The 72,089-nt window shown below is 38.1% G+C and overlaps 1 protein-coding gene across 6 annotated transcripts; it reads left to right on the forward strand.

Annotated features, from left to right (window-relative positions):
* Positions 1–12,219: 12,219 nt before the first annotated feature.
* LOC125775965 (Down syndrome cell adhesion molecule-like protein Dscam2) lies at positions 12,220–57,698 on the forward strand. Of its 6 annotated transcripts, XR_007421446.1 has the most exons (10): positions 12,220–12,678; positions 26,117–27,304; positions 29,697–29,811; positions 34,198–34,444; positions 34,649–34,814; positions 36,992–37,102; positions 37,191–37,322; positions 39,579–39,730; positions 57,228–57,377; positions 57,434–57,698. XR_007421446.1 is itself a non-coding variant. In XM_049446909.1 (5 exons), exons 1-4 carry the CDS (start codon positions 34,409–34,411, stop codon positions 39,719–39,721), a joined length of 456 nt encoding a protein of 151 aa, XP_049302866.1. In that variant the 5' UTR covers positions 34,029–34,408; the 3' UTR covers positions 39,722–39,730; positions 57,228–57,698. The 6 variants fall into 6 exon arrangements, 1 of the variants encoding a protein (XP_049302866.1); XR_007421443.1 differs by having other exon boundaries at positions 57,228–57,698; XR_007421445.1 differs by lacking the exon at positions 34,649–34,814 and having other exon boundaries at positions 57,228–57,698.
* Positions 57,699–72,089: the final 14,391 nt, after the last annotated feature.

The raw sequence follows: 72,089 nt of genomic DNA on the forward strand, positions 1-72,089 counted from the left end.
CCGCTCAAGGAAACCCGTTTTCACCCGATTCCAAGTAACTACGTTTTTTCTACCAGTTAAGTCTCTCATTATTCAAATATTACTGAAATATTATTTACATCAAAATTCAGATTTTCTACATAAATTTCGCTAAATTCGCATTGCAGTGGTAGTCCTATTTTCTAAGCCACGTGCAAACGCAGAACGGGATTGTGATATTGGTAATTTAATTGTTGACACCATACTGTTTGAAATATTACACAGGTATATTATATATGCCAATGCGCTCGAAGGAGATTTACACGGTTTTTTGCAGCTGCTGAAAGTTGACATTGTTAAGCAAGCTACGGATACAAGGTTAGAATGTCCTCTGTTTATCCTCCCAGAGAGAAATACAGAAAAAATAAAAAGGATGAGTTGCGGTTATGGTGAAAAGGGGAGCCAAATTTTAATATGCAAACAAATCCTTGTTCATGCATGCCCATATGCATGTGTGTTTACGAACACCACGCCTATATGCGTGAAAATGTGTACACTTATTGTGATTTTGATGAAAAATGCCTCTGTACGTGCGTTCAGTTCAGTAGCCGTTTACATGCAAAAACGCGCTTAAAAGCTGAAAAGAAAGTATGCTTTGCCACTTCCTACATCTCTGCTTCAAAGCTCTTCAGTTCCATATACGGATATTTGTTATTAGGAGACCTGCTCTGTGCCAGGCTTTGTGGGTAGCGTGGCAGTTAAGCAATTTTAAAGTGTGGCGGGCAAACCCCAAATGGTAGGATGCCTTTTATGTTTTTTTGTTGCAAGGAATGTGTTTTTTATTTTGTTGTGTATTTGTGTGAGAGTTTTTGTTTCCACACACAATGACCTTCTTTGGCAGGTAATCACAGAGAAGAAGTGAGGAGATTATTGTAGTTGTGTGAATGCGTGTTCATAAAAGTGTACATGAGCTGCAATAACTTATGTATACTCACATGGTGTCAATGAGGTCATAAAAAGTGCCATATTTTATGGTTTCTTTGGCACATTAATTTCAAAGTCTCTTTCGTTTTTATCTTTTTACCTCCAAGTTCGCTCACATATACCTGCATGCAAAACCTTATGTTCTAGAAACTATTTCGATCCAGCGATTTCACAAATTTCTTCGTCAGCTTTTGAGATATCAATACGAAATTTAATGCAACTGTGAATTTTGATATATTATTGATTATTTTTTCTAAATCGGCTGTAACAGCCAACTTTAACATATTTACATCTCCCATACAACGGATTATTCATCTGATGGATTATCTCGAGGCGTATATAACAAAAAATTGTACAGACCATCATTTATGAATATTTTTATGGCCCCCGATGTTTCCTTCGGGGTGCAACAAACTTCGTCGGAAAACGTAATAAACCAAGTGCATGCTCTATCACGGTTTTTTTTTCAGGAACGAATACTATGAACTCAACTTTTGAGTAATTGCAAATGAAGAAGAATACTATGAAATGAGTTATATGGGGTCTAGTAAGTTTTCACTCGGTTTTGTTCAATCTACGCAAAACAATGCACCGTTATTAGAAAAACACGCTCTCTCAGTTTTATTAAGACAACTCATGCTAGGCGATATATGCGGCATAAAGTCACCCGGAAGTTCGAAAACCTTTATTTTATTAGGTGTATGGGGCTAAAGGAAAGAAGTAGTAAGCGAGACGCATTTATGGACAAAACAAGAGAGAAGCCGAAATGCGTGAGTATGAAGGCTTGAGAAGCTGGCCGACTGAGGTAATGCTCGAAAATTCTACGAAAATATGCGGCGACTTACAAAATTTTTCAAGACCGGAGCGTACCCTTGAAGGTGTCAAAGAGGTGAATAACTGATAAGGAGCATGCACCAGGTCCTATGTAGAATATGGTCCGACGAAAGAATGCTCGACGATTGGAATTTAAGTGTGCTCTACCCAATCCATAAAAAAGGAGACCCCACAATCTGCGCCAACTACCGTGGGATAAGCCTCCTCAGCATCGCATATAAGTTTCTATCGAGTCTATTGTGTGACAGATTGAAGACCACCGTCAACAAACTGATTGGACCTTATTATTGTGGCTTTAGACCCGGAAAATCAACAACTGACCACATATTCACCATGCGATCTAAAATTTTGCACACGTTATAGCACATAGCTGCTATATAAGCTGAACTATCGGAATCAGGTATTTAACTTGTAGTATGCAGCTAAGTGAACAAACATTAGGGTGGTACTCAAACGGGAAATTTACTCTATTCAAGTTTTCTATGCAAATGGTTTCCTAAAGTGCTTCGTTTTGAGAGTTTCCAATTCTAATTGTTTCTGCTTAAGATTCCTCTAGAAAGGCTCCTGACTTAGCCAACTCGTCTGCTGTTTTTTAGCCGAAAATGTTCCTGTGATCGTGAACCTACATGATGGACAAGTCGAGTTGACTTGCAAATGAGCTGAAAGTCTTCCACGCTTTGTTGACAAAGCTGGAGTTGATCTTTGGTGACGACAAGGGCAGAGTGCCGCCTGGCTATCTGTGTAAATTACCGCTTTCTGCATCCTCCCGTAGCTGTTCAGTAGGACTCCACAAGTCTTCTTTATGCTCAATACTTTCGCTTGGAAGATACCAGGTGAGTTTGGTAGATACCCTACCCGCAGTCCATATTGAGTCCGTCGGTATAAATTGAGGCAGTAATCTCCTCCTGTATTAAACCTCTTCTCCTTTCACGTTTTGCTCTGTCCATAACTCTTCCCGTTGAAGCCATTAATATCCTTAATTTTTTATGGCAAAACGTGTAGCCACTTTTCGTGTGCAAATACCTATGGGCAGTGGGACGAAAAGATTATTTAGCGCATAAGTCGGACATGTCTTAAATGCCCCGCTTCCCGCTTCATAGGCTGCCCTTTGAACTCCGTTAATTTTTCGATGTTATATTGTTTATTTAATGCCTACCACCAAGCCAATTCTAAATACCAATTGGAGCCAGGTGTTTTTCCACCTAATCTCCCATCGCAATAATCGAAAACTTTCAAAGCTTTCTTCTTTTTTCTTTCATCCTGAAAACATGTTCGAGCTAGTTCAAGCGACGTATGTATGTACATATATCTCGCACAGCTTATCGTTCCATCACCTGCGGTATTCGTCATTGCCAACGTCATTGCAAACGAGCTTCTGCAAAATCTTTCTCACTCACTCATTCACACTCCTAAGACCGGCTCATCAGATGGTGTCATTGTCCATGCTCAGCACCATGTAGCAGGATGGGAATGATGAGGGATGTAGAGTTTTATTTTTGTTCGTGAAGAGAGAGGACCTTATCCTCCTTCACAACCAGACCTATCCGCTTTGCTTCATTATCCAGTCTAGAGAAATCAAAACTAACGGCGCGGGTGTTTGAGGCCAATGGTCTCAATATCATCTTATAGAAGATTGTATTTTCTTTATTTAACTCTGTATCTCTTATTGTTTTCTAAAGCATAGATTAAGAAAGTCATGCTATAGGGAGTCTCCGTGTCTCAAACTTCGCGGAGTATCCATTGGCTGAGAGATATCCTTCCCGAACCTGACGAAGCTTTTAGTGTTGCTCAACACAGCCGTGTTAAAGGTTGTTACTTTCCGGACAATCCCTGTATGCGATATTAAGGAAAATTATACCACGGTAATTGGCACAGATTGTGGGGTAACAATTTTTGTGGATTGGGCAAAGCAAACTTAGGTTCCAATCATCGGGCAGACTGTCATCCGACCATATCATGCAAAGAAGCTGATACAAAGACTTTGTCAATTCTTGGGCGTTGTATTTGACTAGATCGGCTGGTTATCCATCGGTCCCTGCCACTTTGTTGTTTTTCAAGCACGTAATTGCTAGTCGGACATCAAAATAGTCGGGCAATGGAATATCTATTCCATCGTCGTAGATGCTAAAATAAATATCGACTCGAACCATTATTTTAACGATGGGGCTTATGTGTCTAAAAGTACTTTCATGTGTTCTTCTGTCTGGCTTTAATAGAAACACCACTTTCATTCTTTTCACCTTCTTGGTATATATGATAGGCGAATACTGGCCTTATGGATCCGTCAAGTCTTAGAACCACATGTTCATTTAGATTCTGCAGCATTATCAGGGTAAACGCACCTAGACCCTCCGCTTTAAATGGTGAAAAGCTTTCAATAGCGTATTACATTTTCTTGTTGTTGTTGATCCTCTGTCTTTTAAAAAGCAATATTGGTGTCTTTGAACAGTATTTTGCTAAACCTAACTGCCCTTATTTTCTCGCGAATGCTGAAGAATGTCCAGGGTCTGACATATGTACTTGTAGACCGTGCATTAATATGAGATCAAGCTATCTGTCTCCGTTGATTCTCTGATGAGATCCTGGACTTCCTGCCATTCTGAAAATCTAACCGAACTTGGGAATATGAATGTAAGTTTATCAACCCTAAGATATATAATTAGAATGTATTGTAAAAGAAACACACATCGTTTCGTACTGTAGCTTCTCCATAAGAATATCCGCTAAGATTTGAGTTTTTAGTTGAGGCCAGTTTGAGGAGCAACCTCAGTAGCGCAGTATTCCAGTAGGAAGTCGTACTATGGTTAGAAGTACAAAAAGGGATGGATCAAGAATTTATGCGCTTCATACAGAGGATAAGCGTGGCTGGGGCCCTCAAATATTCCATTTTAGGACGGAGCTTACAGATACTTGGCGCCATCCCTAAAAATATAGTCTCAATTACGTAGTGGGGTCTATGCACAAACAGACCTACTTTCTTCAACACTGGTGGGCCCAGGTTATGATCCAGAACAACAACAATAATAAATAATTAAAGGTGTCCAGCTTTCCTGGGAAAACCGAAAGGAACTAGTTGTTCCGTGAACAGTCAGCATAAACACCACAGCTTAGCTTGGTCTAAGGGCAAAGACTGGCACTAACTGTGGAGATAAAGCCAAGCCTAACTTCAAGAATTTTTAATTAAAAGGTGCTTTCCAAAGTAAACAGGACTTTTTGAATCTAGCACCTCTGGTGACGCCATCTATATGTCGACTGATGCGTTAGAATCTGATTTCTTTCTTTACCGATTGGCCAGTGAGAATTTCATGACATTTCATAGATTGGAAGTGAAGTTTTTTTATTGACGACAATGGCAGAACATTTAGCATTCAATTTAGAGGCGTGAGTGTCGAAGTTAACAACACATGGATCGTACCATATTCGTCACTGTTGTCTAACTCACATTCAAAACTAATGTCAATGTTTGATATTGTAGTTTGGTGAAATCGATTAAATACGTTTGCAAATAAGTCACCAAAGAAAGAAACATGACCGTTATTGGTCTTAAGCGATGCGGTCGATACGTGAACTGTAATAAAGCGCTTTGTAGAATATTTACTTTTGCAATTCATGAACGTTTTCCGACTGTTGTGGGTCTCGCAGTTCATTTGGAGAATGGCCAAAGAGTATATTTCAACCCAGAGAATACAGTTCAGCCAGTGGAAACACAACAACAAAAATTACATTGAGGAGTTTTTTCTCAACTTGCGTCAGTGATTCGTTTGGGAGAACATTGCTCTATTCGGAAATGCCTTGATATTATACATGGAATGCATCGTCGAAGAAATAGTTACGCATAAAGCAAGTACCAGTAGATTGACATTCAGATTTGTTCCCAACTAATTCCTTAGGACGAATTTGCATTGTCCACCCGAAAAATGACAATTGCTAATACCTTCGGTTGTTATTGATACATGTACCTGGTTCAATTTCATTTGAGTCATTGTGTACTGTGAATGGTAGAGGTGTGCAACTTTTTGAGAAGCATGCAAGCAATTACAATTGCTGGAACATGATAATAAATGTAATCAAACGATGGACGATTCGATAGTTTGATATCAATTCCACCTGCCTTTTGTCAATTCACTTCAACGAATTATGAACTCATCACGAATTTTTAGCCAACATTGGCCAAATTACCAACTTTCAAATCACATATTTTCACGCAGGACAACGCATGTGGGGTCAGCTAGTGTTAAATAAAAATAAATACTATACTTTTTACATAAAATTAATTTTCTAAATGACAATGTCTATTGCAGAAACGACAAATGAAGGAAATGGGTCATTATCTGCGATTATCAAAACAGCTTTGGTTTTTAAAAATCTATTATGTAAAGAACATTTGACATACATATGTTTATATAAATGTTAAAGCGGGTCGATTTTCTTTTCCAAAAAATCGGTTTCCAGCCAGCGATTTCAAGGCAAAATTAGGTTTTAGGGATTATAAAATTTGTTTCTAAATTTTTTGAATTATCCGAATGAAATTAAATGCAAAGGTGAAACTGTCGATTGTTCAAAATCTCTTAAAATCGTCAGAGCTCCCCACTTTTTTCAGAAGAAAAACTATTTTCCAGAAGCCGATTGTGAAGACTTTGATAACGTTCATTCAAGTACCAATTAAACATTTCAATAAAACTAATAAACATTTGTTTTGTTAGTTCTTTTCAACCACATTATATTAAATTAACAATGGTCAAGCCGAATTCAGGTTACGTAAACAAGAAAAAAGATCATTATCTCGATTTGGATCAGTCAATTTGTGTGACAGCTATTTTCTGTAGTGGCCGATATCGTCGGTTCAAACAAATAAGCAGCTTACTGAGAAAAGTATGTGTCCAAAATTTCAGAACAACATCTCAAACACTGAGGCAAACATTGTCAAATCGACTCATCTCGCAATGTTGATTCTTCATGTACAATATATTTTATAGGGTCTTTAGCACCGCATTTTCTCTGGGTGTTACTCCTAATATACCTAGTTCAGGGTATAACTACTGTTGGGTCGTCTTTGATTCATTGTTTATTTCGTCGCTAAATTTGAGTTCTGATCAGATAGCTTACATTTGAAATCAACAGTAAAATATAATATAAATTATAAATATAATAATATACACATCAAGTTTCCTTTAAAAATACTAGTAGTTTTGACCAAGACATATGTTTGTTCGGTTCACCGGACGGAAAATATAATATAGACTCTATGTTATGCATATTTGTGAGCCTAACCTCATATCTTCCACAATTTTTTCCTTTCTACGTATAGTACTCTTGAATTGTGAAGGAGTGTGCAAGCCGATGCTGTCTGATTAGCATGGAAATTTAAAGACAAGAATTTCCAAAGAAACGGTTAAGTTCAGAATCGAACATCTTCCCAACTAAACGATTTTTTTTTTTTCCATATTCATCAACTGTTAGATGTACACCCCAAACATATCGGAACGTTAAAGCTACTTACAAGAGTATTACTACTTCCCCAGTACTATCTACATACACCAGTATCAATCAAATAAACCCCAAACACATAACTGAATCTGTGAGTGGCATCTACACCTAACCTCCAACACTAGCATATTATTGTTTCCTTGGTAGTATTAACATAAGAGTAAAAAACTCAAACTCAATGGGCTGTGCAACTTTGCCTTTACCGTCAGCGCTGTCACATCATCACTCACGCTGTTTCTCGCCTTTTTGTACCTGATTCCCTGACTCAATGGTGTCATCACTAGCAACATTGTCTTCATCAGCAGTATCATCGTTGATGTCAATGTAATCTCCAAACCCCTTTGATTGAAACAAAGTGGATAAGGAGCATGGGACAAAGGAGTCTAAAAATTATAGTATTGGTAGAGCGAAAAAACCCAGGAAGTCGGCTGAGCAGAGCATTACCGTTTTATATGCCTTTGCAATTTCTCAACCACAGCAGTAATTGTATCTTCTTGGTTTCAGTTTAATTTCGCCTCCATCTCTGCAAAACCACTAGCAAAGACATGCGAGTTATTTAGCTTTTTTTCCAACTTATGCTGGCATGCAGTGAAGGGCAGCGATAAAGCTATATGTATGTTTCCGTTTGACGTTTGTTGTTATGCTTATGTAACCTGTTAGATAGGGTAAACTTATTTTATTGAGATGTCCCAACCAAAGGGCATTCATACAAACTCAAGAGTAAGGCTGAGAAACAGTTTGACGAGTTATTTTCAGAAATGTTAAATTTTAAAACTATAAAAAAATGCTACGGCACAAGCAATGGCAATCTTTAGCAAAGATCGGACTATGTGACTACAGCTACTTTTCTTGAAAGGTAAAGATGACTGACCTCGTTCGGTTTCATTGCATCATTTTCAGATACGACGATTAATAAGATTGTAGCAATTAGTCATATATCTGAATAAAATTTCTTACAATGTATAGATTAATTAGTAAATACTGCTCACAAACACTGAGATTAACAAAAATGAGTTTTTTTAACCGGAATTTTTGTTCGGTCAGGAAATTTATGTAAAATGAATTTCGTAAAGACAATATTTACAAAGTAAAGGATTGTATATATGTATATCATCATAAGAACGTAACACATACCTTACAAGATAGGCTATCTAGTATTTATATTAATATTATGAACACCAAATCCTTCTCGGATTGTCATCGAAAATAGTCATATTTGTGCCATAATCAATGGCAACTATGATCAGTATCAATATAATTTTTCATGTTGTGCTTCCAATATTATAATACCCACAGAATCGAAGCACCTTCGTTGAGTATATCTTATAAAGAGCGGCACGCGAAGGGATTAATAGTAGTCATGAAAAAAAGTTTAGTACTATATACACAGATGGACAAAAGTATTCGCCACTGAACAAGCTATACATGAATTAGGTTCAAACTATAAAAAAAAATATTCGAAATGTTAATTTTACGTTATATTTCAATAAATTATATTCCATACATTCATTCTTGACAAAAAAACTCCAAGTAAAAATAATAAATTTTAATATTTAAGGTAAAAACTCCAGAAAGTTCAGAAAATGGTTGGACAAAAGTATTCGCCAATTTCAACAATTCTATTTTAAATAAGCGTTTATACAAACTTTAATATTTTGTTTGCAATCCTTTCCGTTTAATGACTTCCTGACAACGATTGGGCATTGAATGCACTAGTTTTTTTGTAACATCGGCCCCGATTTTCAGCCATTCTTCGGAAAGGACTCTTTTTAGCTGCTCTTTTGATGTTATATTGTGATTTCGAACCTTTTTATCTAGCAAATCCCACAGATGCTCGATGGGGTTAAGGTCAGGTGACTGGGGAGGTGTTCGCAGTAAATGGGGCACATTATAAATAAGCCAAAGCCGTACAATCTCAGCCGTATGCTTGGGATCATTATCATGTTGGAAATAAAAATCATTTCCCAAGCAAAGACTGTCAGCGCTGGCTTTCAAATTTGTTTTTAAAATGGCCAAGTAATCTTCTTTTTTCATAGTCTCATCTATGAAAATGAGATTACCCACGCCTGCAGCTGCCATACACCCCCATACCATAACCCCACCACCACCGTGCTTCACTGTGGTTTGCAAGTTCTGAAGTTCCAGTTCTGTATTTTTTTTCCGCCATGTTAAAATACGACCATCTGAGCGGTAGATATTAAATTTGCTTTCATCGGAGAATAACACTTTTTCCCAAAATGAAATATTTTTGGATTGGTGTTCTTTTGCAAAATCCAAGCGCTTTTTCTTATTTATCTTACTTATGCAAGGTTTTTTGCGGCAAACCCTGGCATTGAACCCAGCTTCATTCAGCACACGTCGAACTGTGCGAGGGTGTACGGTTATGTCCAAATCTTCATTTATTGTTGCTGCAATTTTGGAAGATGCAGTTTTGGGATTTTTTTTCACCATTCTTGTTATTTTTCGCTTGTCTGCTTCACTTAGCTTGCTTGGACGGCCAGTGCGAAGGCAATTTTTGTACGAGTTTGTTTCTTCGAAACGTTTTAAAATGCTGCGCACGGTTGATCGCGGTCTCGAAACAATAGAGCACACTTCCTTTATGGATTTTCCACTGGTTAATAACTTCACAATTATTTTTCTCTCCTCCTCTGTGGTTTCTTTACCCTTACGATCCATTTTTACTTAATCGCGCAAAATATAAACTAACGGTAAATTATTTTGACACATTCTCACATACAATACAAACTATGATATTGCCAGATACAAATTTTTATGTAAACGCTCCAGCTTCTTTCCTTAAGGCGACCATAAGCTTCGTATACAGTAAGTGGCGAATACTTTTGTCCAACCATTTTCTGAACTTTCTGGAGTTTTTAGCTTAAATATTAAAATTTATTACTTTTCATTGGAGTTTTTTTGTCAAGAATGAATGTATGGAATATAATTTATTGAAATATAACGTAAAATTAACATTTCGAATATTTTTTTTTTATAGTTTGAACCTAATTCATGTATAGCTTGTTCAGTGGCGAATACTTTTGTCCATCTGTGTATATGAAGAAACTGGTGTCTTGTTGTCTGTTTGAACGTTATCTTTTACAGACTTGCTCTGAACCAATCGGTCGATTGGAACGTTCAAAGTAAATTCCTAGCTGGAATTTGGGTATATTTTAGTTCAAGGTAGTAACTTGGATTAGCATTTTCTTTACTTAAACTCACAAGAAAATAAATTACTGCGAAGACGAAAATCACGATTTGCATTGAAATTCTTAGCCGTTCCCTACATGTCGAGATTAGCTGATTATAAATGCAGTAATAGTATCTAAAGCTGAACTTCGCTCGGACTTAGCAACACATATGATACCTTACATGGTTGCTGTTAAACATTCTGCAAGTGTTGAAAATCGCACTGTTGTAGAACGTGGAGGCTTTATTGAGTTTGTTCCCTGCAATTTCCTGTTTGCTCGTGCGACTTTTAGGCCATTAGTTTAAACGGAGCTGGAGTTACATATGTAAGGGTGTAATTACTTAAGTGTGTCTGTGACTAGAACTGCAACTTGCACGGGAATTGCAGAAAGATTTGTAAAAGATGCACTTGAACCCATTGCGGTTTATTACATAGCATGCGTCTCCAACAGATGTAGGCGATGAATCTTTATAACGGGTGTTTCTTCAGACGTGTGATTTTCAATTATTTGATACTTTTTTGTAGGTCTTTTTGACAGCTAATTTTTCCCTTGCCATTTAAAAATGAACAGACTTATTCCGGAACAATGTTTTTAAAGTGTGAACATCTTTTACTAAAATAATATTTCGATTAGCGTACTACACCCAATATTAAGCCGACATAATTGTCCAACAGAATCTCTATTTCGAGCTATTATGAATCGTTTTCACACCACGTTTATTCTAGTGGTCTCTAGCACCGAAAACGCTATTTTTGCTGTGGAGCAAAGTATCAAAGAAAATCCGAATGCGTTCAAACGCATACAATAGCTAGAGCAGTGTCCATCCATTTATGGAAAATTTTACGGAAGGATCTTTGTTTGCGGACTTCCAAAGTCCAACCCTTGCCAAATTTGAAACCGATTGACCGTCCCGAGTTTGTCTATCCGCGCGAGTTATCAATATATAGATGGCTCTATTGGTGTAGATGTGTCTTTACTTGTTGAAAAAATCACCCAGAACGCAGTGTTTATTACTTAATTGCCTCCTTCTGTCTCAAACGTCCGTTTTATCACAATGTTCACACTCGACTGACTAAAGAAAAACCGAAAAAATAGCCGCTTCGCGATTCTCTCTTTTCTTCTCCTAAACTCTCTTTTTGTCCTAAACTCATAGCATCTGTACGAATAGGGTAGATGAGGTAACTCGCGCTACAATTAGAGCTGTGCCCATCCATTTCATGAAACATTTTATTTATTTTTAAAATGTAATCCTTATCTTTTTAATATAGCTATTTCTCGGCCATAATATTAAATTATATACATTTTATTTCTTCTCGAAAAACCTGTACCTTACTGTCTAAAATAGGCACCCTTTATCAATTTGTTGCCACCAACCCCTGTCATCTCACACCATTGCCGCTAACAAACACTCCTCCGGGCATTTTTCCAACCCAACAAACAAGTAAGCAAAGCAACGACGTTGGAGAGCAAAGACAAACCCATGCCAATTCCAGCAACTGTTTGCTCGGCTTTCTAAAAGATCTTTTACATCGCCTACATATTGTATATGTTACGATTATGAAGAACGCGGCGAAAGTGGGCTGCTGGTAAGGTAGATTTTCTAAAGAGGGAAAACAAACTGAGACATTGTGAGCGGCGCTGCTGCTAATATTTGAAACCCAAGCGGCAGTTAACCAAAGCATCTAAAAGGGTTTTAAGCAAACAGTTGAAAGAAGCGAAGGGGAAAATGTGTAAAAGGAAAACATATTTGTGAAAGATGGTTAGGTGGCTTAGGCATGATTGCATTCTGGTTTCTAAGCATTTAGCTGCATTATTACTGGTGGGGATTGGAGCAGCTGTCCGGCTTGGACTGCTTCTTTGCTTATCTACTGTTAGTATCAGCAATCATCGCACTTAACGTTACTTTCTCGTACAACGGAAATTAAATCTTTTAATGCTATGAATTTTATCTGTAATTAGCCATCTTATAACTGTAAATGCACACATCAACAAAGCGACAAATTGACATGTAACCTAGTGCTTCATATATATTCACTCCTTTGCTTTATTTATTTTTTTGTTGGTTCTTTCAGATGCTTCAAACTACTTTGAAACTCAAGAACCTAAATTTTCGCATGAGTCGCCATCGCGCATCGAACTCACTGCTGATTTCACAGCGCATGATAATCCAAAGCCGAATGTCGAATGGTTGGACAAGGACAATAATCCCATCACCCCGATATCAAATGTAAGATTTATTCTGTCTCAAACTTATGTAGCCGTTACAGTTAGGCGTGCAAAACTTGTATGCAAAACTTACTTTATTTTAAACTCTTATATCTGTTTTCGTTCTCTATTTCCGTTTTACAATTTTTTATTATTAGCACTATGAACTAAATAAAGGTTTATGAACTGACTGTTTCACCGGTGTGTATAGTAAATAAAATCATTAACCTGACTTAACTATTGATTATTGAACACTGAGTAAATATTTTTTAGAAAAAATTGACGAAAGCCACAAGGCACAATCGGATTTCACGAGACAACTAGAGTTTAGAGTTATCAGCTCTTGAATAAAAAATATGTTGTCTTACTATGGAGTACACAGGCATCTATTATTTCGTCTTACCTTTATTGTTATTTTCAAATACTTTATTTAGATGGAAGATCCTTGGATGAGTTTGCGTGATTAGGTTAGGAGAGCTTTCGTAAATGTACTTTTCTTAACAAGCTTAGTCTGAAAGTAATAAAACCTCAGTTATTTTACGTTCTTTTCTATGTATCTTGGTTGCCAAGGCCAATTTAAAGAGCGATGTACCACTTATAGTCAAAGGAAGGATATTGTAACTAATTGGATCGGTGGAGGTGTTCTAGATATTACATAGAATAAATCACTGATCGTAGCACGGCGATACTAACCTTGCTCTCACTAGCCGAGTCACTTTGTTATGAGACTATTACTGGTATGCGTGTCAGGCAACAGTGGACCCACTATCGGTAAAATGGAAACGGGTCGGGGCTCCCGTCGTCTCGTGCGTGAGATTACTGTATAGTTGGACTTCACGAGAACTTGCTCAGGGCTGGAGTACCATTGGTTCAGATGCAGTCATAAGATTCTTTGGCCCAAGATCGATCTCAATAGTTGTGGGATTCTAAATCGTCATTATCCTAGCGGCATCCATTCTACAGGGCCTTACCTGACGCAATCTGCACAAGTTCTACACAGCGAGGTAAAAATATCTCAACACTTCCTTGTTGTTTGTACACCGTTTTCGTTAGCAAGGGCATAACCGCTTGGAAACTAACACTCTGATATCCCAATGAGCTAATTAGAATAGAAATTAAATACTAAACACCTGAGCAAATGATGTATTGGCACAGGGCGCTTTGTTGACTTATAAGATCGGAGATCTGTTTATAGGGCTTTACAAACGACTACTGCCATCAAAACTTAACTAACCTTAGTTATACATAAATACGCAAAATATATATTTATCTCTGATTCCGGTCACTCGTAAAAATTCCAGCGATCACAAGCAATCTTAAGAAACAAAGCCAATCTACTAGAATAGTAACTACTGTTTTATCTATCGAAGCAAGTTTAAAAAGTTTTGCATACAAAATCGATATTCTGCAATTGAATTTACAAAAAAACACGAATATAGAAATAAGTAAGCATGTATACGTAACAGTGGAAGGAATATATTTCGCTTACAAAAAATGTAAATTTGTTGTTAACTTAAAGTCTGTGCACCCTTTAATGCAAAAAAAAATAATTATAACGAAATTTAAAAACTTCGAAAAGTCTTTGGCTGGCCCAAGCACTAACACAAAACCGGATACATGAGCCGCAGACCGAACAATGCATGGTATTTACTGTACATGTACAAAAAGCGAAACAACTGCTACCAACATAAAAATTCAAACACAAAGCAGTAGCAACAAAATGACAATAAAAGCAACAATTACTTACGGGTCACCTGAAGGAAGTGCTCAGAGTTCTGGCGGGCGGCCAGAGTCAGTTTCGAACAAATTCAATCAATAACCACTTGAATCAAACTTCCGCCATTGCCGGCTGGCCTGAATTTTTTCGATATGGCACCGAAAGTACAGACTGTCGTTTGTCGGGTGAAATCGAGTGAGTGTCGTCAAATATAACAGTGAGACAGGCTGGCGCAGTCGGCAAGAAGACAAATACTGCGAAAATGGTGTTGTTGGTCAGGAAGATTACCGGGCGGTCAGACAATGTAGCAGTTTCACATTTTATTTCGCACAACAACTACTCTAGGAACGTCGACTACGATGTCACAACAAGCACCGGGTGGTCAATGCTCCACTATTACTGTTTTTGCTACTGTAGTGGGGACAACAATGTGGCATTGGCAATGCCTTTGATGTTGTCTGCTGTACGGGAGTCCTTAACACTGCCACCATGCCACTGCCATATGTGTGTGCGTATTTTTTAATCTTTGAGTTTCTTTGTTCTCTCACTTGGAACCATTCCACCCCATGGCAGGCATTAATGATAAGTGCAACAATTATCATTAATGCTTGCCATGGATTTCCGAATACTGTAATTTCCGTGGCAATAGCAGGTTATTTGTGGCAAATTTTTACAGGTCAATTAAAAAGATTGTTGCTGGTATCTCTGAAGTACCGTAACAACGCGCTCTCCACTGTTTGCAAACACGTTATTACACATACATGAACTTCTGAATTTTAGGTTTAAAAGCTTTGCATTATTATCAATTTCCATTACATTTACATTTACCAACAACAATTTGGCATGCGCCACTTAAAAACATCAACTATAAAAGCTATCGTCCAACCTCAAACAGCTTATCGTTTTTAGCACCCTTTTTTAGTATGAAACTTTTTCCCTTCCTTTTTTGAATAAGTTTAATTCTGCTCTTTTTTTATTATTCTTAATAATTAATATCGCGTGCAGAAATATTCAAAAAGATTGCACTTTTAAATATTTTCACGTCCGCATATTTGCCGAACGCCAATTGTTAAAGTCATCTTAAAGAACACAATAGCAATGGTGGTAAGAACGGGTTTTATTTGAGTTTCTAGTTATTGATAATGAAAACGCCAATCTTTGGATAGAATCCAAAATCGCAGGGTTTACTTGTCCAATTTTAACCAAATTTTTATGTGTGCGATTATTTAAATATTCACACAAGATGCTTTAAAAATGAGTGAAAGCGGATGACAGTCTACATATTTCCAAAATAAATGAAAATGTCAGAATAAAATTTCGCACAAATAGTGTTATAAATCGAGTTATAAATTCTGCCTAAATATCTAACAAAAAATAATTAATACATATTAGATATTGTTACTAAAATCATAAATAAAATATTCTCTTTCTAAAAACCTTGCATTCTTTTGCTTTAAATGGCTGAAATCAGAGTGATAATTGTTCTTGTTTGATATAAAGGTTTTTACAGGCTTTGATCCTTGAAAGTAATAAAAGTATGAAACGTTTGGCTACACCCGAACTTAGCCTTTCCCTACATGTTTTTTGTTTTTTCCTTTCTTTGGGTTTATAGAGGTCAGTGTTGTTCATAAATAAAGGGTGATTTTTTAAGAGCTTGATAACTTTTTTAAAAAAAAAAACGCATAAAATTTGCAAAATCTCATCGGTTCTTTATTTGAAACGTTAGATTGGTTCATGACATTTACTTTTTGAAGATAATTTCATTTAAATGTTGACCGCGGCTGCGTCTTAGGTGGTCCATTCGGAAAGTCAATTTTGGGCAACTTTTTCGAGCATTTCGGCCGGAATAGCCCGAATTTCTTCGGAAATGTTGTCTTCCAAAGCTGGAATAGTTGCTGGCTTATTTCTGTAGACTTTAGACTTGACGTAGCCCCACAAAAAATAGTCTAAAGGCGTTAAATCGCATGATCTTGGTGGCCAACTTACGGGTCCATTTCTTGAGATGAATTGTTGTCCGAAGTTTTCCCTCAAAATGGCCATAGAATCGCGAGCTGTGTGGCATGTAGCGCCATCTTGTTGAAACCACATGTCAACCAAGTTCAGTTCTTCCATTTTTGGCAACAAAAAGTTTGTTAGCATCGAACGATAGCGATCGCCATTCACCGTAACGTTGCGTCCAACAGCATCTTTGAAAAAATACGCTCCAATGATTCCACCAGCGTACAAACCACACCAAACAGTGCATTTTTCGGGATGCATGGGCAGTTCTTGAACGGCTTCTGGTTGCTCTTCACCCCAAATGCGGCAATTTTGCTTATTTACGTAGCCATTCAACCAGAAATGAGCCTCATCGCTGAACAAAATTTGTCCGAAAAAAAAAAAAAAAACCGAACACTGATTTTGGTAATAAAATTCAATGATTTGCAAGCGTTGCCCGTTAGTAAGTCTATTCATGATGAAATGTCAAAGCATACTGAGCATCTTTCTCTTTGACACCATGTCTGAAATCCCACGTGATCTGTCAAATACTAATGCATGAAAATCCTAACCTCAAAAAAATCACCCGTTACAAAGCATCAAAATCTAGCTTGCGCTCTGCTCCGCTCTTAGAATATTTTCAGAGCTGGAGTGCTTTTGTCCATACGTTCGACATGACCTAACTAGCGCAGCCGCTCGCTCTTAAATCGCTGAACTATGCAATGTCGTCGTATATCTCATACAGCTTATCTTTCCATCGAATGCGATATTCGCCGTAGCCAACGCGCAAAGGACCATACATCTTTCGCAGAATTTTTCTTTCGAAAGCTCGCAACGTAGACTCATCAGTTGTTGTCATAGTCCATGCCTCTGCATCATATAACAGGACGGGAATAATGAGTGACTTATATAGTTTTTTTTTTCAACGAAAAGAAGACTTTACTTTAAGAGCGGTAGGGGGACAAAAAATTCAATATCTTTGCAATGGTATGAATGAACAAACATTTTTTTGCAGATTGTTAAAGGTTAATATTTTCCGTGTTGTGTTACATACTTTTCAATTTCTTTAGTGTGAAGAACACGTAAAAAATTTTAATTGTTTTTTTACAAAAAATTATGTTAAATATTATTATTATTTAAACAAATGGATCATGAAAAAATATTTATATTTAATATAGCACTTACATTTCTCTTCACAAAATTTCATCGATTTATCTCCAATAGTTTATTAGAAAATAATTTTAATTTTTAAAAATTGCTAATTTTCAAAATCGGAGATTTATCAAAATTTTCATAGACCGTTGACTTGGTTTGACCCACCTGTGAGTAAGAGTTATTCTACGTTGGATTTTGAGTCGTGGGCCGATTCTCTTTTCACAGGTCTTTTCCAAGACAACACAGTACAATTATTGGGGAATCGAGTTCGCTTTCTCTTGGCGTTATGCTTTCACTGCCATTCAGCAAGCTGAAGAAGTATTCCCTCCATAAATTAAGTATGCTCTAGACATAAGTTACTAGAACATTTTCTTGGGTTTTACAAGAGTATGCTCCGGTCTTAAAACCTTCTGTTAGTCGCTGAATTTTTTCGTAGAATTTTCGAGCATTTCCCCTTTCGGCCAGCTTGTCAAGCTCTTCATACTCATGCATTTCGGCCTCTTTCTCTGTCTGTCTTCAAATGCGTCTCGCTTCCTTCTTCAACTCTCGGTATCCATCACATCCCGCTTGTGGTGTGTTCGATTGTAACGCTGCGAGGTAGGCAATTTTTTTTCTCTCCGCAGCGACACAGATAACCATATTTCGGTCTCCGGCGAAGTCGATCAGACTCAACCCATTTGGGGGCGTTTCCTCGTGGAGCCTGAATTTCTCGACCACTGTGGCTAAGATACCTTTTTGCCCACCCTGACGTTAAAGTCACCAAGCACGATTTCCACAAAGTGACGGGGTAGCTCTCATAGGTGCGTTCATAGAAAACATCTTTGATCTCATTGTCCTTCAAATCAGCGATATTTTGGAGAACTTCGCTTTGAGGCGGAGTGTGGCTAGACACTAATTCACCAGGGTGAATGCCATAACGCGGCGAAGAAGTCTCTCTTCCACCACGAATCTCACACCGAATTTGCGCTACTTTGCATGGCCACTGTAGTAAAAGCCCCAAGGACCTACTCACCTCAGCCTTTGTCTCGTCTATCGCATTTTTTGGACGGCGAAGATATCAGCATTTACTGTTACAAGGACATCAACCAATATTAATTCGTAATCTTTAATACGTTTACCGTCGTCGTCAACAAAAAGGGATCTCTCGTTCGAAGCTCTTTTCTTTGTTTCAAAAGCATCGCACAACCCTGGTAAGAGATGTTTCTCCATTTCACTTTTGCCCTTCTTCAGATGTTTTTTGGCTACCCAAAGGATACTTGGTCAAAGACCGGAAGTCGTGAGCTGCTTGAACCATATGTAAAAGAATCGTTTCTGGCCACTCCCAAGTGAATGGCGATCAAAGAACTTTCCTCACTTGTGTGAAAATGACTCCATTCTTTCGCAGCATACATCACGAGCAATCAAATAAACAACTCTACAGTTATTTCAAACCGGTAATCAGAACCTTGTAAATTACACAGATTTTACTGATATTTCTGGGCATTTTACGTACTTACGCTTTCATTTAAAAATACATTCACATACATTCCCAGCCCTTTATACACCCACATATCGTGATAAAGATAGACTGCCACTGCGTATACGCGACATGCAATTTGTATGCCTAAAACCTGGCAGCGGGAACGCTATGGGCTGATAACGGTAAATGTGAAACTGAAAGTTCAGCCAGCATAGGTGGGAAAAACAGAAAAATTATGCCCAGACGTAGGCGACTTGCGTCAAAGTGAATCCTAACAACCCACACAAACACACGCTGAGAATCTTTCATGCAACACTTCAATCAGTCGATAAGTGAAAATGAAAATTGCAAAGTTGACAGCTTCGAAATTTCTCATACAATCTATACACACACACACACTTACATACTATTGTTTGCTGTAATACACTTTGCTGCTGTTGTTGTGTGGCAACTATCTTTCTCTCCGTGTTTTTATTTTTTTATTTCGCATAACCCCAACTCCAGTTCCAGTATCTTGTCGAATGGTTTTACTGTCCAGTGGGCTCAAATGTAGAAAAACACTCATACACCCTCATGTTGACTACACTCATTTGGATACAAACTTGCCTGTATTTTGTTCTTCTCATATCAAGCAGTAACTACAAGGGCTGTACCACAATTTGGTTTGGCAGAATTTCCTGCCACCAATATTTATTAGTGCAAATTCGGTTTTGTGTATTGTGGATATTTTGCATGCGTTTATTTGCGTTTTTAAAGAGCTATGTTTGATATTAGGGAAAAAGGAAGAAGAAGTATATCTGAAAGTTCCCTTATCCGTACGGACAAAAAGCAGGAAAGTAATTTTTCACAAGTTTTTCTTGAAAAAAGTTGTTCACCAGCAAAATAATTTGCCATATAGAGGAAACAACAGTCTTCTTCCATTGGCCAAAGCAAGCTACTGGTGGGCAATCACTTCCTTTTAGCCTAACTTTCCTTACCGTCAACTCTAGCTTAGCCGACGAAGCCAATATTATGCGTGATTGCATTAATACAATTCAGAATTTGACCCACCTTACATGCGATCTCCATCTTTTGCCCTCAAAGATTCTTGAAAAACCAGAAAAATTTAACTGGGGTTTCTAAGAAAATTCACTGTAGACCGTCTAAAAACGTATGTGGTCGAAAGGGATTGCTTATGAGCGACTTAGACTTATTTTTATTGAAGTAGGGACTTTTAAATTCGATACAACTGGTACTCAATTCTAAGAGTAATAAATGGACTCCCGGATAGTAGTTAATCTAAACTAGGCAGGCCTCTTGCGTTAGCAATGTTCCAAAAGAAGGAAGAGACCAAGTTTTTTTGTAAAAGCTGTTGGTAATTAATTCCGTTGACATTTCCATCAACCAAGGCCAAGTTTTCAACACCATTATAGCAAAGGCATCGACTATCCCTATCTACGGTACATCTGACACCTTATTATTGAGGTGTTCAAAATTGGAAGACACTATTATTCCATCTGAACCGAAGAGTTGAATTTTTGATTAACCTAAAAATCCAATTTTCTTTGATCCGGGCTTTGTGCAGTTTATCCATTTGTTTTTGTCGCATTTATATTTTGTCAATAATGGCTTTTTGGCAGTTCGACGGGCGGTTTTCCCGGCTTCTTGAAGGCGCCGTCAAACATTGGGCGAACTGATTTTGTTATCATTCAGATCTTGAACTTCGTTTCTTATGTCAGCAGCTGTTTTGAATCGGTTCTGAATGTCACTCCGCTTACTTCGGAAACATTTACAGTCACTAAAACGAAGTGTCCCGTTTTTTGTCCGCTACTGTATATAGGGTAATCAAAATTGGGAAAGCATTATTGCTTTACTGTGTTACACTGTTGTCCATAATTGATTTAAAAATGAGAAGTAATAAATGCGAATTCTAAAAAAATTCAAATGATACCTATCTATCAATCGTTTAAGTTTTTCGATGCTTTGGATGCACAATATTAGGACCACAACAGCTGGAAAAATTTCCTGCGACTTACCACAATACACACTTCTTTTGCTTGTCTGTTTCTTCAGTTTTTGTGTGCTTTATAATGTCAGTACTTTGAATTTGTATTGAAAAAAAAATAATAATTGTAAAAAACAACTAATGCATCGCTGCTGAGGCTATGTGGAAGGCATTGATCGTATTTGTTGAAGAATACCGCACGAAACTCTACTTTACCATCAAATTCATGCCTACTGCATACGCCTGGGCAGTAAAAACAGCGGAATTGTGTAGAGAGAGTTTTATGAAGGATAGCCATGTTGAGGAGAACACACCGAACACTCCGCTTGGGGTGTTATAGCCAGAATAAAGGCAGAACCTTTTACTCTGCTCATGTTCTGAACCAGCGCCCACAGACACTCACGAGGGCGGTCCGTTTAGTTCGTACATAGTCTACAATTTGAAAAATGGAAATTTATTTTTCAAAATATAACAATTTTATCTCGATACGTTTGGCCCAATGATTCTTCAACTACTAATATTTTTATTTAAATATGGAAACAAAACGAAGTCCACCTTATTGACCAAATATGGCGCAGGGCTTACCCTAGACGATTTATACATACTATACATAATGAATCTTAGAAATGGTTGACATTCATTATAGGGCAATATACCTTCTTCGGCGCACATTTGCCGAGAAAATACCACGTTTCCTTTCATCACGCAACAGCCGCGACATACTCTAAATTCGGTTAAAACAAACACGGAGTCCGATTAGACTGAATCGGTACTAAATTTCTCTTACGGTAATTCGGCTATCGAAATTTAAAACTTATCGGATCCCGCTCGTGTATATGATATTATCAACGCTAGTATTGAACGTTTTTTGCACTCTTATCTGCTTTCTTGCTTGCTGCAAACAAGCCCAACAAATTTGAACCGATGTGATAGCAGCAGCGGTGATGGTGGTCAAGTGTGCGGGAGTTGACAGTAGGCGTACATATTTATGTATATTAAGCGTTGTCCGTGCGTCCTTTTCACTGCTTTTCGTTCAAATTGCATTCCGGTTTTCTGTTTTTTTTTGCTTTTTAGTTGTTGTTTTGTGTACAGCATGCGGTTTTTGTTGCTGCACTGCTGCAGTTGACGAGCCAAAAATTCAAATTACCAGCGAGAAATGTGAGTTTGCCTCACATGTCGTTTGGTCGTTCGGTTGGCCGCCTCGAAACGTGCAAGGATGCAATTAGGTGCTGCGCTCTTTGTGGTTATATATCCTCACATGTACACACACATATGTATATATACTCAATGTATATATATCTATATACACACTTGCAATTACGCGGGAGTTGTTATGTTTGCGTAATGCTGACGTTACCTCTTATGGGACGACTAGCGTTGTTGCGGTGCTTGTTTGTTATTTCTGACCATAGTTTGAATACGGCAACTGACTGCCGCCAAAATTGGTACTGCTGCATTAAAACACAGAGTTTTCTAAAGCTGCATATAGTAGAAATTTTATAAGAATGCAGTACATACATATATCTTAGATGGAAAGTAACAAAGTTTTGGGTGGCCAAAATAAAGAAAACCGAGAAACTTCTGAATGACAAAAATAAGAGGTTTGTTCAGTTTCATCAAATGAAATTATTTATCCAAATTTCAGCAATACCTTTAATAAGATTATAAGTTCTTTGAAGAACTAGAACTCGATCGTTCAGTTCGAATGGTTTAGGCAATAAGCCATTCCAAATGTCTTGAAAATATTTCTTCAAAAGCTTTCAATTTACGCTATATGTTGTAGTGGTCCGAGCGTTACCGCCGGTGAAAAGGACGAATGGATCGATATCTTAAAAACTGAGGGGCTTTTCTTCTTTATTGGCACAGACACCGCTTACGAGGTTATAGCCGAGTTAACAAGTCGTTTCTTCTTTTCGTTATTTGACGCCAACTGGGGATTCCAAGCGAAGCCAGGTCCTTCTCCCCCTGGTCCCTTCAACGGAGTGGAGGTCTTCCTCCTTCTCTGCTTCCACTGGTGGGTACTGAATCTAAAACCATCAAACCAGGAATGTATTCATCAATACGGATAACATGGCCTAGCCCGCGCAGCTGTGGTCTCCAGATTCGCTGAACATTGCCCGACTATAATGAAGTTCGAATAGTAATTACAATAATCCATATTTTGCAAATAAGCTGATACATTCACCTTATCCGTATTTGAATAGCTTCGGTCCGTATTTGAATAGCTCTCGATATCTATCCCACCCTGCTCGTGTTGCGGCCGATCGTAGCATTACGAGGTAGGCTGTCTTCTTTCTCTCTACGGTCCAATGTGCTGGGGCCGTCTTCAAAAGAGGTGTCTTTCAGGCTGTTGTTTTTTTCCTATTGGGATTCGTTTGTGGCGGGCTTCAACCTAGCGCATAACCTCGCTGGAATAGTATAAGATTTTATACACATTTATATGGCGAGCTGCTCGCAGCCGCATTGTTGGTAAGCAGACATTGCAATTAGACTTCAGCAAACCCTTAAACCGAATATGTATGAGTGGATCCATCGAAGCTTCTTTCTTTTCAGATGTGACTCCACATCTATTCTAATTCGGAGACACATTTTACCATTTTTTATTTATCCTTACTTTGTTTAATAACAATCCTATTCAAAACTAGGTTATAAGCTTAGATTTCCAAAAGTATTCTAGCTTAACCATCTCTTTTTACATATATACATTTGGAAGTGCGTTTATTCCCAGCAACATATGCACCAAAACACATATTAGCATGATTATAGCATAAGAATGCAAGCATTTGTAATCTTGCAGTTTGGCATTTGGCATTGGCACAATTTTTACAAAATGTTGCAGAACTGCCGCAGTAAGAATCACGTTCATACGAGTATCCTTGCTGAAATAGAACCAAAGGTAATAAAGAAATAGTAATAAGAGCATATAACTATGCGGTATTTAGTATTTTGTGTGATGAAATCGTGGGAGAATCAACTTACCAGAGCTGCGGAAGTGATTGTTCACTGTGAACCCTTGTACCCGCCGCCGAGTTGAAGGTTTATTTCAAGCATTTTAAAACGGCTTAAATAGGTTAGACATTGTAATATTTACTTACTCAAGCAGTTGCACTTTGTAGATCAGTGTTAGTTGCACATACATATATACATATGTATGTACAGTCATGTAAGTGCATTCACAAAATGTTAACAGAGCTCAAAATGCTAACCAGAAGTCTTTAACAAATATGTATTACCGCATATGGTTTGAAAACTTATTCTTTTAAATAGACGAAATTTGAGTGTGAGAAGGTCTCAGTGGACTATTTGAGGCTACTTGTAAGTCTAATATTCTATCATGGAAAAAGCAAAAAACTGACTGACTTAAGTTAGTCACGAAGTTTTTAACAACCAAAGTGAACATAAGAGATTCTACAGGGTGATCCATTTCGAATCTAATGGGATATATATTATCGTTCGAAAGAACATTCTCTGGTATTTATCTCTTTCAAATGTTGTCTGCGGCTCCGTTTCAGATGTGATCCATCCGTTCAGCCCAATTTTCGATGACTCGTTTGAGCATTTTGACTGGTAACTGCTGAATGACACCCGTGATATTTTGATCCAAGACCTAAATCGAAGCGGGATTGTCCGCGTAGACTTTAGACTTCACATATTCTCACAGGAAAAAATTTAACTGTGTGTCATCACGATCTTGCGGTCAATCGACTGGCCCAAAATCTATTGATTGAGTGGTGACGTCTTGTTGAAACCAAATGTGACCGAGATCACGAGGTTCTACTTCTATTTCAGGCATCAAATAGTCGGTTACCATAGCGCGATAACGGTCGCTATTGACAGTTACGTTCTCACCGGCATCATTCTTGAAGAAATATAGACCGATGATTCCACCAGCTCACAAACCACATCACATTGTTGTTTTCTCTAAATGACAGCTATTGAATCTTTTCAAGTTGTTCTTTCTCCCAAATGTAGCAATTTTGCTTTCTTCATTGAGCCAGAAATGGGCGTAATTTGGCTGTATTTTGTCTTTCAATTTAAGATGTCAACGTAAAATGTGCCAAGTCGTTCCTCCCTGCGAACGGCACCGAATCGACTCTCCACGGTCTTCGTATACACTCTCAACTAAGACTGCTATATTTTATTCACTGCGTGCTGGACGTGGCCTATTCCTTTTTTGAGATATCAATCTGAAATTTCGCCCTTGTCCTTTTCCCCCTAAGAAACTGTTAATTAGACTAAACCGTCGATATCGGACCACTATAGCATGTAGCTTACATACAAAGTCCAGCCGTTCTATGGAAATATATTACATTTGTTAAGATATCTTCACGAAATTGTCCAAAAAACCGGGAAGTTCTTTTACTGCTTATATTGTAACTCATTTTATTTTCGATTGCAAATTTACACCTAACTAATATTGCAACAATCCAAAAAAGTGATGTCAATATGTGCTCATAAAGTTTGAAGTGAAATATCGAGTTCAATTACATTTCAAGGAACTTTTGTCAATTTATTCGGATTTTACTGCTAAGAAATTAACTGAGCTGTAACTTGATATTTCGTTAGCTTTCACAGTCATTCAAGTTCAAAAACTTTAACAGAGGAATGGACGAATTGAATTCATTTACAACAACCAAAACGGTATAATGATTCAATGAGTTCCCGAAGACAAATTTTGGAGATGCATGCGAGTTCCTTAACATCGCTTTTCTGATAAATGTTCACTCATGCAGGTGCAAATTTGAATTGTTGTTTTTAAGCCACAGAAAGTATTATGTATATGAGCTTGAGTAATGTTGCCGAATCGACAGTCGGTAAAAAACCTGGTCAGTTCCAGTAGACCCGACTGTCATGGGAACGTTGAGAATATTACTTTTCATTTTAGACTGATTTCAACACGTCAAGCGTTTATCACACCCATCTGTATAAAACATTTTTGTAATTATTACTCAACTTTACAGTACTTCGTAAATATTTATTTTAATTACCGCTTTCGCCATTAACGGGCTTTTAGAAATAATTTATGTATCCCGAATTAGTTAGGAAATACATGCACACAAATGTATGTTGCGGTACGTTTTTTTTCAGTAATGTGCTAATAGATAGTTGTATGTCTTGTTGTTGTGATTTGAGTAATTAATGCATTTGCATGTTCTTCTTTTTTGCAGTTGTAAATCAACGTTACGAACCGGAAGTGCAAAATCAAGGAGCTTTTATTGGCAGCAATGTGTTAATTAAATGTAATATTCTGTCGTTTGTTAAGGAATATGTAACGGTAATATCATAGCTGTAGGAACCGAATTTCAATATATATCCCTCGCTAGAAGGAGGCGAGTAGAAATTATATGTTTAAATAATTAAAAGTACAGTGAGGTCACTATGAGAGAAGTCATATATACAAAAAATTATAATTAATCCCAATTAATCGTTATGGAAAAAAAGCTCACAACGTGAATGTCAAGAGCAGTTACTAAAAACCTTCTCTAAAATCAGCTTGAAGCATATTTGTTTAGGAAATGCCTAAAAAGGAATATCAGTATTATGTTACAAAAGTTCTAAAATTCCAACTACTTTCGAAATTCCAAAAAAAAAGAATACAAACCCATGTCAAAATTTAATCTACGCAACTATTTGCATTTCATTAGTCTATAAAAAACATTTGCAGATTTAGTGAACCAAAAAAGAGCAGTGAAAAACGCCAAACCAAGAGCGCCATTCATCACCAAAGCACAACCAGCCATCAGCAGTCAACAACAGGTTTCCTCCTCCACGCTACACTTTCAGACTTCCGTCTCCAGCGCTACGAGTTTTGAAAGCTCGGAGTTTCAGTATGGAACACCCGCACCGACCAAGGGCTTACTCGGCCATTGTCCATCTTTCATCGAGCTAGCTCGCTCCACATACAATCCTTGTTGAAAACTTTATTATTATTATTTGCCGCAACTGACCAAAACTATTTTAATACCGAGTCACATTTGAGTGCCCTGAGTTATTAGGAATGCATTCGTGGATGAGCGCATTTAGTTGTAGTTAAGTATCTAGCGAAAAAAGTTTGACAACGAATCAACAAATGAAAGCAGCAGTAAAATAAAACAAATGAATACATTTTTGCACACCACATTTCCTTACGGTTTAGTGGACTTTTGCCAATTCGTTTTATCGCTTCTTTGTACACATTTTCTCACAATCGTTACTCTCTATTTTTAGATGGGTAAAATCATATGCTACCGAACGGCGAACTTCTGGTGTACAACATCACTCGCACCGATGCGCACAAAGTTTATCGCTGCCGCTCCCACACAAGTTGACGCAGGACTGCGTTGTGAGCAGCAATATGGGCAAAATTCAATTGACTGGTAAGTTCATTACAGCAACAACAAATAGTGGCCATGTAGCATCGCAAGCCATCCACGCTTGGTCTCACCTTACGGCATTTAGTTTGTTGATATCCAAGCATGTATATTTTACTTGCGTGTTCTAAGTATGTACATATTAAGTGTTTGCGACAAGAACCGCGTAACTCAAGAAAAAAATTATAAATTTTTTGTCATATTCATGACATGACAATCATGATGAAATATAGTATATCGCGAATTAATTGAAAAAAGTTTGAAGTAAGTCGATATTCTGCAATTTCTCACCAATAATCATTTGGTTTTACTATCGTTTCAATTATTATTTCACCTCTGTACAGTGTTGTGCAAAATATCGATAGTGTTTCATTGCAAATTCAATAGAGTTATGTAGGTTAATTTGGTGCGTTTCAAGTTACCAACAGAGATCTGTTAGATATCTTGGGATATCTAAGGGTAGCTGCACTGTGTTATATTTTCCCATTTGCTCTACTACAAAAGGCTTTACAGGTTTGGCTTTGTCTTCGACGCCTATACTTTCGGTCACTTACTATTTATTGTTACTAACAACTTTGTAACTTCACATTAGTGGATTCATTCAGAGCTTATTATTTACATCCTTCTTTGTCACTACTGGTGTAGGTCTGTCTAGGCCAAGCACTCCAAACTTCCCCAGTTGCTTCTATCCTTGGCGAGATCACGGCGGTTGTACGCGGGCGGCCCCAAGAAAATCCGAAAAGAGTTCTCTCGAATGCTCCAAGATCTTTCCATCTCGGTTCATCCTCCTTCATGTCTCTGCAACGTGTAATTGAACGGAAATGATAAGATATTTTTAAAGCGTTATTTTTGTTCATTGTGATAATGATCTGCTTAATATTAGATTATATTGTTTGTTGGTTCCAAGATATACAACGTCCTTCGCTTCAAACTAATAGTTGTCAACTTCGACGTAGTTCAAGGAAGGAATCGATGGTCTCCACAACACCTACTTCGTTTGCATTTTGTTTTGGCTAGTGCTGACAGGTCTAGTCATTATGTCAATATCATCTGCGTATCCTATTTGCATTATACTTATAGTTTTTAGACGGTGCCACTGTGGTTCAGATTAGTGCCACGTATCACTTTTGCCATTATTATGTAGAAGAATCACCCTGTCTAAAATCACGTTTGGCAAAAAACGGCTCGGAGAGGTCATTCCTGATTTTGACGGTGCTGATAATTGTGGCGAACGTCCTTTTGCATATCAGTATGGTTTCGCACGGGATGCCGAATTTAAACACCGCGTGCAATGGAAAGCTATTGTCAATGCAGTCAAAAAGGTGAAGTGTGTCGAAAATTAAATAATAGCTTAGAGAATTATTGCAGCTGATTCAGCATTTCTTTCTTTTCTTTTTTATATTATTTTCTGTAGTCAATCCAAAAATTATAACGATCTGTCTTGAAAATATTTTCATAGCTAATCCTAAAGGCTCTTCTCTTCTCGGAATTTAAGGCTCAATTTTGTCAAAGGATATCTGATCAACATGTAATTTGTATATTTAAGCGTTGAGTGAGGGAAAACTGCAGAAGCCAGGAGATCCTTCTTTGAGCAATTAAAGTTTTCAAAAGTACAATAGTTTCTCCTTACGTTAGCTTAAGCTGAAATGATAGAACGAAAAAACTACCCTCAATTGGAAGTTAGAAGGTATACTCATAATTAGAAGGTAAAGTTTTTGAGGTTTTGCAATTATGAACTTTATAGTCAGGCAATTATTTTTTAGTTACTTGCTCCAATTTTTTTTGACGTCGAGTAACTTTCGACGGGCTTCGGCTCTTTAAATCCTATTTGACTGAGACATTTCGAATCTTTTCGGTTAGGGTTTTTTTGGTGGAGGTGAGAAATGAAGAATATTTAATTTGGAAATGTAACCTGATTATTGAAAGCACCTGAGTAAGATTTTACGAATTTTCCTTCGCAAACCTCTGCGAATGCGTTTCTAATGATTTGATCAACACTGTACCATGATGACCACATACTACACCAATCGCGTGTTGCGGTGTGTTAATTACATCGTCAAATTAATTAGCGATAGCTTCGAAGCTAAAAGCCAAACGCAACCTAGACATGAAGCTTGCAATGAGTATACGCTAGAGGCCCTTGAAAAGTACTTAAAAGCGCGTACGAGCGCAAATAAACAAACAAATAAACAAGAACTATTTAATGTGTGGAATGCACATGCATACGTAATTGCCGTTAAATCCTATTTCATTTGCATTGAGTTCTTTGCAGGTATTTTTGTTTTGTTGGTAGCTCGTTTCTATAAGCAAGTGTATTATTGGTATGCCGTTATAATATTTTTTGGTTTTAATATTTTAACACTCTCCATCTTTTACTTTCTCTTTTTATATTCCACAGAAATGCGTGAACTTGTGCCGCCCTTTATGAATGAGAAGGCCACAAGTGTGGTGGCACGTTGGGCGATCCCGTTGTGGCCATGAGTGGCATACGTGAACCCGAAGCTAGTCTATCGGTAATTATTGCACATGCATTTTCATTTAATGCTTGCTGTTTAAATTTTACCTGCAACGCTTAATTTGCCACAAGGGATAATAATCTATAACTGGATTTTGTTGAATGAAAATATATAAATTCCTACAGAGCTGAAATCAAATAAAAACACATTCTTACTTGTATGCTTAAGTGATGATGAATAACCATTTTCACTATTTATGCCAGAAACCTCCGAAATTAATTACATATTCGGTGTCAATCGGTATTGATATCCCTAATCTAGCCTTTCACAAGGTTTCAATCACACATTCATCCACCAATTATAGCTAATGGGCATAACAAGTAATGGCAAAGACGGGACACCGTCTACGACCGTGTACTGCCACCAAACAATGACCAGTTAGTATTCCAATTATTTTCCTACAGTCTCTTCTATCGAATGCCAATAGAAATTTACCACCGAGCTATGTATGATCGAAGGTTCTATATGACGGAAGGTTCTATATGTAAATTATCCTGCAGATAGTATTCGTCACGTCGATTTTGCTATTGAGAGTGTTCTTCATAATACTGCTAATAGTCTGTAGATACCTACCCTTTATTAAGATGGCAATGTCCTCCGCATATTTAACTATCTTAGGGGCTTTGCTTTCCCAGTTCCTTACGAATTCATCTTTGAGGGTATCTCTACAGACTTCCTTGGTCATTTTAGCGTCGTTTTATTCATCTAAAGGTCAAAAGGCTTCTGATCCAGCGTTGTATAGCAGGATCAAAACCTATTTACTAGATATGTACTATTAGAATAAATTCCGTAAAGACGTTGTTGAACGCTCCAGAATTACTCCAAGAGCGTTTCTTCTATATTCAGTATTCCTTTCGATATTAAGTACTACTGTATGCAGTGCAGTCGGATAGCCCATTCTATTTTGTTCTCCATAAAGATGTGTTCGGGAACGTTTACTGCACTACTCTCTGCGTAATTAGGACTAACCGCATCCTTATAGTCTGGAAAGTGTACACTGACTAGGTCTTCTAACGAGTCCTGGATGTTGTCCGTCTACTCTCCGCTACCTTTGCGAATTAGACTGGTCAAGGTGGGACTTTCGGATAATAGTTTCCTAAGTCTCAACAACTCCTGGGTCTTTTCAAATCCATAGCAAAAGTGTTTTCAGAAGTCTCGCTTTGTCTTGCGCACCAACTTCTTGTAGTCCTTTAGAAAATCTTTATATTCCTTTCAATTGTCATCGCTTTCTTCTAACTTGGCCCAGTTGAAGCACTCCCGTACTTTGCGTCTGCGTCCTTGTTAGTTACTACTAGACTCCTTTATTAAAACAATAGAGTAGGGACGGAATATCCTCTGCAGCCTTATTAATCTGGAGGATGTAGCTTTGGCCTTCATCGTCGTTCCAGTCGCTAGTTGGCACGACCGAAGTCTGTCGTTGCAGCAACGGCAGAGCATGTTCCGGGTACACCACTCGAGGAATGGTTACATTGGCTTGGGAACCCACCTTCAGTTTTGCTTCTTCCCACAGGTTTGGAAGATTTCTGATCACTTTCGTTATCCATGTTATCGTGGGGTCGTCGTAAGATTTTAAAATTTTGACACGAAAAGCACTTTAAACTAATGAAATAACGGCGGATAATTAAAATTGACAAAATTTAAACGAATGGGGAGAGTTAAGAGTTTAAGATATACTTGGAAGCAGAAAATATGGGGGTGCCCTCATAAGCACTACGGACTCAAATACCGCCACCTCCGCTCACTTACCACATGTATGTATGTGACGAAATGTTTGCAATGTAATGTTGTGCATATTTGCGTAAAAGTTTGTCGTTTGTCGGCAAACTAAGACAAAGCCCAACCGACCAGCAACTACAGTAGTTGGCGAAGAGTAAGGGCAACCATGTTAGGACCAAGCAGGGAAATAATTTAACACACATGACTGCTGCAACTGTCCCGTTGCACGCTGGAACCGTGGAAGCCAACTGTGCCAAGCGAAACACAAAGGGAAAATGTAAAAAGCAGAAAATTAAGGAGCAGAAACCCTAAAAACCAGAATGACATAAAAAAAAGAAGAAAAAGCGACCAGAGCGAAGCAAAAAATAAACAAAAATGTCTAGAAATTGTGAGATGTAGTGCGGTCATAGGCGAGTGAGTTTGTGTTTCATAGAACCGGCAAGAAACTCAACCGACAGTAGAAATACTCAAGCGACCCTATTGGTCTGGGAAAAATGAGCGCTACTTCACATTGTGGCTGTTAGACGTACGCGCCTTTTTGTGTGCTGCATTTATTATTTGTGATAAATATGTGTTGAGACAGTTTTTGCCTTGTCTACATACGCAGTCGCATATAGGAACATATTACAGTTGATACGCTCGAGTACATTGACATTCAGTATTTTAATATGCCTCGGCAAGCAATATACCGGCAACAACATACTATACGCCTACAATAGCGACCACCACAAACAGTGGCATTAGCAACAACACGGAATTTTCTCACTTCATACCTGCTTATGTATCGTAATAGGCAGGCGCCCAATCTAAAATAATTGTTTTGTAAATGAGATCTCGTCCTGTGGAACTAAGATTAAGTTTTTCTTTCTCAAACGAAACCAAACCCATTTACTTCCGAGAGATATGGGCACAACCATCTCGTTTCCTGTTATCGCAGACATAGTACAAGATAGAAATCCTTCAGAAAATCTTCAATCGAAACCTTGAAACTGCGTCATCCGATACGTACGGTATAAAGCAACTCAAATGTTTGAAATTCATATATTGGTTATATAAGGTAAAATTGTCCAATTTTGGCATTAGAACAAAGCATTACCAGAACAATATATCTCAAAATTTCATTCAAATAACCTACAAATTGGCCAATAAACGCATATTTCTCAGCGTTTTATTAAGAAGAGTCACAAAAAAGTCGAACGGATTTCAAAATTCTTATATTAGGTACATGGGAGCTAGGCGACGTATTTATTCAATTTGATTCAATTTAGGCACAAGAATTAACTGTTATTAGATAAAAAAAAAACTATTCATTGATATAGGCGGTATAAAGTCAACCAAAAGTTCGAAAATATTTATGTTTATTAGGCCTATGCGAGTTAACGGAAACCATTTTTAGTAGGTTTGCGCAATATTAACAAAAAAAAGCTTCCTAACGTTCTATATATATTGGGTTGGCGCTGAAAGCGCGTAGTTCTAGCTTTATTCATCGCATCGGGTCATGCTATACCTTTTTGGAAACTCATTTCACGCGCTTACATGCGTTTGATTGATTTTCGTTTCTTTTAAGTCGTTCGTGAGTTACGGCGTCGCAAACATGGAGCAAAATAAAGAGAAAATACGGCATATTTTACAGTACTACTACGATAAAGGCAAAAATGCATCTCAAGCCGCCAATAAAACTTGTGGAGTTTGTGGACCCGATACAGTTTCCATTTCCACTGCACAAAGATGGTTTCAACGTTTTCGTTCTGGTGTAGAGGTGGTCGAAGATGCGCCACGCCCCGGAAGGCCTGTCATCGAAAATTGCGATAAAATCGCTGAATTGGTCGAAAGAGACCGGCATAGTAGTCATCAAACCGTTATAAACCATTTGAAGAAGCTTGATTCAATAAAAATACCGCAAGACTTTTTTGACAACCCAATATTAGAAACTAACTGGCATTGTTGGAATATCGGAAAGATCAGTGAGCAAACTGTCAACAAGGAAAACTATTTTAGGGTTATGCGTCGTTTGCGCGAAGGTATTCGCAAAAATAGGTCGGAATTATGGGCCGACATCTTCTGATTTTCGCACTACAATAATGCACCGTCGATAATGCATACTGCATTGATTCTTTTGAATTGTGGTTATTCAGAAAACTCAAACGGCCACTCCGGAAAACCCTTTTGTGTCAATTGAAGATAGTAAACGTAAATCGCCACGCGCATTAAAGGCTTTTCGGAAACTGACCTTTGACAAATGTTTCGAGCATTAAAAAAACGTTAGCACAAGTCAATTGGTGCTTATTGGGCTTACTTTCAATAGGACGACATAGATTTTGAGGAAGCAATTAAGATTTCTAAAGTTTCAAACAAAACCTTACTATATTTTGTTTATAGCAGTACTATATGATTTCAAAATGTGTCCGGAGGCTTTATAACTAATTTGGGGTTACAAAAATTGCAGATTACCTACCCACTTAACGGCTCATTAAGCCAAGTAATTATCCAGAATTTTAAATAACTTGCGAAGTTCTTCACGAATACAAAACTTCGCTGCCAAATAAATATTCTCAAGAAATCAAACCAAGAGTTTAGGGAAGAAAAGTATAAGTTTTCCATAGCCTCTACATTTGCTAAATATAATAAATAGTCCACATATTTCAACATACTGCAAATTACTTACAGCTGACATACGAAACGACCAAACAACGAGGAGTCCATTGAGAATTTGCTTGCAACGGTCGTGCAAAAATCAAGGAAGGCACGCTAATTATATTCGCAGTCGATCGGTCCGACAGCGGAGTTCTTCTGCACTGCCACCAACTCGGAAGGCAGCGAAACTTTGGAAGTAAAAATAGCTGTTATATCACCGCTTACTGCCAGCATCCAACCCACCATGCAAACATTGAATCTTGTCAAAACCGCAAACTTGGTGAGTTCCATAGCCAGAAGGCGAAAATTGAATTGAATATTCACGAAATTTATTTTAAATAAACAAAAAACTCACTTAAATTTCGCACTTAAATTCGCGAAATTTATTGAAGCACACAAAAAACTTAATTAAATTTCGCACAATTAGCGTAATGATGGGCGTCATTGTGTAGCTCTAACCGTAGATATGTGTTGTTTTCATTAGATTTGCTGCATTTCGGGCTTCCCAAAACAGTGTGTTATTTGGCTCAGTCAGCCACTGCTTTCCGGCGCATGCGTCCGTCTACTCTCCACAGTGCACAGAGATGTATCAGGGTATTGTGAAAATGATGTGGAGTCGGCCCAAGCCACAGCGAAATTGCGACTAGGAGGTGAGTGTAATGCTAATTATGGCATTTACTTGATTTTATTTCATAACTAGCTGGCCACGCAGCCGTTGTCCTACTTGAAATTATGTATTTTGAAATTAAAAGAAAGTTAAATTTAACGTTGCATTTTTTACAATGTAACGCACCTCGTGAGTACGCCACGTACATCTGACCGTGTGAAAAACAGAGCATTTCCAAATTTATGCTACACACTATGCAATTATCCTTGTTTCCTGTTGATTGTCATCTCAAATGCAATTTCCACTGGAAACGGAATACGTTTGAACTGAAATGGAAAATCGTTAGAAATTAAAGGAATTATTAGAATCAAGCATTCTGCCCCTTGTATTCGAAAGCACAGATTGCGGAACATAATATCGACAGATCCAGTGATTAGCGTGTTCCAGCATTTGTAATTGCTAGCTTACTTCTCAAAAAGTTGCACACACCGTACCATTCACAGTACGCAATGACTCAAATGAAGTTGAACCGCGTTCATTAATCAATAGCAACCAAACGTAGAAACGATGGTCGTTTTTCGGGTAGATTGTGTCAATTCGTCCGAAGGCATTAGTTGAGAACACACCTGGATGTCCATCTACTTGTTGGTCTTGCTTTCTGCGTAACCATTTCTTCGACGATGCCTTCCATGTATAAAATCAAGGCAGATCCGAATAGAGAAATGTTCTCGCAAACGGATCACTGACAAAAGTTGAGAAAAAACTCGTAAATGTTAATTTTGTTGCTGGGGGTGTTTCTACCAAACTGCAATACGCTCCGAAGAACAGGCGCGGCCGAAGAAAATCAGTCCTATTACTTTCTGGACAAACCCTATAGATATTCCCAAACAATATCAATATCATCGGCATACGCCAGCAGCTGTACACTCTTACATATAAAAGATTGTACCTGCTCGATTAAGTTCTGCAGCTCTAATAATTTTCTACAGCAGCAAACTGAAGAAGTCGCACGATAGGGAGTCGCCTTGTCTGAAACCTCGTTTGGTATAGAACGGCTCGGAGAGGTCCTTCCTGATCCTGACGGAGCTTTTCGTGTTGCTCAACGTCAGTTTACACAGCCGTATTAGTTTTGCGGGGATACCAAATTCAGACACCGCGGCATAAAGGCAGCTCCTTTAGGCGGTGAGTGTCGATTCTCCTTTGATGGGTCTTTTCCAAGATTTGGCGCATGGTGAATATCTGGTCGGTTATTGATTTGCCAGGTCTGAAGCCACACTGATAAGGTCCAATCAGTTTGTTGACGGTGGGCTTTAATCTTTCACACAATACGCTCGATAGAACCTTATATGCGATGTTGAGGAGGCTTATCCCACGATAGTTGGCGCAGATTGTGGGGTCTCCTTTTTTATGGATTGGGCATAGCACACTTAAATTCCAATCGTTGGGCATGCTTTCATCCGACTATATTTTACAAAGAAGCTGATGCATGCTCCTTATCAGTTCTTCGCCGCCGTGTTTGAATAGCTCGGCCGGCAATCCATCGGCCCCTGTCGCTTTGTTGTTTTTCAGGCGGGCAATTGCTATTCGAACTTCTTCATGGTCGGGTAGTGGAACTTCTGCTCCATCGTCATCGATTGGGGAATCGGATTCGCCTTCTTCTGGCGCATCCCTCTTCAACTCTCGGTATCTATCCCATCCCGCACGTGTTGTGGTCGATCATAACGTTGCGAGGTAGGCAGCCTGTTTTCTCTCCACTGCGACACGGCACTCCTCGTCGTACCAGCTGTTCTTTTGCACTTTCCGAAAACCAATGGTTTCGGTTGCAGCTGTAGGTAAGGAGTTCGAAATGCCGTCCCACAGTTCCCCTATTATGTTACAATGTTTGATGATGTTATAAGCCACTGCAACATATCTGCAGTAAAGTCAGAAGATGGCGCCGAATACGAGTGCAAGGCAATAACGCGGACAAGTGAAGCATCGCATTTGGCACGCTTAAACATCTACGGTGAGTGGAGCTAATATAAATATGCATACATAGAAATATTAATAATACACGTAGAACACTCCAGGACTGATTGACAGGATGCCCTAAAATACTTGAACAATTTGTGGAAATGAACATCGCGCTTTTTGCTGAAATTCATATTTTTTATTTGTTTGATTAACTTCTTTACACACCTTTAAGGTTATTCAAATATATATTATTTTTCTCACTCACAGGTGTGCCATATGTGCGCATGATGCCGAAGCTATCTACTGTGGCGGAAAAGTCCTCTTTTCTCAAATGCCCTGTGGCAGGATATCCAATCGACAGCATCATCACAGAGAAAGGTAAGCGTGCATACAAATGTTCACACATATTAATTTACTTGCGCACATACAAATATTCACTTAACATTCATTTGAACTTTGCTGACAGCTCTGCGTTTGTACCGTCGGTCGGTTTCAATGTGAAGAATACCTTGCGAACGAAATTCTCCTTCTGCGAGCATTTCCGCTCAACGAGTTTATTGCATATTGTATAGAGTACGAATGTGGCATGCAGCATGTGGTAAGTGATGCTTTTGGGGCTTTGCATGTTTAGTTGGAATGCATCTGCTCACATTGGGGTGATTCTTAAATACAATTAAAACAAATATTCACTCGAGTATACATCGAAAATCAGCAGTAGTAGTATTTCAATTTGTTAATAAACTCAAGTTAACCAGAGCTTGGTTGTTCTATTTCCGCGGATATTTGCTTTTACAGTGCTGTCTACTGGTTCCTATAGGTTAGGCTAGGTTCGCTAGCTTATCTCTTAAGATGGTAAGAGACCGACTGCTAAGTGAAGTCATTTGTAAATCCAGATTAAAAACTCATTTAGTTGGATATCAGCTATCGGCAAAGTGCCTTGAACTTGTGTCATCCCTGCTAAACTGCTTCAGTTCCAATTTCGTATGTCTAAACATATAAGATACGCGGCGTTTTGGTATTGATCTGGCAATACGAGTATGTAACATTCGAGTAGTGATACAAGTTCATCAGTGTTGTAGTTTCATCCAAACCAGTCAAATCACACAGTAACCTGATACTACACTACACGGTCAGCTAAGTCAAAGCTAATACCCTATAAAGGGTGTAAATAGTTAAAAATCTAAAAGAAACTACGCTGCGGAACAGTAGATCTAACGCTCCTGCCTTTTAGACTTAGGTAACTAACTATGTTAACAGTCCGGAGACACATTCCTGCCATTCTGATTTCCTAGGGAATAATTCGGTCTTGCTATTGGATTGTTCACTAAGTAATCTCGTTTCATTTAAGGTAGTGCAATTTATTCAGATGTGCGTCCGGATGCCAAAAATATGTTCCTTCCACCGATGGTATATACACCTCCGGAAAGTTTTTCCTCCCTGGTGGATAAAACCAGATCTCGCTTATATTTATTAGAGACCCTTTTTAACAGTCCAATTGCTGAAGATGTTAAGGTACCTTTGATTTTGCCAAGAAATTTCTCTCAACTATGAGAGCTTCAACATCTGCACAGATTATCACTCGGCAACCGGCTTAAATTTTTCCTGAATATTATTGATAGCAATAATATGAAATGTGAGGCGCCTCTACTCACATTCAACGCATTGTACTATTCCCCACCGTTTTTCGCATTGAAATTTAAAAATGAGAAGATAAGCTCTGGCTAAGTTAAGCTATTATCGAGGAAGATTTTCACTGCAAACTGCATTTGCAATACATATGCATGAAGTACTCTTGGAAGGCCGTTTCTTGGTATACTACCTCTTAAAGGTTGATCAATTAGTCTTTCTAACATTTTCTATAAAGGATACATTGATGAGTCTGATTTCCTTGGCCAGGATATAGACTCTTTTGCCGGCTTTTGGCATGAAGGTAACCCTAACCTGTCTACCAATCTAATATCATTCGCACATCAATTTTTTGAAATTTCGACAGCCCACTGCAGTTGCACTGGTGTTATGCCATCTGTCGGAAGGGTTGAATGGGTCGATTGTTCTTATAAGTATATAGAATTATTGTTCCAAATTTCTTCAAAAATGAATCCCACCATAATATTACCGTCAACTGAGAAATCTATGAAGCCGTGGTCAAAAATTTGGCATCTTAGCCAACCACTGTGGCCACTTGCCCGAAATCATTTCTAAAACTTAGTGCCAAACCTATATCTTTATGGTAAAAATAAATATTTCGCAAAAATATTAAATTATACTACAATGTTGATATCTTATAATTGCGATCTCTAACAAAGATGCTCTACTTTTTCTGCGTTAAATGTGATCAAACTTACAACGAATGAATTATACCGCAAATATTTTGATCGCTCAGATCACTCTTCCAATCCTCTTATCCTTTGCAAAAAGAAGTCACAAAATGACTGTAAACTGGTGTAATAAATTAAAATAATATAAAAACTACATCGTTATGAAATGTTTCAAAAGCTAAATTAAGAGATTCAGATATTAAATTATATGTGCTTTATTTCTTCTTGAAAATTACATCTCTAAAAAACCACGCTCTAAAACTTTAAGGAGGGAAAGTAGCCATATTATCCTTCGGAAATTATCAGATATTTTCGAACTAGAACCTTTTGAGGTGTTCCACTCCTCATAAACCAATTGACTCGCAATATTTTATAAACCTAGTTTAACTGTTATGATTTATGCCACTTGACAATTATAACAAAGTTTTCATGAAACAAACTACCCTAATACTTCTATAAAATCAAAAAATGCACGAAATTGTTTTATTTTCATTACGCCACTCACTCACACATGTACGTGCACATTTCCATTGCAGATGGCGTCAGAATGCCAATGAAGAATGTGTTCAAAACGGCTCCCTACTCATCGAGAATGTGCAACGTACCGCCGATCAGGCAACCTAGACTTACATTGCTCGCAACAAACCCAACTACACGGCGGAACGGACGGTGGAGGTGAAAGTTTTGGGTGAGTTAAAGTTGAAGTTGAGGTTGCAGTTGCACTGCCAGTGGTTTTCGATTTGCTGCCCATGTTGTCTGGAGTAGTTAACGAAAAACCCAGCCTATCTTCATACGAGTTTTGATAAATTTTCAAATTTGCATGTAGAATAATACAAAAGAAGCTATGGAAAAAACACAATAAAACCCGAAAGTGGTAAACACTGCTCGTTGTGAATCGCCGAATTTAATTTTTGTTGGATGTGTACAGTATAAAAATTAGTGCAATCGGACAGCCACGTCTACTTCCCATATAATTCAATTCTAAATTTTATGTACTTCTTTTACTTTACTGCGTAGAAATCTAAAAGCAATAAATATAACAGGATAAAACTTTCCATGAATAATGGCTTTGAAGTATGTCAACTTATGACCAAAAACTGTTAAAATCGGATCAAAACTGTTCAAGCCCTTAGATACTAAATATGAAAACACAATGTTTAGAGTTGACATTTGACCGAAAATATCGGTCAATGTATGAAATATGTAATTAAGATTTTCGGACATCTGGCTGACTGTATAATGCATACATCAACCCTTGTGTGAGTTATCTGAACGAAATTGAGATATTTTTATTTTTCTTACAACGCGTTGCAACGGTGCGTCACACAGTGGCATTTCGGCGGAAAAAATAGGATTTTTCCACTTTCCAATTTCAAAACTTTAATGTTTTTGGTTTGTAAAGAAATATTTGGATAAGAAATATTCAACAAGGTTTTTTATAAAAAGTGAAATTTTATAGTTAAAAAAACTAACAGAAGTCGACGGAAAGTTATTCAATAAAATTAGATTAAAATTATTGTACAAATAAAGAATTTTTTTTTGTGTGTAAGTTTACAGCTATGACTTTTCTTTTATTTTTTAGTGTAAATATAGAACCTACTTGTTTATAAAAAAAAAGATTTATTGAAATTGGCAAAGGAAGCTAATTTTTATAATTTTTCAAAAATTATACTAAAAAATATCAACTTTTCATTTTTTGATGGAAAAAAACTTTATGTGCTTTGCCTTGCTTAGCCCTCTTACTATAAAAAAATGAAAGTTCCGAGTCTGTACTTTCAATTAAAAAAAAAGAAACAACCGCCATTTACCGTCCCTTTTAGTAACATCGATTTTAATTTCAAAAGTCACATCCAATATTTCATACAAATGGTCAATAAGACAAAAAATGTAGTATACTTTCAGGCTCTCATATAAAGGGCAAGGAAATTAATGTATTACACAAGCTCCTTTTTACAATGCTGGATGGTAAAACCGCTCAGATAGTGACACATACTACTGCAGCAGCAGTATGCTACATTTGTGGAGCGAAACCTACTGAAATGAACAACTTAGAGTTAGTTTCCATGAAAACAATTAAACCTGAGGCATGTGAATTGGGATTTCATCCTTACATGCTAGAAACAAGTTTATGGAATGAATTCTCCATATAGCTTATAATTTACCATTTCAGAAATGGGCTGCAACCTTCCAAAACAAAGAGATTAAAATACAAAATAAATTAAAAATACATGCGGCCTTTAAAGATAAAATGCGGTTGCGAGTTGATTTTGTTCAACAAGGTACAGGAACTTCTAACGACGGGAACACGTCAAGGCTTTTTTTTTAAACCCACAAATGGTTGCGGATATTACTGGCGTCGATGAAGAACTTATCAATCTATTCAGAATAATTCTTCAAATAATTACATGTGGCGAAAAAATTGATAGTGACAAATTTAAATTATATACGTCGGACACTGCGAAACTGTTCGTACAAAATTATAGTTGGTTTTATATGCCTGTTACTGTGCATGGTAAGGATATAATGGATGCTGCCGTATTACCAATAGGAATGCTTTCAGAGGAAGCCAGAAACAAAGACTACAGGAAGTATCGATTGATGTTTTCGAGAAAGTGTGATCGAATTTCCACAAATACTAATGTCTTCAACAGACTTCTCATAACTTCGAATCCTTACATAAGTAGCTTAAGGCGTCATTCGAACAAAATTTCTTTAGAACTAGATCCCATTGTTAAAGATATGGTGCTTGCATAATATTACAAATAAAAACTAACACAATTTTTTCCCTGTTACATATCGTCACCTGAAATGCAAATTAACGTAACAACATTTTCAGAAATTTACAGTGGCATGAATGAAACACGGAATAAAATGGAACATGAGTGAAACAAAATATTAATATTGGTTAAAACTGGTTTATATATGACCGCAGAACCAGAAAATGTTGAACATATTTAATATTACGTATATAATTTGATGTAGTGAAGCGTAATCAATAAGACACTCAATTTCGAATTTTTTGATGATACGTTATTTTGCATTTCAGGTGACGATATTCAATTAAAACATTGCATATTATATTGGATTTTTATCAAGGTAAAGGTATAAATAACGTCACTTTGCGTTTAAGTTTATTTTTTTTTTCATCAGGAGAACTCTATTAAGAAGTGTCCCGAATTTCAAGTCCCTAGGTCCAAAAATAAAAGTTTTGGCAATTGCAGTTATATGGGAGGTGGGTGTGGCAGTGGGCGGTTTTCCAAGATTTTTCCAAAATTTCTTAATTTTGTCCAGAGAAGTGTTTCTGTAAAGTTTCATTGTTGTACGACCACTCCTTCTATTTTTTTCCAAGAAATGTATGGAGCGGTGCCACTGTGCGTCATAACGCTTAGAATTATTAAAATCGGGGGAAACATAGATCCCTTATATTTAACAAGCCTTATTTACCTGAAGATACTTCACTGGCTATAATACTTGCAAGCTGCAAGAGAATGAAATGTTCGGTTATACCCGAACTTAGTTCTTCCTTATTTTTTTTGTTTTGTTGGTATTAAGTACATATTTATATGTTGTTTTTTAAACCGTACTTAAAACGTTTAAGGATTAAAATTATATATTTACAACTATTTTAATGTGATCTACAGTTTTTAATTAAATTGCGTAAAATTGATTATCCTTAAGCGTCATTGATATAACTTTGGCCAGACTCTCTCTCAACTGAAACCACACAATGCGGTTTTAAATGTTTTTAGTTACATCATCTCTATTACGACAAGTGGTTTTTAAAAGAAAACAAAAAATATGTAAATATTTTTAAAGATATTGACTATTTTTGATCACCACATTTTAGCGCCGTTTTATCACATGTCAAACTTAATATATAATATAAATTTAAAGAATATTCAGCAAACGATACAAAATAATTAAAATTAAAAAAAGGTGGAATACAAATAATAATACAAAAATGAATTTGCACGCTACCCAAAATTTACAGAATTTTTTATTTTACACTGCGTAATTCGCAACTCGTGAAAAATATTTTCGCATTTCAACTTCACGCTATTTCAGTTACCTATAAAAAAGTATTTTCTCTAAGCCTGCTAAAAAATAAAATACACTAACACCTACATTAGGGTGATTCAAAAAATTTTTTTTTTTTTTTTCAATTGGTACTCGCAAAAATAGGTTCCTAGACACCTCTAAGAAAGCCTCTCCAAATATGAGATTTTAATTGTAACGGGAAGGTCCTCCGCCTAACGGTTTTGTATTTTTTCTTATTATCAGATAGAAAAATTTATATCTCGCTTCCAACTACTTGAAAAAATATCTTGTTAATTAGGTTTTGTAGGAAATTGAATGCTCTAAAATATGGTCTCTTATGATTTTTTCGTAAACCCAACCGTTTAAAAGATATTAACGGTTGAAATTTGACTATTTTTGTAAAAATTCTTTATTTCTTATTAATTTTATAACTCAATGAAAAAAAATTATTATGAATGATGAAACTCATAGTTTTGTAGGAAATTTACTGCTCTATAAAAATGGTCTAAAGTAATTTTTCAATAAAGTTAAGCGTTTACGAGATATTCATCGTCAAAAATCAGTGCATATTAGGGTGGATCAAAAAAAATAAATTTTTTTTTTCGTTTGGTACTCTGAAAAATAGGGTCCTAAGCACCTCTAAGTTAGCCTCTCCAAAAACTTATTCGTAATAATTTTTTTTCATTGAGTTATAAAATTATTAAGAAATAAAAAATTTTCCCAAAAATCATCAAATTTTAACTGTTAATATCTTTTATAAGGTTGGGTTTACGAAAAAATCATAAGAAACCATATTTTAGAGCATTCAATTTCCTACAAAACCTAATTAACAAGATATTTTTTCAAGTAGTTGGAAGCGAGATATAAATTTTTCTATCTGATAATAAGAAAAAATAGAAAACCGTTAGGCGGAGGACCTTCCCGTTACAATTAAAATCTCATATTTGGAGAGGCTTTCTTAGAGGTGTCTAGGAACCTATTTTTGCGAGTACCAATTGAAAAAAAAATAAAAAAAATTTTTTGAATCACCCTAACCTACATACATACACACATACAGTTTTACAACGCATATGCTGGCATTTCCGCTTTCACCCACTAAAATGAAAAGAATACAAGAATATATGACGCAGTTTAGCGGTGTTAAATGAAAGAACAACACAGGACACGGGCTACACACACACCCACTCCCTTTAGGGAGGAATTTAAAAGCCACAAGAAGCTTCTGAAGTCGGCAATTACACGAAGCAAAAAATCATGTTTTGAGAAGCTGTGTGAGGAAGCAAACTTTGACCCTTGGGGTACAGCATACAAAATATGTATGTCCAGATTTAAAAACAAGCAGCAGCAACCTAAGGATTCCTCTTTTATGGGAAAGGTCGTCGAAACACTATTCCCGAAACACGGCCGGATTTCATATACCAAGCGACGAAACGAAGCTGTAGAGTCACCCCCGTTAGTCACGGAAGACGAACTATTGGCAATAGCAAGGAAAATCAAAAACACGAAAGCGCCTGGATTGGATGGCACACCAAACAGAGCTCTGAAGGAAGCCATAAGCTTAAAACCCCGAGTTTTCGCTAAAATGTACAACGCTTGTTTAAAGGAAGAGGTATTCCCCGACTCTCGGAAAGTACAACGTTTGGTTCTGCTCCTAAAACCAAAGAAACCACCTGAAGAACCTTCATCGGACCGACCTCTGTGTATGCTCGACACAATGGGTAAAGTGTACGAAAGTATAATACGAAACCGCCTGGAGTTAGCAATCTAGAAAGCCGGCGGATTATCAGAGAGACAATACGGCTTTATAAAGAAGAGATCCACTATTGACGCACTACGAGAAGTCGTCGATACTGCGAGATGTGCAGTAAGTGGCAAAAGATGGAAAGTTGGCACAAAAAAGTACTGCGCGCTGATTACACTGGATGTCAAGAATGCGTTCAACTCAGCAAAATGGGCACACATAATCAAAGCCCTGCATGAAATGCGGGCCCCTGAGTACCTCATAAACATAATAACGAGTTACTTTAAAAACAGAAGGCTGATTTTTGAGACGGACGAAGGCACCAAGAGCTACTCTATCTCGAGTGGTGTACCCCAAGGCTCAGTGTTAGGCCCACTATTATGGAATCTTATGTACGATGGGGTGCTAAAAAGACAGGAACAAACAGATATTAAAGTAGTAGCTTATGCGGATGATCTCATGGTGGTAGCAGTAGCCAAACAATTAGCCGACCTGAGAAATAAATGTAATGAGTGCATAAATGGTCTACGCCAATGGTTCTCTTCTGTGAGTCTGAAACTGGCGAAGGAAAAAACAGAAGTTTTACTCATAAGTACTAGGAAGATAGAAGAACGAATAGAGCTCACTATAGGGGAATGCGAGATTACCTCGCAGCCGCAGCTGAAGTATCTGGGAGTAATATTGGACTCCAAATTAAAATTTAAAGAACACCTGGAGTATTCTTCCGCGAAGGCAAATAAAATCTATAATGCCCTATCGAGAATGATGACCAATAGAACCTGTGTGCGTTCCAGCCGGCGATTCTTAATAGCGAAAGCAATGAGTTCCGTAATATTGGATGCGGCACTAGTTTAGATACAGGCAATGGATATAAAAGCGTATGCTAAACAAATAATTGCAGTGCATAGGCTTTCTGCAATTCGAGTAATAAGTGCTTTCCGGACTATATCAACCGACGCTGCTGAAGTATTAGCCAGCATGCCGCCCATTGACATCCAGGGAGATGAACTCGAGCGTTTACGAGTATATCATCTACCAGCGCCTAAAACAGTATCAGCAAAGACAGAGGAGAGGAACAATAGCATTAAAATATGGCAGGAGCGGTGGAATTCCTCATCCAAAGGGCGTTGGACCCACCGACTTTTACCGGACATCCATTCGTGGATAGACAGACGACATGGGGACCTAGACTTTCATCTGACCCAAATACTTTGTGGACACAGGTGCTTCAGAAGCTACCTTTTCAAATTCCACAATGACATCAGTCCGAACTGTCCGACGTGTACAGAGCATATAGAAGACTCTGAACATGTACTATTTTGTTGCCCTAGATTTTCAAATACAAGGAAAAAACTAAAAACCACACTAGGTGGTAGTTTTAAGTCGATAATTTAACGACACTCATGTGTAAATGGAAAGCTGTCAGCGATCCATAATGACAAAACTGAGACTTCTTGAACAATTTAGGCATTCGTCAGTCCGCACGATAGAGGAGACTTAAATGTCTTGTCCCTCCCACGAAGTAATACTTAGCCGGTGGTTCCGTGGGAGAGTCTTGAGGTGGGAGTAGGTTAGGTTTAGCGGATTAAAGTTCCACACTCCGGCTTTCGATGCTTCCCCCAATTAAAAAAAAAAAAAAATACAGCACTCAAACACTAAACCTATTTTAATTGTTCCCTGCGGTTTTCCACACTTTGCTCTGCTACTGTACTTCTTCTTTTTTATCTTATTCCACTTCATTCATAATTTTCACTGCTGCTGTTTTATGCTATACCTGTATTTTTTACCGTTATCTCTTTGTCCTACCTCTGTACATTTTCATTTGGTGCTTATTGTTGTTGTTGCTTAAAAGTTCACGTTATTGCCTTGCATACGAAATTTTTTGCATTCTCTGTGCACACACAAAGATACACACGCACACATGCAGACAGAACAATATTTTTGAACAACATTGCGTTCACTTTGACATATCGCTCTGGAGAGGCATTGATGAAATATAAAAAAATGCAATGATAAATGTTAATTAAGACTTTCTACGCATACTCACACACATGCATTCAACTATGATATTCATAAATAAAATAACAACGAACAAAAAAAGGTTCTGAATGAAGTCATAAAAACACCGCAATTTTACCGCACATTAAAACGCAATAAAATTCCTATCGTCAGCTGGTAACGATTGTTTAAATGCTTACACGAGCTTCTTGTACACACGCATATACACATTTGCACTAGGATGAACAAATGCATACCTTCGATATTGCAGCTTTGCATTCATATCCAATTCTGATCGAAGTTATTATATTTTACGTCAGGTCCACCCATAGCTTTATAAAAGGCAAAAAAATTCCTCCTTCACATCATCCAATCCAAATTTCTTTGCTCTTGTTTCTTTGATCGCTAACACTCACACATAATTTTGGTTTTTACGAGGATTGCTTGGTCGTGAGAGAAAAGGTTTCATGGAGGGAGATCGCAGATGGATTTCCGAAGCCAGTTTTTGTGAAGAAAGCTTTTATAGATGTAACTGAAGCGCTCAAGCATAACAAGATGCTCTTGAACTCAGTACATTCCTTCCTCAGTATGTTTAAAGATCATAGTTTGGTAAATGAAACTCTACTCTATTCGTTTTAATGATTCCTAAAAACACTAGTAAACGCAGTTCCAGATTGAAACTCGAATCGTAAAACCATCTGATATTGCAATCCTCTGCATTTTCGATACCTATTCCGACATTACGTAATTCTATTATTCTATCAGCATATCAGATCAGAAACTTTACTTACGGTTCTTGCAGTTGTAGCTGTAGAGGTTATTTAATCCCTGTTTAAGTGGCAGGGCGTTATTTAGGAGCAATCGTGCTATTTCGACGGAATTGAACCGGATTTAACCAATGGGGACTGGAGCGTGATGAGTTGGACTGCAGTTAATAAAATCATTCGTTAGTTGACTGTCGACGCGGATAGACATGCGCATCGACATGCGCATCGTTGTGATATTCAGAGTTTATTTTCGGTGAGTTTTTTCTATTTCCTTTTGTGCGTTTGTTTGTTTACGCTGTTTAGCTGGCACCGTTATTGCCTGGCGCGTGTGCGTAGCGGTTCGGTGAAATTGTTGGTACGATCGTTGGGTGCGAGGTTTATTGACCGCGATGTGTTTTTGTGCGTGTACACATTTTTGTGCGTTTTTTGGCAATTTTGTGTACAAAATCGTCGTATGGTAAGTAATTTAATTATTACTATATTTTATACGGACAACGTGGTCATCCACGTTGTTGTTATTGGCGGAGGCTTCGCACGGTTCAGTGTAGACTGCACTGCCTGCCAGTAGTTCTGTGCTGAGCATCTGGCGTTTAGTCGGCTCAGTGGCAGGAGGGTCTGGACAGAATTGCCCAAAGGGTGCAAGCGTCTGTCCAGGGTTGGAGAGTGCGACTCTAGTGAGGACCAACGGTCATATCAGCGTACCGTTTAGCCCACGGTGCGATTCGGCTCAGCGCCACATCGGTCGACTCCGGACCGTTTCGGGGACTTTGTCCGGCCGGCGGCCAATTGAGTGGCCTTAATCCGACCAAGGGTTGGGGTTGTGGGCTGTGTCACTGCGGGCACGCTATAATCGACCGCTTGGGTGGTCGCTGATATTGAGCGGGCCTTTGCGTGGGTTGCACTTTTCAGCGCGTTCAGACGCTGACACCTGGAGAGCAGCTGCTCCAGTATCTTTCTGTCCGTGAGCCTTCAGCGCTAGTGGTACGCCAGCGGATCAGTTCTACTGAGAGGTTGTTTGGGAAGTGAGATGCCTCCGGGACGGAAGAGGAGGACGAAGGTTTCCGCTGGAAACGCAGAATCCGCCGCTTCGACAGTCGTGGATGATTCCACGTCGGGCGGCGAGAGTGAAACGACGGGAGCGGTAAGATCTCCACGGAGGAGCAAGGCGCGGTTGGGGTCACCGCGTAAAGATGACGGAAGCGAGGGAGGGAGCGGTAGTTGTGGCGGGAGTGCCAATGTGGTCTCCGCTGAGAAGGCGGTTATGCGTGCGGGGTCGCCGCAGAACGTTGGGGGAAATGTGGGAGGAAGGGAGTGCCATCGTGGCCTCCACTGAGAAAGCGGCAGCGCGTACGGAGTCACCGTGTAACGAGGGGGAAATCGGGAAAGTCGTGGTGGAAGGGCCAGCGTGGCCACCACTGGGAAAACTGTTGCCAAACCGTCAAAGACGGTGGGCAAAGAAACGGGTGCCGGGCGTGCCAAAGAGGCCGGGAATAAGCGGGAGTATTCGCGGGGGGCAGTTGTGGTGAAGGAGGTGGGTCCCTCACTTGGTGTGAGGATCCACGAGGTTAGGCCGATCAAGGGTGGTGGGGCGGTTATTCGCACTCCCTCCGTCCTAGAGAGGGAGAGAGTGGCGAGTAACAAAAAATTCGGGGAGGTGGGGTTGGACGTCTATGTCAACTGGAAGTTGGGTCGTCGGGTGGTAGTCCAGGGGGTCCATACGGAGATCCCCCATGAAGAATTCATGGAGGAACTACTCCGGCTGAACCTCCAGGACTTCAGCCCGGCATCCCAGAGGACTGACGTAAGGATGGTCAGTCGTCCCTGGAAGGTGGCTGCTGACGGTAGCACCAATGTCGTCCTTGAGGGTACGGACAAATTGATGTCCGCCCTCTTGGTCGGTGCTACATAAAGTGGTTTTCCTTCAGGGTGCGACCGGACAGCCCCGTCGCTAGATGCTTCCGCTGTATGGGATTTGATCATAGGGTGGCTGAGTGTAGGGCTAGATCAGATGTCTGCCGGAGGTGCGGTCAAGAAGGCCACAAAGCTGCCAGTTGCGTCAATGCACCCCATTGTCGCAACTGTGAGTTTAAGGGTAGGCCAGCTGAGCATCTGATGATGTCAGCTGTCTGCCCTATTTACTGTGGCATTGTTGAGCGCGCCCTCGCCAGACATTGATGAGTGGGATCATCCAGCTTAACTGTCAGGGCTCCTATGCCGTGATGTGTGAGTTGGGGGGTTGTATGGTAGAGGGTGGGTGCGGTATTGCTCTACTCCAGGAGCCCTACGCCACCAATGGTGTGGTTCGGGGTCTTCCTGGGGGTTTTAGGGTCTTCACTGACCTTAGAGCTAACGCCGCAATAGTTGTGAATAATCCACGCTACGCACAGTGTGAGATTTAGTCAATCTGGCATCTCGAAATTCAAAAAAAAAAATGTTTTCGTAACTCGCTCATATTTTTTTTTTACGTGAGAAGAGACCCCAATTGTTACGAAAACAAACACAAAAGAGAATAAGAAAATGTTATTAGCGTGATAACAGCTATCAAACACGTGCAATTGCATAGCATGCTACAATTGATTTGCAAGCTTGCATTGATTACAAAAGTTTGAGTGATCAGGTCGAAGTTGTGAGTGGTTTTTTTGGCCTAAAATATTTTTTGTATTGAAGGTTATTAAGTACTTAAACTTAAAATTTTTGTTCTATACAATATTTATTTTTGCACTCAAGTATTTTGAAAAAATTGTTTTATAACCACCTGAAAGGTAAGACAAATTTTAAAGTTTTCAAATATTTGATAGACTAGAACTTCCAAGTCCCACGGAGTTCCGTGATGGGAATGCCAGCAGAATCTTTGTTAATGTGCCCAAAACAAATTTAAAAAATAAAATCCTGCCCATTTTTTGCCTTTTTTTAGTATGAGTGAAATATCTCGAGAGGAGCTATTTTGGATTTGGTTGAGCAAGGTGAAAAGCGAAAAAACAGAAGCGGTCGAAAAGCACGTTATATCAATTTTTGGACCAGATGTTGACGATACCAAAATTAAAGATCGTATAAAAAAGCTTTGCTTCCAATTTCAATCGCGATGGAGCAAGTCTCAACGTGATAAAGCAAGATTTATGCATGACAATGCTATTTGGCTAAGTTCAAAAATTTCTGCTGTTGATTTTGCTCTTGATCACGCACCATCAGCTTCAAAACAAATATCTCAACGCGGAAGGCGAGTAAAAGAGTTTGCTGAAAGTGCTTCGAGTACACAAAAACGGAAATGCAAAGAGTTAATATCAAATGTAGCTTCGGAACAATTAACTATGGCTACCGCAATGTATCTGAGATCCTGTGGAAAAAGAGACTCAGGAAACATTGTCAAAGAGTTGTCGGCTTCATCCCCTTCGAGAGGTATAGCTATAAAAAGAGGAAGGGTAAGCATTACTGAAAAGAAAAGTCTTACACCAGATCAAGCACTGGCCATGATCGTAGACGAAAATTTATCAACTGAGCAATACCGTGGAATACGATTGCATACGATACCATACAGTCCGAAATTGTATCCATGCTATGACCTCCTTAAGCAATGAAAATTATTGTGCTACCCAAGCCTTGTTTCTGTTACTGAAACATATGCCGAAATCAATTTGCAATCCTTAATAGACCACACGGTGAAAAGATTAATAGATGCACATTTTGAAGTTTTTAGGTCGATTCCCTGCCATTCAGGATGAATTAAGCATAATAATAAAATGGGGAGCTGAATAGAACCGTTACAAGCAAAAATTTTCGGATGACAACATGTCAGACGAAAGCATGTTTTCTCTTTCGATGGTGCTTCTTCAACTTAACTCTGGAGCTGAAGGAAGGAAACATATTTTTGGCAAAATCCAGCTGCGCCTTCGACAAGATATTGTAGACCGATCAAATTTATCTTCACGAAAGAGACGCGTGAGGTCATTTAAGCGGAAGTAGAGCATATTCGGCAGCAAATTTCTGTTTTGAAACCAACTGGCTTTGAGCTTCACGGCTAAAGCCAATTTAATTTTATGTATGATTGACGGCAAAGTCTGCACCGCTCTTTCAAATTACACGTTATCGCAGGCGTGCTATTTATGTGGTGCAACTCCAAAAACAATGAACGACATGAATGCCTTATCACAGCGCGAAATCGATGAAAATATGCTTGCTGTTGGTCTTTCACCTCTACATGCCTACATAAGGTTTATGGAGTGCTTGTTGCACATTTCTTACCGATTGGAAATAGAAAAATGGTACGATCAGGCGATGAAAATAAGGAGAGCGTTGCAAGAAGGAAGAAAAAAAATACAAGACAGGTTTAGGAACGAAATGGGTCTTCTTGCGGATATGCCGAAACAGAAAACAGGAAACACAAATGATGGCAATACGGCCAGAAGATTTTTCAAAGAAGCAGAAAAGACATCGGATATTACAGGCATAAATGTCGATCTGATCAAGCGGTTTCGAGTAATACTTATTTGCATAAACAGCGGCTATTTTATCAATATAGATGTGTTCCAAAATTTTACCTCAGAAACAAGAGAGCTTTATTTGAGTTTATATCCTTGGTACTATATGCCAGCAAGTCTCCACAAAATATTGTTTCATGGAGGAGCTATCATTTTTTCATGCATTCTTCCCATAGGAAACTTTTCTGAAGAAGCGCAAGAAGCACGCAATAAAGAGTCGAAACAGTATCGCGAACTGTTCACAAGAAAAACGTCCCGAGTTGACACCAACATAGATTTATTGCAAAGGTTGCTTATCACGTCAGACCCTTTGATTGCAAGTTTACGTTTGCACCCAAAAACCAAGCGTTCTACTTTACCTTCTGAGGTCATTGCACTTCTGTTTGACACCCAACTAAATGATGAATTTGATGATTTAGCATAAAAAACTTTGCTTGCAGCTCTGTGGAATTTTTATTTTTGTATAAATTCCTCATTTTTTTTATTTCTACTTTTCGCTTTTTACTTTTGTATAATTTGTATATAATTTCTTTATTTTGGTTTTTGATTAATATCTTATTTTGAATATTTTCCATTCTTTTAAGAATGGTTGTATGTGGGTACTTATATCAATATATCGACAAGTTTTAGTTAGAAGAGAAAAAAAGAAGAAATTTTGAATATAAATGTGTAAAAAAAATTGTCCCCAACTAGTGTTTTTGAGGATAGTTCGGAACTAGTCCCCTTTGACACTAGTTGGAACTAGTTGTCTATCACCATATTGAAGCTTATAATCTCCTTAACGATCGTGCCAAATTTCAAGTTCATATCTCTACAACTTCATATAAAAATTAATTTTGAGATGCTAGATTGACTAAATCTCACACTGTGCTACGATTGCGTAGTTGTGGATTCTTCACAACTAGGTATATGTGTAGCGATAGAAGGGGAGTTCGGTAGGATGATTGTCGCTAGTTTATACTGTAAATATAGCGAGCCCCTAGAGCCCTACCTGGGCTACATGGATAAGCTACTACTACTTGCGAATGCCTCGCCCTCGACGTGGTTTAGTAAGGTATCCCGGCATTCGTCTGGATACCAAAGCCACAGTCGAGGCGAGGCATTAAGCGAATGGGTGGTGGCTAATAGCCTCCACGTTTTGAATGAGCCGAGCGAATGGTATACGTTCGATGGGCCTGGGGGCGTGAGCGACATTGACGTGACGCTTATGAATGAGGCAGCAAGTAGGGCTTTTAGTGTTAGTTGGAAGGTTACTGGAGGGTGGGGATTGAGTGATAATACTTTGCTTCAAATTGTGGTTACCCCTCGATCCCCTCCCTCACCTTATGAGAGTCCATTGCGGCGATGGCGTACCTCTGGTACTGACTGGAACCAATATGGACTCTTGGTTAGAGAAGCGGTATCCGATGTACCGCTTAGTGAGTTTGAGGAGTTGGGGGTTGACGAGCAAATTGCTCGTCTATACGGGGTAGTTTGGGGAGTAAATGATAGGGTATTTAGGAGGTGTGAAAGTCGTAAGATTAGTAAAATTAAATGGTGGACGCGTGAGCTAACCTTGAAGAGGAGGACTGTCAGGCGTTTGAGGCGAAAGTTTCAACGCGCTCGACGGTCCAATTCTGATAGGCAGTCCCAGCTTAGGTATGAATTTAGTTGTTCGGATAGGGAGTATAAAGAGATGTTAGTAAAAGTTAAAGAGGAAGAGTGGAGGAGCTTTGTTAGAGAGAATAGGAACGACCCCTGGGTCAGGTCTATAGGATCTGCAGGGGTCGTAGTAGGGAGGATATCACCCCTCTTTGCGTCGGTGACACTCTGTTATCGTCGTGGAGAGAGTGTGTGGGGGTTCTGTTAGGTGCGTTCTTTCCTAGGTCGGAGGTGCAGGTACCTCAAGCACAAGAGGTGCCTGTCCCTCCATTAGATGATGGGGAGTTGGGGTACGCCTTTGGCCTGGTTAGGTCTGGTTTGAACGGAGAGATGTGTAAAAGCTTATGGAAGTTCATTCCGGAATACCTGGAGGCCATTTACAATAAGTGCGTCTGGGAGGGATACTTTCCACGCGAATGGAAAAGTGCTAGGGTTGTTCCTCTCCTGAAGTCCCCTAATAAGGTCAGGAGCGATCCTCGATCTTATCGGGGCATCAGTCTCCTTCCAGTACTTGGAAAAGTGCTGGAAAGAGTCATGGTGGAACGGCTTCAGGAGCTAACGCGGGGTATGTGGTCGGATAGGCAGTTTGGGTTCAGGAAAGGACGCAGTATAGTGAATGCGTGGTTTTTTGTACAGAATGTCGTTAGGGAGAATGTCAACAAGTATGTCCTTGTCATATTTGTTGATTTCAAGGGGGCATTTGACTACCTAAACTGGGATCGAGTGTTGCAACGGCTGGAGGAGCTTGGCTGTCCGGAAATTACTCTTTGGCGGAGTTATTTTTCGCAGTTGCCGCAGGGTACCATCTGTGGTCCATATATTTGGAACCTTATGATGAACACTCTGCTTGGGTTTAGGTGTGGGGGTTGACATATCGATGGACAAAACGGTGGCAATGCTGCTGAAAGGTAGATTGTCGCCGTCTCGTCCACCGATTGTCCGTGTGAGCGGGGTCAGCATCAGATATCTTACACAAGTCAAGTATCTGGGGTTGACCATAAGTGAAAGGTTGTGTTTTACTCCACACTTTGCGAATGTGAAGGAGCGACTGCAGGCAACCGTAGGCAAAATATGCCGCATTGTGAGGAGCGATTGGGGTCTCGGACGTCGTGCTGTCTGCACCATATATCATGGCTTGTTTGTGGCCTGTGCCACATATGTAGCCCCTGTATGGTGGGAGGCAGCCACGGCTGTCTTGGGGTCTCAAAATCTCCTCTCAATTCAGCGTTGTATGATACTTGCTTGTTTGCCTGTATGTCGCACCGTCTCAACGGATGCGATGCAGGTGTTATTAGGTGCACCCCCTCTTGATCTGATTGTCATACAGCGAGCTGTTGTATTCAGGTTAAGAAGGGGTTTGAGTGTGTCATTGCTGCGGAACGATTGGATTTCCGACGATGAAGTGGAGAGGGAGGGATATCTAGGGAGCAAGAGGCTTCTAGATGATAGGGTTAGGTGTAGGTGGCAACAATGTTAGGACAATAGTCCTAACGGCCGAGTTACGTACGAGTACATTCGGGACGTTGGATTCGTTGAGGATAACCCAGACATCAGATTCTGTCTGAGTCTGGGTTTTCTGCTTACGGGGCATGGGCCTCTGAATGCATTTTTGCATCAGAGGCACTTATCAGATACGTCAGGGTGTTTTTGTGGGGCGGAATTAGAAAATTAAAAACTATTCCATGTTCATCCAAGTGCTTACGTTGAGCAATTGTTTCACTTACATATATACACATACATAATTACACTACATTAATAAAAGAGTTGATAACAGAAAACTCGAAAGCGCAAGTAATAAGATTTTCCACAACCCCTCCTCCACCTCAACCACCCTTTTCTTGTCTCCTCCTCAGTGCAATTGACACTTGATCAACACGCCTGCTTGATTGCAATGAAAGTTTAGGCAAATGATCAGCATGCAGCACATGCAACACGAATTTTGCACAACATTAGGCACCTTATAACTCACCAACAAGCACCGCAGACATACACCACCATACCCACCGCACTTTAAGCTCTCACTTCTGCTCAATTCACTTTTTATCTAAATATTTATTGTTTGAATTTCAGCAAATAATAAGCGCCCGCTTTCTTAAATAACTATTAAAATCACGTCCGTTGCAATGCACCGATTTATTACGCACACTTTTTTGGTTTTTTCAACCTAAATTCCAGCGCTCACTTTTTGGTTATCCTTTCTTTGAAATTCTGGCATTATTTGTTTACTTTTTCCTGTTCTTCCTCTCCTTCTACCTTTTGTGTGTACATGACCATTTGCATTTTGCACCATTTTGCATTTCTGAACTTCTGCACTTCTGCCTCTGACCCTGCATTTGCATCTGCATCAGCATTGCGCATTCGCGACGCTGCGCTCAAATGGCGCTCACCGCACAGTTGTGTGTTTTGTCAACGTCCAACGCCTAAACGTTCGATCCGTGCGCCGACAGCCGTCGACAGTCAGCAGTCAGCCATTAATTTCTCAACCATAAGTACCTATAGACATACATATATTATATTTGATTTTGTTGTGTATATATTGTGGATAATGCTCTAATAACGGCTTATGTTACCTTCCCACAAGTAGTTCATTTTAGTACAGGTTTCATTGAGATATGAAATAGACATGGAGTAAGGTCAATACTCCATAATAGTAGTGATTCATATGAGTATATATGTAAATAAAATACGATTGAGTGTATTCTCAAAGAGTCAGATATAAGGTTATATATACCAAAGTGATCAGGGCGACGAGTAGAGTTGAAATCCGGATGTCTGTCTCTCCGTCTGTCCATCCCTCCGTCTGTCCGTCCATCCGTGCAAGCTGTAACTTGTGTAAAAATTGAGATATCATGGTGAAAATTGGTACACGTATTTCATGGCTTCATAAGAAGGTTAAGTTCGAAGATGGGCAAAATCGGCCAACTGCCACGCCCACAAAATGGCGAAAACCAAAAACCTATAAAGTTTGATAACTAAGCCATAAATAAAGATATTAAAGTGAAATTTGGCACAAAGGATCGCATTAGGGAGGGGCATATTTGGACGTAATTTTTTTGGAAAAGTGGGTGTGGCCCCGCTCCCTACTAAGTTCTTTGTACATATCTCGGAAACTACTATAGCTATGTCAACCAAACTCTATAGAGTCGTTTCCTTCAGGCATTTCCATATACAGTTAAAAAATGGAAGAAATCGGATAATAACCACGCCCACCTCCTATAAAAAAGTTATGTTGAAAATCACTAAAAGTGCGTTAACCGACTAACAAAAAACGTCAGAAACACAAAATTTTGCGAAAGAAATGGCAGAAGGAAGCTACACCCAGGCTTTTCTTAAAAATTGAAATTGGGCGTGGCGTCGCCCACTTATGGACCAAAAACCATATCTCATGTTTTGTCTTTGAGAACCCTCCTTTATTTTTTAATTTCTTATCTTTTTAATGTTGAAGAAGAAGCAACCGAAATTTTTGTATGCTTTACTTAAATTCCCCGTTTTCTAATATCCTAGCTTTTTCTCTATCTTTTGCAGTTATTAAATGATAATTGTTTTCCACGACGACTTTAGTCGATAAAAGGTGACCAATTATAACCGCTGTCGTTTCATCGCCAGAGCCGCTAGTCGACACGAGGAGCATGGTGTATTGAAGAAGTGGCGGTTTCATCCATAAACTTAACGAAAGTAAAAATTTCCAATAATTTACGCAATACGTACTTAGAAACAAATCATCCACTTAGATCGTCATGGCGCACAAGAATCAAAACATAGGAGCTGCATAATCTTAATGACTTGGGTAGTGGCAATAAGGTTGGTGTGCGAAATTCGCATAAGAAAAATTTATGCTGAAGCCGAAAAGAAACTCACAGGAAAAGTTATAAAGAAAGCTACAACTGATACCAGCTCTCTGCCAATAAACTGGTTGCTATAAATTCTTTTTTGTAGTCCTTCATTTAAACCCATATTAAGAATATCAAGGGTTGTAGCGGAATAAATGAAATATAAAAAGTTAAATGCAATTGTAAATTATTTGCTGTTTTATTATTTGCGGTTTTTACTCGGTAAGTAAGTCAGAATGATCTACATCACAGATCTAAAAATTCTTGAAAGTTTGATGCTTCGTTAAAAGAGAATTGAAAGATTGTTGTCATTAACATCACAATTGTCATCGACAGGTATCCCATTCCAAATAATGATGGAATTCTTAACAAGTAAAGTAGGCTTAACGCGAAACTTCTCCCATTGAAACCGGCTCTAAATGGATATATTGAGTTTTAAAATCAATATTGGATTTAAAAATGCGTCAGCAACCTTTGAAAGAAAAGAAAACATCGTTTTGGTTTGCGTAATTTTGTATAGATTTTAAGATTATTTTAATCTGCTTTGAATTTCCTGTGCAGTCAGCATTAGAATATGAACTATAAAGTCGAATTTTTATTAAATGTCTTCAGGAAATATAAGTAGCTTCTTACAGCATATGAAAATATTCATTTCGAGTTTTCATATTCATAGTCATTCCTCAATTAATAATAATTTTCACCAAAAAACTTCGAAAGGTATAAAAAACCGGATCACCCTAAAGTCAATAAGCACAATAATATTAAAATCAAATAAGTGCTGCCAACACCATTTCCTGTTGCAAATTGCTGTTCCAACAACAATAATAGCAAATGCAACAGTGTATTATTATGTAGTTTACGGAGCTTTTTCCATTTAAAGCTTTTCTTTAAATGCGAACATTTCATTGATGCCGTTTTCTTTCACGTTGGTTTGCCGGCCGGTTTGGTGGATGGTTAATGTATTGTGCACGTGCCGTCAATTAGGAGCAGAGTGTAAAAAACTAAAAGCAAAAGCGATAACGATGATAACAGCAGGCAGCTACAGTATGAATTGTTGCAACTTACAACAATAATTGTATAAATTCGTAACCATTAGATACATATGTATGTATATATGTATGTATCTCTAATTTTTAACCTTTTTAACTGGTTGTCATGCACAATCGAAATAAAAGAATCGGCTACAGTTGAGTAATCACAATATAATTTATTATCAAAATCTCTGTTTTGTATAAAGTTATAGTAAAGTTAAATATTAAATCTTAATGTTCACGGATAAGTTAAATGGTTTTTAAAAATTTAATGTTATTATATTGTGGGGGTCACAGTGGTAACTGCAGCGCGCGAGATTTGGACACCAATACGAGGATATATAGACGGATGTTGATGCTCGAACTGTATGTGTCGAAGTGCCTTGAACGAGAGACGAATTGTGTCCGCTTTCCCTTTTTCTATCCCTTTTGATGAGTGGGTTGATGCTGTAGTGAGATGTCTTGGTGTTCTGTTGTGGTGTCATCAGCTGTGGTGAATTGCGTGGCGTATTAGGGTGCGCCAGTTTTTTCGGGTAAAGTAGGCGGATGCTTAACTCATTTAAACAATAATAACAAACACTCCATCCACTCTTTTCCAAAACATTTACGAGTATAATAATGTTAGAATTTTCTGACATAATGTAAATCTTCTCCTAAAACCGAGAGCTATTGCAACTATGGAACTAGAGTCGGTTATAAAAAAGAAGAAGGTTATGTTAGCAACCGAATAAGAGAGGGTAAGTTTCTCAGTAAAGTTGGAGTTTAGAGTTTACCAAAAATCGACAATGTCAATTAAAAATTTGCAATTTTTCCCACCTGTAAGTTCGCATTAGCATAACGAGTATAATTTGTTAATCGTTGTATGATTCCTTCCCCTAAAATTTTGCACTCATTATTGCTTCGGGCAGATGTGCAATATGCAATACATTTGTTATTACATTAGCCAAAATGCGAGCATAAACGCATAATAGAATGCGGAAGTGCGAAATGTCCGGAACCATGCACAGACGAACAAAAAATTTTGTGAAATTGGTGAAAACATGTTCAATTTAGACTAAGCCACAATTAGCGATGTCAAAGTTGCGAATGTCAAGTGCTTGTTATTGAGGTTAACCGCCACAAGGCAGGAACGTTACCGATACATAAAAATAAACAAAACCACACAAGGGTTGCAGAGTGCGCTAAATATTGTTTTTAAATGTATTATTACTTATTATATCTGTGGACATTTGACAAAACAACCTCTTTCAAAAAAGCAAATTTTACAGGAGAGCGAAAAAACATGTTTAAAGCTTTGCAGTAGAAATACCTCTTACTATTAAAGGACGAAGTCAATTTAAACTGGATGCAGATCAATAAAGACGCGTTTTCCAATCAATTGATTTAAATTAAATATTTTACTTTTCTAGATAAATGTAAATCAAATAAATAAGACTTATTGTCAAATGCTTTTTCTTACTGAAAATCAACTTACCTCATACAAGCTGTTTTATCAAATTTGATTTGTGCAAAAAAAATCCTTTTTTTATCTTATCTTGACTTAAAAAGCATTTTTTTTTTAGATATGCATTTGACAAAAGAACTTCAATCGAATGAAGTTATTTTGTCAAACGCCAATTTCTGATTTTACTCAGACGATATATAGAGACAAGCTTTTTTGATAAATGTACGTTATGATTTTAAGTTTGAAATTCCAACTTATTCGAGACAAGCTCTTTTGAATGAAATATTTTGTTTTGATGACTCCATAATTTTTGAACTAACGGTCCTAGGACAATGGCGATAAGACAGAAAAACGCGCCTTAAAAATTCATACATATGATAAAAATCCTGGAAAATTGTCTTATTTCGAGAGAAGTTGTTTTGTCAAATGTCCACAGATATTATTTCGAGTTTACTTTATATATTTCCATCAGATCAGTGTGACGATTTCGTCCTAGGCACCTTGCCAAACAGAAATTCTCGTTGATATTAGAGTTAGTGCCAGTAAAGCTTCTTCCTTTTCCTTTATAACCAAATACTTTGGTATTTTATTTAAAAGAAAGAGTAACAGAATTCAAAAATTTGTTTCAAACTCGAGTTTGTTGAACAGTTCATTCAATGATAGTGGTAAATATAAAATACCAAAAATTGGAACAAATGCATACATTCTCAAAACTTGTGTACTAAAAGCTGTAAATAAAAACAGACATGTCAACATTAACTTGTAACAAGAACATCAAACTAGCCACAGTGAGCAACGTGACCGCCCATTAGAGCCTATTAAACCTACTAAATACATATGTATACTGCCAGTATTTTATATATGGCTATAAACGCGTTATTATAATGTATACAAACAGAATTCAGGGAATGCAAGGCGAGTCTCCTCCACGGGGTCCATCCTTGGTAACACTAAATGACAGACATAGCTCGGACTATTAGATGGATTGGTTTAAGCCCTGGGTGGGTAGTCGCTGTATTCAGTCACCTGATACCAAGGCTGCTTCCGTCCACTAATACTCTGGCACCTTCGCCACGTTATTAGAATAACTTTGGCAGCATATACGGCGACTAAAGGCGATGGACCGTAGCTCTGAGTTGGCACCCAATAAACACATGGGATGGATGAAATCTGCAGACAGAAACAAAAGGTAGGGCGGAATCGGAAGCACTAATAGAGAAAATACTGGAATAAGTCTTTATTTACAAATAATTTGCATAGGACCCATTTCTCCTTAAGCAATGTAAAGCCGGATGGGGTTTTTAAAGCCCTTGACAAATTTTGATGTGCGTCTCCACCTCAAGCATCTCATATAGTCTTATTTGCGAAAGGACGGTCATAGGGGAGCCTGCTGATAATGTTGTTCTTATGGCTAAATGAAAATTTCTACAAACCGTCTACGAGCTAACCAAAGGATATATCAACGTGTTAATTACTGGGCTAATAGCAGTGGCCTAGTCGTTGCAGTTACTAGGGGGTAGAAGATCCCAAACGTGCCTATCCCTTCTTTCGGAAGCTCACGTCTTCAACCTGTTGAAAAATTTATAGATGATAGAAAACTTTCTTGGGTGCCAAATGTTGAGAAAAGAGTAAACAAGGCATCGGCTACCATATATTTCTCAACAGAAATTATAGCGGAAATGTAGAGACTCTCACCAAAGGTGGTCTTTTGACTCTATAAAACTGCAGTCAAGCCAATAATATTTTATAGTATAGCAAACCTTATGAATACTCATTGCTTTATGGTGTATTTTTGATTTCCAAAATCTGTAATATTGAATTTTAGAAATAAATTCTTACTTGCTTACATGTAAATATCGTATTTATAGGTATAGTATGTTTTAATAATTTTCGTTTTTTGCGGAAATTCCATCAAAGGAGAGATACGAATTTCAACGCTCCAAAAACCTTTTACAATCACCGCACGCATTTATAAGACCAGATGCGTGTGCTATACATAAATACATAGATTTATGTATATTCAAATGTGTTCGAATTCCTGCATTCATAAAGTGAAAACGCAAACTGATATGTAACTAATGAAACACGTTTGTACATACAGATAAATGAGCACGCTAGGAATACGAAAAACACAACGGCAAAAGTCAGTGTAGAAAACATAAATTTCCAACGCATAAATATGGAAAAGTGCAAAAAACCTGAAAAAAGAGATCTGGCAACACTGAAAATGCAATCTCATTGTACTCTCCCCGCCGGTATGCCGATCAACAAGCCGGCCGAATAGTAGCAACAAAAAGCAGGATGAAATGTGTGCCAGAAATAAGATTAAATTCAACAATAGTTGCGGGTAAAACTCGTATTGCGCACAAAATATTTTTTTGGTATTTTCCATTTCTAAGTATTCCGTCTGAAACACTTGGTGCCAATTTTTTATATGAGTACAAAAACTAAAATAATAATTTTCGTTTTCCAAAAAATACTTAGGGCTCCGTACGGAATTTCAAAGTTATTCCTGTGTTTATCTTACCTTAAAAGAGGTCGGTTATTTTCTACCTACGAATTATGGACTTTTACGATTCACTTTGGCCAATATCCCATGAGATGGAATGATGGATCCATGTCCGTTTATTAGAATCCATCAGAAATATTCGCATATATGTACATAAGGTTTTTATGATATACTCTTATAATGAAATGTTTTTGGTGTTTGGTGTGAAATGCTTTGGGTTGCCAACATTTAGCTTCAGATATTCCTGTCGGGTGTATTAATGTGGTCGCACAAAGTTTTTTCTTTACCTTCTCTCGGTAAAGGACTTACAAAACCATGGCCAGCTTAGAAATTTTTTATTCGGTCATTTTATCATTTTATCAATTTTTCTATTTTCTTGTTGCCATGCCGCTTTTGTTTGCTTTTTAGGGTTTGATATAACATGAAAACTTTTGGTGGCTGATGCATGTTTTCAATGGGTTGTAACTGAAGCTGAGAGATAGTAAAATAACGAATGACGTAGTCATCCCATATACGCTGTGTGATTGAACAAATAGCATTGGATAGTGAACAATGACGTTGGCATGTAAAATTTTTCAACGATGCGAAGCCATGAGAAGGGAGTGACGTTCGTAAAATTTGTATGCCAAACACCTTCGTTGCAAGGCACCACCAAAAATAAGGAAGTAAAAAACGACAAATGTCAGAAAAAATGACCTACCGAGCTTAATGAAAATTCAACAGTATACACTGATCGAATTTGCATTTGGATTTTATATTGTTTATTTCTTTTTTCGGTGGTTGCAGTGGCTTTAAAATGACATAAATTTGTAACCCGTGGGACAGATATAATTTATTATTTCCATAGATCATATTAAAAAAATACTAAATTTATTAAATACAAGTAGTACTTTATTTTAACAAGCTCGGAGGATCATCTCTTTTACCTTCTCTTTTACCCTCTTTGAAAGGGTGCTTTAATAAAGCTTACCTGAGATTTTGAGGCCTTGTTTATTATTTGCACTCTGAAGTTATCCGACATATCGAGGGATCCATGAATGTTTAGGACGTCTGTGAGCAGTAGTAAAGGGTGATTTTTTAAGAGCTTGATAACTTTTTAAAAAAAAAAAACGCATAAAATTTGCAAAATCTCATCGGTTCTTTATTTGAAACGTTAGATTGGTTCATGACATTTACTTTTTGAAGATAATTTCATTTAAATGTTGACCGCGGCTGCGTCTTAGGTGGTCCATTCGGAAAGTCCAATTTTGGGCAACTTTTTCGAGCATTTCGGCCGGAATAGCCCGAATTTCTTCGGAAATGTTGTCTTCCAAAGCTGGAATAGTTGCTGGCTTATTTCTGTAGACTTTAGACTTGACGTAGCCCCACAAAAAAATAGTCTAAAGGCGTTAAATCGCATGATCTTGGTGGCCAACTTACGGGTCCATTTCTTGAGATGAATTGTTGTCCGAAGTTTTCCCTCAAAATGGCCATAGAATCGCGAGCTGTGTGGCATGTAGCGCCATCTTGTTGAAACCACATGTCAACCAAGTTCAGTTCTTCCATTTTTGGCAACAAAAAGTTTGTTAGCATCGAACGATAGCGATCGCCATTCACCGTAACGTTGCGTCCAACAGCATCTTTGAAAAAATACGGTCCAATGATTCCACCAGCGTACAAACCACACCAAACAGTGCATTTTTCGGGATGCATGGGCAGTTCTTGAACGGCTTCTGGTTGCTCTTCACCCAAATGCGGCAATTTTGCTTATTTACGTAGCCATTCAACCAGAAATGAGCCTCATCGCTGAACAAAACACGCGCGCGAAACACATTTCGAACCGAACACTGATTTTGGTAATAAAATTCAATGATTTGCAAGCGTTGCTCGTTAGTAAGTCTATTCATGATGAAATGTCAAAGCATACTGAGCATCTTTCTCTTTGACACCATGTCTGAAATCCCACGTGATCTGTCAAATACTAATGCATGAAAATCCTAACCTCACAAAAAGCACCCGTTATTTCTTTCTTCACAGAACCTAAGATCTCCAATTTTATATTAAAAGACCGAACTGATTACATTATGAGTTTTAAAAAAGAGTGTGAATAAGAATGCAAGTAAACCGCCGAAGGGTTTCGACAAGCCTGCCAAAGCATAAACCATTATATCCAAAATCCAACTTTATCGCTTAACAACAGAAAAAATATTTGTCCGAAATTAGAAGCGAGGTCACTGCGGAAGCATTCTCATTTGTCAGAGATGTTAAGCTGCCGACTGCAAAAACAACGACAATAACAGCACCCAGCGATGTACTCATGCTCTCCGGCCAACTCACCGTGCTATCAGTTGAACAAAGACAAAAATTAGCTGCAGCAATGCAAGCAATGAGGGTAAAATGAAAACAACAAAATCTTTGGGCGGACCGACGTTGAAATTGCTTTTGTTATTTTCATTGTGCACATCCAGTTAAGGCCCACAGTATTTCATTTGCATAGCATATTCCGCCTGATAGCTACCTATTATGTATATGGTCGGTGGTTGGTGTGTTGGAGAAGAAGCCCATGATAGCATCGCATATGAGCATATGGATTTATCGTCTTGCTGCATCTGCAACGGTGAAATATCGATTTTTGTTAAATCAGAAACTTTATGCAAAGAATGGACAGAAAACTGGAGTTGTGTACGTAAGTATGTACACATGTTGAGATATGATGACGGCTGGACTGTATAGTGATTGAAATGCTCGCCAAACTATTTAATACGAATTCGGAAATCCGGCTTGAGTTCCAAGTGAATAATTCGACGTCTCCTTTAAGAAAAGAATTTATTATTTGTACCAAAAACCCTACCCATGTAGTTATCATGAAATCGAGATATATAGTATGTACTTAAACAAAATGATCTTGAAGCTTGATCGTGGCTAGTTTACTCCCGGTTGCCAAATCAGTAGTAGTCGTAGATGATTAATATGCTCGTGCTAACTTTCTGTTAGCAGAAACTTGTGTTAAATATTTAGAAGATAAAATATAATAAAATGTATCTGTAGCTATGAGTTTGAAACCTAAGGTTAGTGGTGTCTCATGGTTGGATCTGATGAAAGCTTTTGATGTGAACATCATACTCTACTCCTCAGCATATTAGCCCTAATTTTTTCTTAATTGTTTTTAGCATGGCTTACTTAGTTCTTAGTGCCAGAAGATCTCTAACTTTTCGAACTTCAATAAATTTGTCAGGTTTTTTTCAATGATGAACGAATGAACGGGATATTGCAAAATTACACATAGTTTCTCTGGCAGAAGATCGCTTAATGTTAACAGAATATGTCGTCCATCATTAAAGTAGGAAAATACCTTTCACGCCTCAAATTATTTCCATCGTTAAATGCCACCCCACAACCATTTCTAACATTTTGGTGTGAATGTGTTCCTCCGAACTTAACGGGCATCTCCTCTTGCAAAGGTCATTAAAGACTCTAATACGATCCCCTCTTGCTGACTCTACGTCTCTTAAAAAATTAATAGGAAAGAAAGCCAAGCTAGTAAGACCAGTTGAAGCAGTAAGTCAGGAAGTAAACTATTTAGAAATCACAAGGAACTCCACAAACAAATATCCGGTATGACCTCATGGTTCTGAAAAATATCTGACAGTATTTTCTAAAACTTCTCTAGTAAGTGTATCATAATTTAACTCTGACCAAGTACTCAAAAACAAACCATGCGGATTTTAAATACCCATTTATGTAATTTGGCAACACCCTGCGTGATGCTGGCAAGCAGCAACCGACTTCACATTTCAAGGAGTAACGACAGTTGGCGAATACAAAACACAATTGGCGATCACAGCTGGCAAAATACAGTTGGTGAATACAGATGGCAAAGAAGAGTAAACGCAGCGCATCTTATATTTTTCAATTTAATTCAATACCAATTCATTTTAACTTAATTTTAAACAACATTTTCCAATAAATATAATAATCACTTTTTACATTTATTCGACTTTGAAGAGAAATAATTGTGCAACGGTTGGCTGACCTTATACCACCATTTAAAAGCTAGAACCACCGAACGTCAGAAGGTACTCGATCCAACGAGTCTTGCCTCGATCCACTGTTCCCACGACAGTCGTCTTTACAAACTAGGAATATACGCGGTTGATTTCCGTACAACAAAAGATGGCAAGATGGCAGTTTTACTTATTTGAGGAACTTTTCGTTTATGTACAACAACAATAAAACATTTCCACCGAATTTGTAATGAAGTCTTGAGGTACATATACTTCAAACGCATTGTTAACTACCAATAAAATTGTTTATTATTGAAAAATCAAATTCCATAAGAGTAAGTAGCTACCAAAATGTAACCGACAGCTGAGATTAACCGTTAGAGGACCCTGTTTATGGAAGCGATTTTTATATGTAATAAATACACTAAAGTAATTAAAGCTCTACTATCAACTACATTTTCCAAAGATTGATCATGAGTCGATTATGGTCTGTAGAGCATCTTCCATCTCCTCCTGCCATCGCTTCCTACTAAACTACATATGTTGGCACATAAGTCTACATAAACTTACAAGCTGGCTTATGCAACTTCAGCTTTTCACAACTTTTGGTTACGTCACAACATACGAGTATGGAATACGAAAGTTTAATGACGTTCGTTGGTGCTCTAGTGCTGATAGCAATAACTCAGTTGTTTTCCTAGTGTATGCAAACCAACATTGACGCATTGCGTCCGACGTGAACTTCCTTCAATTCAAGGTCTTCTGTTGGGTCAACTCGAACATTGTCGTTGTTGTTAAGAACACTCACACAATCTTTCTACTTCGATTCTTCCACAAGTTCCGAAGCAAAGCTCGGTTGCTCTTATTCGATGTGAATTTCTAGATGAATCTGAGCAATTCTGCTCCTCTTCTGGGTGGTATGCAAATGTTGTTGGTGTACACATCACTTCACTTACATAGCAGAGCATATCAACTTATTGTTGCATGACTGAAACTGTTATTCATTGTTTGGCGTGCCTTTCTGGTTGTCAGGGGTCGCATGCACTTGACAAAACAATTTATCTCGATATTTTCTGCTATTCGCTTTTTCATTAACCAATGACGAAAGCAAGTGGAACACAAAATAAAAAGGAAGAATGTGCTGCTTCCAACCAGAATTGAGGTAAGAAATTTGGAAGTGTTTTTATTTCAATGATTGTGACCAGATAGTAAAGTATGTTTTGCTGAAATCTAATACATATGTACATACATACATATATAAAAATGAAACCGTTTTCGTTGTCACGGCATCACGCGTGAATGGCTGAACCGATTTGGCTGATTTTTTTTTTTGTTGTATTTGCTATTATTAGGAGAAAGTTCTTATGTAAGAAAAAATTACAAAAGTTTCCGGAAAACCCCTAAAAACAGCCATTTTCGTTTTCCCATACAAACGTTTTATATTGTATATACATATGTACATACATATGTAAAAATGATTGTTTGTTTGTTAGTAACGCTAACGCTCGAGAACATCGGAACAAATCTTCATGAAATCAGAAGTTGTTCGCTGTGGATCTGGAAAGGGTTAGATATAAAAAAAACCATATACTTTTCATAAGGAAAAGTCGAAAAATTGGAAATTTCCAAAAAGTGACTTTTCATACAATTCTTTTTTGTTTTGTTTTTCAATATTTTGATTTGTAAATTATTTGAATCGTTCAATTTCGGTCGCTTGCTTTTTTATTCCGGCTATTTAAAACAAAAATTATTGACAATTATTCGCTGAAAACTTTATGTGTGTTTCAAACGAAGTGATCAATTACAAATTGAAATTTGTTACGAAGCCACGAAGAGGTCCTGCTAATATTGGTCCATCAAAGTATGGCAGCCCAAGGCAAGGCAAGGCAAGAAATACTCCCAGGATGCGGTGATATACGTGCGGAATTATGGATCGCAATCAATAAGCAAGCGATCGTCACGATGTCACAGCACGACTTTTCAAACAACAGTTACGATGTTTTCTTTGGATGGTGGATAGTGATTCCACCAGATCAAATTGATGAAATCATTTCTGCGGAAATTCCTGATGCAGAGAAAGATCTAGTATTAAACTAAGTGATAAAAACCAATATGGTTCATGGACCTTGCGGACACCACAATCCCACTTCGGTTTGTATGTCTAACAATAAATGCACGAAACATTATCCTTTTGCTTTTCTTTCGGAATCGCAAACTGGAAATGATGGATATTCACTCTATCGTCGTAGCTTATCAGACGACCATACAACTTAGAGTAGTGAATATCGAAGTTGACAACATATGATTCGTACTATATTCTCCTCTATTGTCAAATTCACATTCAAAACTCATATCAATGTTTAGTATTGCAGTTTGGTATAATCTATAAAATACATTTGTAAGTACGTCACCAAAGGAAGCAATATGGCAGTTATTGGTCTTCAACGATACGGTCGATACGTGAGCTACAATAAAGCGCTTTGTAGGGTATTTACTTTCGCAATTCATGAAGGTTTTTCGACTGTTGTGCGTCTCGCAGTTCATTTGCAGAATGGCTAAAGAGTGTTTTTCAACCCACAGAATACAGTACAGCTAGCGGAAACACTTCCAACAACATTGACATTGACGAGTTTTTTCTCAACTTGCGTCAGTGATTCGTTTGCGAGAACATTGCCCTATTCGAAAATACCTTGATATTGTACATGGAATGCATCGTCGAAGAAATAGTTACGCAGAAAGCAAGGCTAACCAGTAGATTGACATTCAGGTGTGTTCTCAACTAATTCCTTAGGACGAATTTACATAATCCACCCGAAAAACGACGATTGCTAATACCTTCGGTTGCTATTGATTAATGAACGCGGTTCAACTTCATTTGCAAATAAAGTGCGCACACTTTTCACGATAATCATTTTGACATATCAGCCTTCAAACCCGCGTCTATTACGAACAAAAATGACATTGCCAAAGACATTTCATATCGCATTCGCTAGGATTTGGAAATGGGTCAATTCCGGTTGATACTTCCAGTGGTTTGATATCAATTTCATCTGCCTTTTATCAATTCACGAAAGATGAACTCATCACCAATGTTCTGACTTTGGTCAAACTATTGTAACTACGATTCTTTGAGTGTACGTGTAATAATAGCTGCCAAAAGTACCGATGTTGATGACTTAAACTGGAAGATTCAAAGTGAAATTCCGGGAGACTTGCGCTTATACAAATCGATCGATCGTTTTGACTATGAAGATGACGCCGTGAATTATCCAGTGGTATCCCTAAATTCTTTGGACAGGCTTGGTATGCCACCGCATCATTTGCGTCTCAAAGTAGGATCCGTCGTTATTATGTTTCTCAATCTTCATGAACCGAAAGTGTGTAATGGAACCCGACTGATTGTGACGCACCTATCGAATACAAGGGGACAGAATGCTTGATCCTACGAATTCCTTTGAGTTCTAACGATTTGCCATTTCAGTTCAAACGTATTCCGTTTCCAGTGAAAATTGAATTTGAGATGACAGTCAACAGGATCTAAAGATAGTCGAACAGTGTGAGGCATAAATTTGGAAATGCTATGTTTTTCACACGGCCAGATATACTTGGCGTGCTTACGAGGTGGAAACCCATCTTTTCTGTACACCGGAACAAAAACCAAAAAATGTTGTTTATAAAGCTGCGTTACATTGAAAAAAAAATTAAATGATAAACTTAACTTTCTTTTCATTTTAAACTATATAATTTCACGCAGGACAACGGCTGCGGGGTCAGCTAGTTTTGAATAATAACGTATTTGTGCTATGAAAATTTCGCGTGATGAAGATATCTCCCATAGCTTCGATCATCGAGAACCTTTTTATTTCTAAAATATTCTTAGAGACTTACATACTTTATCTAAAGTGAAAACTTGTAATTTCAATAGTTAAGGGATTGTCTCAGCGTGAAATTTACGAAAAATCTATTTCTTTTTGTAACATTATCAGATAGTAAACACTAAATAAATATACTATTAAACTTTCAAATCGAAATTCAAATCATTACTGTCGCTACAGCGTTTCTTGTAGAAAGGCAATAGTGTGGGGAACATAGCAACTTCAATCTTTAAACTGGTTTTTTCAGAACAGTGTTTTTCAAAACGGTTTTCATTCCCAAAAGAAGAGTTTTAAAAATATCTTGTTCCCATTTGGAGAGAACATATTTAACGTCGTTCTCTATGGTGCTATGGAAGCTTTTGTTTTTTTGAATTTTTTCCTATTTTTCCAACGAAAAGCTGTCGAAAAAAGGTCCATAAATGATACTGTTTGTTCAAACCGCCGCCATTTTATCACTTTAAAAAACCAAATACAAAAAAGACTCCATAGCGAGTTAGCGACTTTCCTACAGATTAATTATTTTTTTGAACTTTTTAAGATCAAAATTACGGCCTCAATCATGAACATCATACCGGACCTTTTTTACGACAATTTATTTAACTATTATAAAACGACATAAAAAAAATAATTTTGTAATGGTGATGAATATATTTATTTAAGTAAAAAACCAACATATTAGCTAATTTTAACATTAAAAACAAATCGCGAAAATCAGTGATTTTTCGGAGAGTCACACTGACACGATCCCCTCTTTAGCCTATATTAGACTGCAACCTAGCACCAATCGGATGAATTCTGATTGACATACACTTGTTCCTTGGCAAAAATAGTGTAGACAAGTTTGGACCCCTGCCATCTCCACAAAACACAAGACGATCGGAATCCAAGCACTTTTATACATAGATACATATATATCTAGATAACTATATATAACGGGTGATTTTTTTGAGGTTAGGATTTTCATGCATTAGTATTTGACAGATCACGTGGGATTTCAGACATGGTGTCAAAGAGAAAGATGCTCAGTATGCTTTGACATTTCATCATGAATAGACTTACTAATGAGCCACGCTTGCAAATCATTGAATTTTATTACCAAAATCAGTGTTCGGTTCGAAATGTGTTTCGCGCTTTTTTATCGACAAATTTTGTTCAGCGATGAGGCTCATTTCTGGTTGAATGGCTACGTAAATAAGCAAAATTGCCGCATTTGGGGTGAAGAGCAACCAGAAGCCGTTCAAGAACTGCCCATGCATCCCGAAAAATGCACTGTTTGGTGTGGTTTGTACGCTGGTGGAATCATTGGACCGTATTTTTTCAAAGATGCTGTTGGACGCAACGTTACGGTGAATGGCGATCGCTATCGTTCGATGCTAACAAACTTTTTGTTGCCAAAAATGGAAGAACTGAACTTGGTTGACATGTGGTTTTCAACAAGATGGCGCTACATGCCACACAGCTCGCGATTCTATGGCCATTTTGAGGGAAAACTTCGGACAACAATTCATCTCAAGAAATGGACCCGTAAGTTGGCCACCAAGATCATGCGATTTAACGCCTTTAGACTATTTTTTGTGGGGCTACGTCAAGTCTAAAGTCTACAGAAATAAGCCAGCAACTATTCCAGCTTTGGAAGACAACATTTCCGAAGAAATTCGGGCTATTCCGGCCGAAATGCTCGAAAAAGTTGCCCAAAATTGGACTTTCCGAATGGA

The sequence above is a fragment of the Bactrocera dorsalis genome, chromosome 1 (assembly GCF_023373825.1).
Source record: "Bactrocera dorsalis isolate Fly_Bdor chromosome 1, ASM2337382v1, whole genome shotgun sequence".
NCBI lineage: Eukaryota > Metazoa > Arthropoda > Insecta > Diptera > Tephritidae > Bactrocera > Bactrocera dorsalis.

Excerpts from the sequence above, each read along its gene's own strand:
- LOC125775965 (XM_049446909.1), top strand. The coding sequence starts at position 34,409 with ATGCAAACATTGAATCTTGTCAAAACCGCAAACTTG. Across the intron at positions 34,815-36,991 it reads AGCGAAATTGCGACTAGGAG|GTGTGCCATATGTGCGCATG; the intron begins GTGAGTGTAATG and ends TCTCACTCACAG. Across the intron at positions 37,103-39,578 it reads CAGCATCATCACAGAGAAAG|ATGGCGTCAGAATGCCAATG; the intron begins GTAAGCGTGCAT and ends TTTCCATTGCAG.